Raw genomic sequence first — 65740 nt, forward strand, 5'->3', positions numbered from 1 at the left:
ACAAACACCGCACAATCAACTATTAATAATCAGCCACCACCACCACATTACAAGAAAAAGGGTATAAGAGACTGACATAACCAGTCTTCGATGATCAATAATCAGTCTCTGGTGAGAATCAGAGGCTAATTTAGTTAGTCCCCAACTAGTCTCTGAGACCTAGTCTTGGATGGTCGTTTTTTATATCTGGGACTGAAAATCCGTCCCTAATACATCAAAGTATCAAAGACAGAAAACCAGTCTTTGATAGAATAAATCTCTGAGTACTGTACAACTAGAATCCCCACACTATCAAACAAATAACACCTAATTAACAATTGGGTTCCGAACCAAATCCAATAATCCATACATGGGGTAAAAAGACCATTTTACCCCTCACCTAGTTGGGTCCAAGACTAAGGCCCAAACTCACAATCATAAAGGCCCACAAACCAATAATCATCCAAAGCCCACTAATGGCCCAGTTTTCCAAATTGGGCCCAAAACCCTTACATGGGCCTTACCCTAAAGCCCAAACATAATCCATGGTCAACACTAGCCAAACTTCTTGGTAAAAGTCAAAGTCAACAGCCCATGTTGACCCAAACACATCGTGTTGCCACTTGGCCACGCCGTGTTCCGACATCATCCAAATAGTCGGGAAAATCCCAGCGAACACGTTGTGTTGGCTTGCAAACACATCGTGTTTGCCCGAGTTTCAACAACTTAATACCTTAAGTTGTTTTCTCTGATTCCAAGATCTCCAAAGCTCAGATCTAGTCCATAACATGGTCCAGAAGGATAAAGTTTCCAACTTTATCCATTGGGACTACCCAAAGGTTCAAAACTCAATCCAATAAGCTTAATAGTGCAAGGGCTTAACCAATAAGCACTTAATCCTTGAAGACATAACCCCAAAAACATAGATCTGACCTCCTTGAGCTAGAAAACCAAGTAAAGTTGCCAACTTTACGTTTATGCATGCCTAAATGAAGGTCGTAAGCTTAAAAAGGAACTTAATGCATGCATGAGACCAATTCTTCTCAAAAAGCTTGTACCTTTAAGCTCAAGGGGTCTAATGCAACTCATATTTGGAATAACAAACCCCAAAACGACCTCTCACACACTTCATCCCAAAAAGGGACCAAAAACACAACAAAACACAAAATGAGGAGATCTAAACATCTACAAGTCAACGTATGAACTTGATACCTCAAAGAGACTGCATGAATTTGAGAGATTATGGTCTATGACCTTCCTTCCAAGCTAAGCACCTTCAATCTTTAAAGCCTCCTTTAGAAATAAGCAAAATAACCACAATAATCCACTCAAGACTCAAGAACACCACCAAGAAAGCTTAAGGGACGAATTAGGGTTTAAGTGACAATGGAGGCTGGTAAGGTGGCCAGCCATGAGGACTTAAGGCCTTTAAATAGGGTGCAAAACCCTAAAATTAGGGTTTCCTTCCCAGCTACCAACACACCGTGTTAGGATACCACAACATGTCGTGTTGGTCCATTAATCTTCTCGTTTCTTCAAATATAGACACGCGGTGTTGGTTCCTCCAACACGCTGTGTCCAACCCTAAAAGGGGCTTTTCTCGTAACAATTTCTCCTCAAGATTCTAGGTGTTACACATGTATAGCCACACACTTCATAAAACTATCACACTTCAAGTACCACTTCCCTAGAGCTTGCTTCAACCCATACATGTTTTTCATCAACATGGACACCATATTTTCTTATGATAGTTGTTATTTTACAAATGGTAAGAATATCTCATTGTTGTCAAACTTCCATCTTCCATTGAAACCCTTTAACCACAAATATAACTTTGTAACACTTACTGCCATCAAATTTATCTTTGACCGTGACTACTGCACATAGTAAGCTGCTTGAGCGGAACCATATTGATAAGTCTTAAGATAGCTTAGGTGATGCCTTGTTAGTACCATATGGACCCCCAATGTCACATTAGGAGTAAGGGGTGCAAACGAGCCAAGCTACTCGGGATCGGCTCGGTAAAAGCTCGACTCGAAACTGATTTTAAACGAGCCTGAGCCGAGCTCGAGCTTAATATTAAGCTCGTTTATTAAACGAGCTTGAGCTCGAGCCTATGTCACTATGCTCGATTAGGCTCGCGAGCCTAATCGAGCCTATATATAATATAATTTATTATTATTATTATTATTATTATTATTATTATTATTATTATTATATATTAAAATAAATAATATTTGGGGAATTATGCATTTAAGATATTAGTAAACGAACTTCTTAACGAGCTTGAACCGAGCTTAAGCTCATTTAGGGACGTTAGAAAAAAAACGAGCCGAGCTCGAGCCTGAATCCGATCTTGTATAATTCTTTACGAGCCCGAGTCGAGCTCAATACAAGAAAGCCCGAATCGACCCGAGCTCGAGCTCGAGCCTCGTATAACTTAAACGAGTCTGAGCCCAACCTGACCAGGCTCGGCTCGGCTCGGCTCGTTTGCACCCCAAGGAGTAACTTGTTAAATTGACAATAAAATCATATGTTTTGAAGTTAATAATCATCAATTTAAACATATAGGATATATGGTCAACAATTAGTAACATTAACTTTTTTTTCTTTAAAAATAACTAAAGGACTGTAAAATTTTTATAATCCAATACATAATCTGATTGTCGTAAAAATTAAGCTTTTATAGTTAAATCGCTTATTTTATTATAAAACTATAACATATATTTTTAAAATTTTATTGTAAATATTTTTTTTTTCTGTAACAAAAATTTCTAAAATATTTATTCTCTAAAGTAAACGCTAACTAAAAATATAATAAACTTAACAAATAATTTGTTTCTTTTATGATGTAACAACTAACAACAAAATAAGCCATCTTTTAAAAGATAGATATAAATAAACAATAATCGTTTGAAAATTGAAAGCATAGATGTAGGGGGGCACAAAGCTCCATATCTACACTTTACGCATTTCCCGTTTGTTAGGTATTGAAGTAGTGACAAAATCTTGTTTATTTTATTACTTATCTTATGAACATTAGAAAAATATCTAATTTTATGGTATAATTGATTCTCTTCGGATTTCTAACACAATATGTGTTTATAATTATGATGTGCATTCTTAAAGAGTATGTTATGAATATTAAATTAATTTTTTCTTTTTAAAAAAAATCCATTCTTGGTAGAATTTATGACATAAAAACATTGTTTAAACTAATAACATATCAAATACTTACATTATATAAAGGGTAAATAGCACAAAAAACACTCAGTTTACACCAAAATTTTAATTTTACATTGTGTTTTTTTTTGTCTCAAATTTGACACTGTGTTTTCAAATTTGTTACAATTCTAACCACTTGACCGGTTAACAAGGTTACATGCTGACGTGACATGATGACGTGTCAGTTCTGATGACGTGGCATGTTGACATGATATGCTGACGTGTTAAAATTGAATTTTTTTCCACAAAAAACACTAAGTGTTCACTTTTTTCGATTTGGACACTAAGCTTAAATTTTTCTTTCAATTTTGACACTATGTTTTTTTTGTTCCAAATCGAACATCATTTTTTCCAATTTTGTTAAATGTTGACAATTTTCAGTTAAAAACCATAGTTTTGTATAAATATAAGTTTTTTTTTACATGCAAACCATAATTTTATATATAAATATGTATTAGTTATATAAAACCGTATTTTATATTAAATACGCAACTTTAAAATGAGTTTGAAGGGTTGGAGGCGTGTAGTCGTCAAAACTCGGATATCAAATTTGCAACCCGTGAAATTTTTACATCTTATTAGAAGTTTATGGTTATTTTAATTCTCATGATATAACTAATGCATATTTATACATTATGCTTTGAATGTAAAAAACACACCTTGTATTTAAATAAAAATGTGGTTTTTAAACGGAAAAAATATATTTATACGGTTTAAAATGTAATAAAAAAGTATATTTATACGGTTTCAAATGGAAAATGGTCAAATTGAACAAAATTTGATAAATGATGTTCGATTTGGAACAAAAAAACATAATGTCAAAATTGAAAGAAAAAATTAAATTTAGTGTCAAAATCGAAAAAAAAATAAAAACTTAGTGTTTTTTGTGGAAAAAAATTCAATTTTGACACGTCAGCATATCATGTCAGCATGCCACGACATCAAAACTAACATGTCATCATGCCACGTCAGCATATAACCTGGTTGACCGGTCAAGTGGTCAGAATTGTAACAAATTGGAAAACACAGTGTCAAATTTGAGACAAAAAACACAGTGTCAAATTAGAATTTTGGTGTAAACTGAGTGTCTTTTGTGTTGTTTACCCTTATATAAACTAGTCTACTTCAAAAGACTGAAAAATCATAGATAGATTAACAATTTCTATTTTGCATTCTTGAAGAATGAGATACAAAAAAATAATAATAAACAAATAATAAATAAATAAATAATAAAAAAATAAAAACATTCTTAAAGTAAAATACATGACCAAAAATAAGATACATTTTGATTCAAAATGCATTTTTGAAGAATAACAACATTATTGCACTATTAGTTAAAGAATAACACCATTCTTGATGCAAATTCCTTTTTGACTGGTTGAGATTCAAATGTTATTTTTGAAAAATAATAACATTCTTAATATGTGGATATTGCAATCCCAATCTTAATCATCATCTCGGTCTCAATAGATCATTACCTCACCTTTTTTCTTTAAAGCACCATAACAATAATCATCCATTTTTCTTTGACATTTTCCAATTGATTACAAGAATTATGTTAGAATTGACAAAAAAAAAGTATACAATGCCTTTGTTAAGCGTATTAAAAGCATTATGATAGAATGTGATAGAAGCAGAAAAGCATAGTGTTGTTTCATTATTTAGGATGTCATTCTTTAAGAATGGAGACCAAGGACAAGTATCACATGGTATGGCACGGTCTTTGTGTCAAAATGATGTTATTTTTGTAAGGTGGTGTCACACCCCCGAACCAGAGGGCGGAAATGTACGGGGGCTCGTGTGACTAACAATTGAATTATCATCACAATGGATATACATGAAACATAACACATTCATCACCAACATTACATATAACAATCAGCATTGTTCACATCAAGTACATTGTTATAAATTACATAAGTTCAAAGTATTAATAGTACGAGGAGCGATGTTACATAAAATAAAACCATGCATACTTGAAAATATTCCTACTTAACGATTACCTGAGAATACAAGTTTTTTTGAAAACGGTCAACATATATAATGTTGGTGAGTTCATAAGTATGTTTGAATAAAAGTCTTTGTATCCTTTGTAAAAACCCAGAAAATCCGATATTTTCTGTAAAGTGTCTGAAAATGATGTGAAAATCAAATATAAATGCATGTGTGAATTTATTAGTTGTAACATGTATGGATGTAGTTTTGATATCTTTGTATTGTAAGTAAGTGATAAATTGAATAGTAGTATTTCCCCAGAAAATCCGATATTTTCTGATTTGTTGTAATGTCGAGGTTCTTGTATCGTTAAATAAGTTGTTTTGTATTGACACAATCGAAGGGTTAATCTCCGAAATGTTAATTTGGTATTGGAATCTCTTTATGAGTCATTATAACCATACATGATAATGACTAGGTTGCATGTCTTGGCATTTTTCCAAATGTCGGTATTTGCTCAAGGATTTGTCGCCTTAGACTGGCCTAGTCTACCTGTAGCTAACAACTAAGGCGTGGGGGGTCACCCCGTATAAATTTATACACAAACTCTCGCTCTCCCTCCAGGAGACTCTGATTATAACTACAAGCTATGATTGTACACTCAAAGGTGCCAACCGACACGTCTCACTAGATTCTCAACCTTTCGTACTATGTTTAATGTTTACGTATATGTTGTATGTTATCAAATCCAAAGGTACATATATAAGTATACAAAGTTCAATAGTTATGTAAAGGTATAATTTCAATCTACTAAACATGTAAGTTTCAGTCCAAGCCCAATTAACATGTAAATGGGTCCCAAAGGCCCAATAACATGTAAGTGGGTAATTTGGGCCCAATAGGCATGTAAATGGACCACAAAGGCCCAACAAACATGTGGCCCCTAACTCAGGCCCAAATTAACATGTAAATGGGTCGCAAGGCCCAATAAAAATGTCATGGAAAATATTGGGCTCAATATACATTTGAATGGGCCCTTAAGGCCCATTGACCACGTAACGTGAATATTAGGCCCAATAAAATTGTTATCGATGTACTTCGTTCATTTGTTATTATTTCGTTGATTGTTTTAGTTCGAGGTTTACCCAATTGAATATAAAAAGTCCTCTTTTGTAAAAACGACGTTCTTGACCAATAAGCCTCAAATTTTCAATTAAGGCCCAAAGTTTTGTAAAAATAACACTTTAGTCCATAATTTATAAAAATTTGTAATTTCGTCCCAAATGTTTAGAAATTCACGAATTTAATCCAAAAATTTATATTTTTACATTTATGGCCTAGTTTTACAGAAAGTTACATTTTCAGCCCTTTGTTTGTAAAATTTACATTTTCGGCCCAATTTTGATAAAAGTTACATTTTTGGTCCAATTTAGAAATAAATGTTATTTTCACCCCTAAATTTGGTTTATTTACATTTATGACTCAAACTTTGGTCAAATAACATTTTTAATCCCAAAACCTCCATTTTTTTGCAAGTTTGGGCCCAAAACTGTGAGGCCCATATATTTGGCCCATTAAGCTAAAATTTGCAATTTTTGGCCCTTTGGAAAGCATGTTTATCATACAAATTCATTTTTATACAAGTAGGACCTGTTTGATCCTTATAAAAACATAAATGTCGCTTTTCACCCTTATCTTTTGTTTTCTTGACAATTTTGACCCTTAACAAAGTTTTTGCCTTAGATTTTTATATCTTAAACATATAACACTTTTAACTTGATAATATGATGTATAAGGTGTCTTAGTTTATGGATCTTAACTCAATGTTATTTAAGATGCCGATATTTACTAAGATCTAACACATTTTTGCAAAATAAACTAAGAAATCACACAAGACATGCATATAACACATAGATCTACACATTTTACTTGTATTCTCCCCCAAAAATCATGTAAAAACCAAAAACAAGGGGGTTATGAACTCACCTTTGCTTGATGTTTCGGTTTTTGAAGAAGAAGTAGAAGAGATTTTTGGTCCTAACACACCTTTGTTGTAGATCTTGAGCTTATGGAGGTTTTCTAAGAGTATGATCACCAAAATGTTTAGGAGAAGTGATCTAACATGAGAAAGTGTAACACCCGGTTCCTGATAAGCATTCTTAAATGAAGATTTATCATTTTAGCAAAGGGACTCGACGAGTTGAAGGACCAACTCGCCGAGTAGGATCGGGTGTGGACGCGGGAGCTAAGTGACCTACTCGGCGAGTCGGCATACTGACTCGGTGAGTAGCAGCTATCTGGATGAAACCCTAAATTTGAGGGTTTGCACCCTATTTAAACACCTTATCTCAGCCTCCATCGTCCCTTATACTCCCAGAAGACATCATATCGAAACCCTAGCCGTTTTTGTGTGTTCTAAGGCCATTTTGGTGCTTTTTGGTGGGTTGTGAAGCTTGAGAAGAGGAAAGGAGCTTGTGAGACCAAGGGGAAACAAGAAGATCCAGAGTTTGGAGCTCATTTTCAGCTTATTGGAGGTATGAAGCTGAACCTTTGTCTATAGATCTTGATTTTTGGGCCATTTCCTTCATCTTTCTAAGCCCTAAAGAGGTGGTATTCGGGATTTAGTGTTGGAAGTCAGTGTATGCTTTAGATCCATGTCTATTGGGGGGTTTTATGGCACAAAGGTGCCCATTTTGTTGCCATGAACACCCCATGCACCTTGGAGGCCATCTTTTATGGCTTTTTGGGCAAAAGACCCCTTGCATGTGTACCAAGTTTGGAACTTTACGTGTAAAATGGACATTAGGAGGCTAGATCTATGGTTTTGGTGTATTAAGACCCATTTAAATCGACTGTATAGTGTTGGTCAAGGATGGACTCGACGAGTTGTTCTTGGGACTCGACGAGTTGCGGTGTATTGACCACCAAATCCTTTCTGTGGATGGACCAGTTGTTAGGGAGGAAGTCCTGTGGATGTTTAGACACGAAAAGGGACCTGGGAATCATGGGACTCGACGAGGGTATGAACAGACTCGGCAAGTCCAAGGCAATCTCCTAATCTTTGAAGATGAACTCGACGAGTTGTTCATACAACTCGGCGAGTCGTAGACCGGACATATTCTTATGAGGGAGATGAACTCGCCGAGTTCAAGGAGGAACTCGACGAATCGGGTGAAGATGGTCCCGATGTTTTGAATGAAGGAGAACCCGTCGAGTTCTTGCTAGACTCGACGAGTGGAGTCGGGGTTGGATCGGGTTAGTGGAGTATGGACTCAACGAGTTGGTAGACCAACTCGGCGAGTCAGGTCAACTGGGTGTTGACTTTGACCAATGTTGACTTTGCTTGGTTTTCGTATTGACCCTGATTAGGGTTGTTTGTACTGTTGGATGACTTGAGGGTTGTCGTGTAGGGATTGAGGAGTCGAGGAGAGTCGACCTTCACGCCGAGGACTTAAAGACACTACATGACATCGAGGTGAGTTACCTTCCAGTAGGTGTGGGTCTAAGGCACCAAGGTCGGCCCACTAGTGATTGTTTAGTTGGGATGATTATCTTTGTGATAATTGTCTGGTCTGTTAGTGTTGGATATGTGAGTATGCTAGATTGCTTGGTATGGAAGTATGCTAGTTGCTTTGTTATGTGAGATCGTATCAGTAGGAGGGGACTAGTCCCCGATTCGGTCGTTGGGACCAATGGGTAGGTCGGACACCCCAGATATGTCTGACAGCATGATTGTGATATGATATTATGTGTTAGCAGTAGGGGTGAAATAGTCCCCGTGTTCGGTTGAGATAGACCGGAGGGTAGTTCGGCACCCCAGAATGGCTTGACATGGGTAGGTCAGCACCCCATAATGGCTTGACGTGGGTAGGTCAGCACCCCAGAATGGCTCGACATGGGTAGGTCAGCACCCCATAATGGCTTGACATGGGTAGGACGGGCGCCCCAGAATTGTCCGACAGTATGTATGCTATGTGATTGTATAGTATGTGTTATGATGGGGGAACTCACTAAGCTTTGTGCTTACAGTTTCAGTTTTGGTTTCAGGTACCTCTTCGTGTAAGGGGAAGGAGTCGGCGGTGTAGCAGCGCATCACACACACACCTATGATTTCCGCTTAGAGTTTTCTGGGATTGTACTCTGATATTTGATACTTCAGATGTTTTGGTTTTGAGACTTGATATTATGGTTCTATGTATTGACATGATTTTGGCAATTTTTGATAAACTATTTTATAAATCACTTAATTAAAAATGAAATTTTTGGCCTCGAATTTTGGGATGTTACAAGTTGGTATCAGAGATCTGGTTTGAGGGATTCGGACACACCCTTGGGGGTGTCTGGACTCAAACTGAGGGACTAAATGATTTTTACAAGGAAAATGGTTTTCTAAAATTGAAGTTAAAGAGTTTTGAGAAAGAACAAGGTGTGTGATGCGTGCGACCGGCCGACCTCAAGTAAGTTTTCCCCAAGATACCCATACATGTTATGTTATATGATATATGATTCTGAGAACTGCATGCTAGATTAGAGCTAAGGATCTAGGAGGATGCCTTTTATGCCTGATATATGATTCTGAGAACTGCATGCTAGATTAGGGCTGAGGATCTAGGAAGGATGCCTTATATGCCTTTTGTATGAGTTGTATGTTAGGACTGCCTAGTCAGTAGTAGGATAGCCTGATTAGGTTATGCTTGATGTGGTTACTCAATGCACGAATGCTGCTTGCTTTGTGCTGTAGAGGTCCTGACTAACTTTAACTAACTAGTGAGCGGATATGTAACAGTATCCGCAAGCTAGTTAGGGAAGGGTGGTAGGGACTCCTAGTTCAACTGATGGCGGAGAGTAGATCGGAGAGTGCCCTAGGAAAGCCTAGGATGAGATTAGTTGGAAAGGGATATTGGTTAAGGGACTTGGTGAAGTTGAGGCAATCCTTGAGGAAAGTACGGATAGATGTGGAAGGTAGTATGGGCCCGTACTACTGGAAGCAGAGGATCCGTACTCGAGTCAAGGGGGGCCGAGATGGAACCAGGAAACTTGGAGAGTGTGTGAGACCTCTCGAGGGCATGTATGATCCTGACTTTTATGTGTTCATTTTAAGTATAGTGACCACACGACATGGAGCGGGAGGTTCAGGATCAGGACCAGGATCAGGCTCGGGTGCAGGATCCAAGCAGGTTGATGACGGGCTACGCGAGTTCATCGCGTCTGAGATCACGAGAGGTATACTTGATGCGACCCCGGTCATTTTTGGGTCGATCAAGGATGGGATTGTTGAGCTGATGGAGGATCGCCTCCGGGCATTCAGAAGTGATCTGGCGTCTAGCCAGACGGGTACGCGCACACTGTCCTTCAAGGACTTCCGAGGGAGTGGTGCGCCGGATTTTCATGGGGTGAAGGACCCCATTGTTGCCAGGAGATGGATCGCAGACATTGAGTCTGCACAGTTGACGAGCTTCTGCCCGGAAGGGTCGAAGGTCCGCTTTGCTGCGGGATGTTTGAGGGATAGAGCCAGAGACTGTTGGGAGTCAGTCGGTGACTCGCTGGGAGCCCCAGCCGTGGAGGCTATGACTTGGTCGGACTTTGTGACCAGGTTCAGGGCGGAGTTTGCGCCAGCTGTAGAGCTTCAGCAGCTGGCCAGGGAGTTTTTGGATATGAGACAGACTACGGAGTCAGTGGCGGAGATCACCGCCAAGTTAAGAGAGAGGGCCTTGTTGGTACCTCAGTATGCTGGGGATGAGGAGATGCGGAAGACCCGCTACCATGATATGTTGAGGGCTGATATTCGGGAGCATGTCAGTTATTCGGCCTGCCCGACCCTGGAGTCCATGATTGCCAGGGCGCGGGAGAGGGAGCTCGATTTGGAGCACGTCAGGAAGAGGAAAGCAGAGTCTGAGCATGTGACAGGGGTTTCGGGGAAGAAACCCAAGGGATCCGACGTACGGTCGAAGGGCCAGCCGGGCCAGAGCCGTTGCAGGAAATGCGGCAGGCTGCATGAGGGAGCTTGTAGAGCAGGATCGACCGGCTGCTACAAGTACAGCAAGACGGGGCACTTTGGCAGGGATTGTACTGCCCCCGCCCCTACAATACAGATGTCAGATCTGATTTGCTTCCATTGCAATCAGAGGGGCCATAAGAAGGCCAACTGCCCTAGATTGACAGCAGCGACAGTAGCAGCGCCAGCGGCGGCGCCGACTCCAGTGACAGCGCGGGTTACGGATGGCCGAAAGGCCAAGGTAGAGGCTCCAGTGGTGCGGAGCTGATCATTTCAGTTGACATCCGAGGAGGCACGCGCTGCACCCGATGTGGTGACGGGTACGATTTCGTTCTTATGCTTTTGTTTTATGTCGCTGTGATTTTGATATGTTATGTATGTGCTCTGTATAGGATCGTTCCATGTGAACGGTATCCCAGTTCAGGTATTGTTTGATTAGGGTGCTACCCGATCGTTTGTCTCTCTTGCGCTTAGCAAGAAGTTTCCTAAGTCTTCGGGCATGTTGGATTTCCCTATATAGGTCGAGATTGCGGACGACCGGTCAGTGCGAGCATCAGAGGTCTACCGAGATTATGTTTAGAGGTTGTTCGAGGAGCGTTACCTGGTAGATCTGGTTCCCATACCTTTGCGGGGGAACAAGGTTATTATTGGTATGGATTGGCTAAGGCCCAATGGGGCGGTGATCGACTGCGCGCAGCCAGTTAGTGCGGATCAGGACCCCAAGTGGGGGAGAGCTTGTGATTCAGGGCGAGAGGCCACAACGAGGACCAGCCTTATGTTTAGCAGCGAGAGTCAGCCGCTACCTTCAGTAGCGTTGTGCAGGATTTGTCGCCTATGTTATGGATACCCGGGAGGCGGGTAAGGTGACGGTGGGCGATGTGCCCGTAGTACGAGATTTTGCGGATGTATTCCCCGAGGAGTTGCCTGCGATACCTCCGGAGAGGCAGGTAGAGTTCAGGATCGATCTAGTCCCTGGTACGGCCCCGATTCTGTTTGTGAAGAAGAAGGACGGGTCGCATCGGATGTGTATAGATTATCGGGAGCTGAATAAGGTAACGGTGAAGAATCGTTACCCACTCCCGAGGATTGATGACCCCTTTGACCGGCTACAAGGAGCATCTTGGTTCTCCAAGATTGATTTGCGTTCAGGGTATCATCAGATGAGGGTCAGAGAGGAGGATGTGCAGAAGACTGCTTTTCGGACGCGTTATGGCCATTATGAGTTCGTGGTGATGCCTTTCGGGCTCACCAATGCTCCTACCGCGTTCATGGATCTCATGAACCGCGTGTGCAGACCAATGTTGGATCGGTCTGTAATAGTTTTCATCGATGACATCTTTGTTTATTCCAAGATGCGAGAGCAGCATGAGGAGCACTTGTGAGAAGTTTTGGATACTTTGAGGAGGGAGAGCTTGTATGCTAAGTTCACCAAGTGTGAGTTCTGGTTGCGCGAGGTGCAGTTTCTTGGGCACCTTGTCAACCGGAACGGGATTTCGGTTGATCCGGCCAAAGTGGAGGCCGCGATAAGGTGGGAGGTTCTGAGGTCTCCATCTGAGATTCGGAGCTTTCTGGGACTGGCAGGCTACTATCGGAGGTTCATTCAGGACTTCTCCAAGATAGTCGTGCCCCTGACCCGGTTGACGAGGAAAGCCGTGGTCTTTCGTTGGGGGCCTGAGCAGCAGGCCGCATTTAAGACGTTGAGACAGAGATTGTGCGAGGCGCCGATCTTAGCCCTGTCGGAGGGCATGGAGGATTTCGTAGTATATTATGATGTGTCCATCTCGGGTTCGAGCGCGGTATTGATGCAGAGGGGGCATGTTATCGCCTACGCTTCGAGGCAGCTGAAGCCTCATGGCCTTGAATTTTGTGATGTAATCGAAAAGCAAGAAGGATTGGGAATCCTTCAATTCCCACGCGCCATGAAGACTTATTCGAATATAAGTGGGGGAGAATTGATCAGATATTCAGGAGCAGGAATAGGTGTGAAACTAGGAGGAGTTTTACATCCCCGTCAGGGAGGAAAGGCGGTCAAATGGCCGTCTAGGTTGAGAATTGGGCGAGTTGGGAGTTCAGAGAACGTTCCAACGGTTGGTTCGCTCCTTTGCTTGGCATCGGGAAACAGGTTTAGGAACCAGGTTAGAGGTCCAATTAGAATTCAAGTTCAGTTGAGAGTTAGGTCGAGTGCACGCTCGACCTGGTTCGGGAAGTGTTGTAAGTCTACGGGTGCAGCCGTAGCATTCACAAGGTTCTCAGATAGTATTGAAAGTGTTGTAAGTCTGCGAACGTAGCTATAGCATTCACAAGGTTGTCGGGTAGACGTAACTTTCACCAGGTTGACAGGTAGTATGGGAGTGATGTCAGATCACGAGGAGAACAGTAGTACCCATCAGTTTGGGGTGCAGCAGTGAGGACACGAAAATCACGGATCGGATTTCGGATTTCTCCGATGGATTAGATCTAGTTGAGCCAGTGGTGAGACTATAGGAGCACCATTACAGTACATGATCAGGGAAGCAATGGATCGTATAAGGTTGCTTGTGATATACGGCCACCATTGGTTAGGTAGCAGTCCCGTTTTGCCATGGATGCGGTGACGACGGGATTCGACGCATGGACCCGATCGGTTGGATCAGGAGGTTGTTAGAACCATAGCTGTAAGATAGCTAGCGGTAACTATTGGCAGATAAGGATTCCGATTGGAAGTCGCGAGGGGCGACTGCATGGGAGCCTTTGGCTCAATAACCAGGTGGGAACTCGGTGTTTCAGATGACTGGTAGAAGTGGGTTGTGATGATTCAGAGGGTTTCGGGGGAAATGTAAGGATATGTCCTTGGATCTCAAGTTATGGGTTTAGCCCAAGTATGTAAATAGAAGTATTCAATCTAGGGTATTTGTAACAACGTAAATTTTCAAAACAATTTTTCATTTTTAAATCACATTTTCAATCATCAAAAACAATATCAACAAACTGTATCCACTGTCATAATAACAAACAAATCCCAGAATCTCAAAACATAATCTCTATGAGTGTGTACGGATCATGTCGGCGCCTTCCCGCGATCCTCGCTAGTACCTGAAACACATAACACAACAACTGTAAGCATAAATGCTTAGTGAGTTTCGCAAAATACCACATACAACAGATACGCCTTTCCAGGCCATAACTCTGTAGGATCTTCCGATCCATGTGTCTCAGGGGACTTCCGTCCCGAATCCCGATAGACCTTCCGGTCCTACCCGTATCGACCTTCCGGTCCGTAACCTCTTGACCTTCCGGTCCATATCATCTTGACCTTCCGGTCCTCATCATACATAACATACATAACACATACATATCACATAACAACATACAGCTCATACATCTCATAGCATATAAGACCTTCCGGTCACACATAGGTACCCTTCTAGGTACAGTATAGTGAGAAGACTCACCTCAATGAAGTCGGATAAACTCTCGTGCTCAACGTCCCGACCTAGCCTCCTCCTATTATTCAAATAACATTCCCGATCAATATTCTCTCACAGTCTCATCTCTAAAGATTGGGTAGAAGGCCATTCTACCCCTCTCTGAACTCTCTTGAATCAGTCTTGACCAGAACCCTAAGGTCAACGAAAGTCAACGGTCAAACTTTGACCCGACTCGTCGAGTGCACATGGGCGACTCGGCGAGTCCACGCGGGTCCCCTGAATCCTTCTAGCCTCTCTTGGCTCGTCGAGTCATCCTTCCACTCGACGGGTTCCTCCTGTCACGAATCGCGGGGCAACCCCAACTCGACTCGTCGAGTCCACTTATGGACTCGGCGAGTTGCTTCCATGTTTATACTCAAATGACCTTCTAAGGTCAGATCTGCTTCTCTAAATTATATATCTGACCTTCCCAAGCATGACAATCACGCAAAGGTCAAAAGGTATGGCATAAAGCAGAGTGGTAAGGACTCTCTGGACCTCTTAAGGTCCAGATCTATGAACCAACTCACCTTGGGACCTCACATACACAAGATTCAACTAAAAGAGGCATAAAGAAAACCCTAGATTTCACTAGAATCATAATAAACACGAGAATGGCACAGATTGATACCTCCAACAGCTTCCTCTGATCAAATAGAAGTGGATCCAAGCACCTCAATCTACCTAGCTTGTTCTACCTCCTTCCTTCTTGCTAAAACACACAAGAAATGGTGAATTAGTCTTCCTCTTGCACCACAAACGATCTCTCTGCTCTCTAGGGTTTCTCAGGGGTGAAGTGGCCGCAAATGGAGGCCATAAAGGCCTTTAAATAGGGCACAGACCCCGAGAATTAGGGTTTCAATTTACAGTGCGGACTCGTCGAGTCCACCCTTTCCGACTCGTCGAATCCGTTCACTAATCCAGTCAGCATCGCGGTCCTACTCGACGAGTCTACGCCTCAACTCGTCGAGTCCCTCTCTTTTACTCATAAATAAGTGATCAAACATAATACCTGGAAATCTGGATGTTACAATTCTCCCCCACTAGAATCAGACTTCGCCCTCGAAGTCTTGCTCCGAAAACAACTCTGGATGCTGCTCCCGCATGTCCAACTCTGGCTCCCATGTCAGCTCGGACGCTCTCCAATGTTGCCACTGGACCTGCACCAGGGACACCTCCTTGTTCCTCAGAACCTTGATCTTCCGATCCCGGATCACGATTGGCCTCTCAGCATAATTCAGGCTCGCATCCACCTGAATATCCTCCAGCAGCACCACCTCCGACTCGTTGGCTATACACTTCCTCAACTGAGACACGTGGAAGGTATCATGAATCTGGCTCAACTCCACAGGTAGCTCCAACCGATATGCTACCCTGCCCACCCTCGCGGTCACCCTGAACGGCCCGATATACCGGGGCCCCAGCTTGCCCCTCTTCCTGAATCGAATCACTCCTTTCCAAGGAGACACTTTCAGGAGTACGAAGTCTCCCACCTGGAACTCAAGCTCGGATCGTCGCCTATCCGCATAACTCTTCTGGCGACTCTGAGTCGTCGACAACCTCTGTCTAACCTGCTGTATCTGCTCGGTCGTCTGAAGCACTATCTTCGTGCTGCCCATCACGTGCTGCCCTACCTCTCCCCAGCAAATGGGAGTCCGATATCTCCTCCCGTACAACAACTCGAAGGGAGGCATACCAATACTCGAATGGTGGCTGTTGTTATAAGAAAACTCAGCCAACGGCAGATACGTGTCCCAACTTCCCCCGAAGTCCAAAACACATGCTCGGAGCATGTCCTCGAGCGTCTGAATCGTCCGCTCACTCTGTCCGTCCGTCTGGGGGTGGTAAGCGGTACTGAAATGCAGTCTCGTACCCAACTCCTCATGGAACTTCTTCCAGAACCTGGAAGTGAAACGTACATCTCGGTCTGACACAATCGAGATCGGTACTCCATGCCACGATACCACCTCCCTTACATACAACTCTGTCAATCTCTCTGTAGAAGAGCTCTCACTGATAGCAAGGAAGTGAGCGCTCTTCGTCAGTCGGTCGACAATCACCCAAATCGCATCGACACCCCTCGCGGTCCTTGGCAATTTGGAGATAAAAACCATGGAAATCTATTCCCACTTCCACTGGGGAACCTCAAGCGGCTGCAACTTGCCGTGCGGACGCTGGTGCTCAGCCTTAACCCTGTGACAGGTCAAACACCTCTCAACAAACCATGCTACATCCCTCTTCATACAGGGCCACCAATAATCTTTCTTCAGATCCAAATACATCTTAGTGGCCCCGGGATAGATCGAGAACCTCGATCGGTGCGCCTCCTCCATCAAAGTGGTGCGCGCCCCGCCTGCATACGGCACCCAAATACGACCCTGAAAGGTCATAAGCCCACGGCTATCAGTAACGAACTCAGGTACCTGCCCAATCACCCGCTCTCTCTTACGGTTCTCGGGTCTCATGGCCTCTGCCTGGGCCTCCCGAATGGTGTCCATCACCGGAGTCATCACTGTCAACCGCATACAAATGTCTCGAATCGGGGCACTCTCCGCCCTACGGCTCAGGGCATCGGCTACAACATTAGCTTTGCCCGGGTGGTACAGGATCTCACAATCGTAATCCTTTACCACGTCCAACCATCTCCTCTGGCGCATATTCAGATTGGGCTGATCCATCAAATACTTCAAGCTCTTTTGGTCCGTGTATATGGTACACCGAACCCCATACAAATAGTGACGCCAGATCTTGAGGGCGAACACCACTGCCCCCAACTCCAGATCGTGGGTGGGATACCTCGTCTCATGAGGCTTCATCTGCCTCGATGCATACGCTATCACATGCCCCCTCTGCATAAGTACTGCACCCAACCCTGATATCGATGCGTCACAATACACCACAAAATCCTCCATCCCTTCTGGGAGGGCTAACACCAGGGCTTCGCATAATCTCTGGCGAAGTGTCTCAAACGAGGTCTGCTGCTCCGGACCCCATGAAAAAGCAACACCCTTCCGGGTCAATCTGGTGAGAGGCACGACGATCTTGGAGAAATCCCTTTTAAATCTTCGATAATAGCCGGCCAATCCTAGAAAACTCCTGATCTCGGTGGGTGACCTCGGCACCTCCCATCTCATAACTGCCTCAATCTTGGCCGGGTCAACCAATATCCCATTTTGGTTAACGAGGTGCCCCAAGAACTGGACCTCTCGTAACCAAAAATCACACTTGGAGAATTTGGCGAAAAGCCTCTCCGACCTCAATACCCCGAGAATCTCTCTCAGATGCTCCTCGTGCTGCTTTCTAGATCTTGAATACACCAAAATATCATCAATGAACACGATCACCGACCGATCCAGCATCGGTATGCACACCCTGTTCATGAGATCCATGAACGTTGCCGGTGCATTGGTGAGCCCAAAAGGCATCACCACGAACTCGTAATGCCCATAACGAGTTCTGAACGCCGTCTTCTGGATATCTTCATCCCGCACTCTCATCTGATGATATCCCGACCTCAAGTCTATCTTGGAGAACCAAGACGCTCCCTGCAACTGATCGAACAGGTCATCGATCCTCGGTAAAGGATAACGGTTCTTGACCGTCAACTTGTTTAACTCCCGGTAATCAATGCACATCCGGTGTGAACCATCCTTTTTCTTGACAAAAAGGATCGGCGCTCCCCAAGGGGAACTACTCGGTCTAATAAACCCCTTCCCTAGCAACTCTTGAAGCTGCGAGGATAACTCCTGCATCTCTGGCGGCGCAAGGCGATAAGGCGCCTTGGCGATAGGCGCTGCCCCCGGAACCAAATCGATACGGAACTCTACCTGCCTCTCGGGAGGCACACCCGGCAGCTCCTCGGGAAAAACATCCAGAAACTCGCGCACTATCGGAACCTCATCAATCGAACTTGGCCTCCTAGCGGCCATTCGTGTGTCCATCGCATAGGCTACAAACCCGCTGCAGCCCTGCTGTAAACTCTGTCTCGCTCTGGCAGCCGAACAAAACGCTGACCCATATCGGGTACCCTCGCCGTACACCATAAGTACTCCCCCACTAGGGTCTCGTATCGTCACCAACTGACGCTCGCAGTCTATAACAGCCCCAAATCGGCTCAACCAATCCATGCCCACTATGACACACACGTCCCCCATTGCAATCGGGACCAGATCTATCGGGAACTCCACACCGAAGATCTCGAGTACACATCCTCGAATCACATCCGTAGCATACACCGCTAGCTCGTCAGCTATAGAAACTCGCAGAGGTCGACTCAGTGCCTCTCGTCGGATACTGATGTGCTGACTAAACGCTAAGGAAACAAATGACCGACTCGCACCTGAGTCAAATAACACCAAAGCAGGTACAGAATTCACAAGAAAAGTACCTACGCATATCATAATATAAGCACAACACCTCAAACTCAACATAAATAAATGAAAGAATACATACCAGCCACGACATCGGGCGTTGCGCGGACCTCCTCCACTGTCAACTGGAAGGCTCTCCCGCGAGCCTTCGGTACCTCGGCCTTCACCGGCCGAACCACAGTAGCTCGCACGGCGGCAGGGGCAGATCCCTGTTGTGCTCCCTATGATGTCCCCCGCAGCTGCGGACACTCGGCCTTCCGATGGCCTGTCTGGTTGCAAAGAAAGAAAACCATGAATCCCTTGGGGCAATCCTTGGCTATATGCCCCTCCTTGCCACATTTGTAGCAAGCACCCGATCGACAAACCCTGTCATGTCCCTTGCCGCACTTCCCGCAAGTGCGGCCCTTCTGGCCTCCAGATCTCGAATCGGCGGGCTTTGCCCGCTTGGCTGCCGGCTGAGTCTGTGCCGGCCGCCGATCCATCCCCTGAGCCTAGGCCTCCTCCCTGGCCTGAGTCTCCAACTCAATCTCCCTCTTCCGGGCATTTGCCTGGAGCTCAGCAAATGTCCGGTAAGTCGAGTTCGATACGAACTGCCAAATATCCCTCCTCAAAATGCCCAAATACCGGCTCATGCGTGCCTGCTCGGTAGACACCTGCTCAGGGCAGAACATCGCCCTCTCATGAAACTTCCTGGTAACCACAGTAACAGAATCAGTACCCTGCTTGAGGGTCAAGAACTCCTGAGCCAGCCGTTCCCTCTCTACCGGGGGAACATACTCGTCTCTGAACATGGTGGTGAACCTCTCCCAGGTCACCTCTGAAATCTCTGCAAGAGTGAAGCTCGCCGTCACGAACTTCCACCAGTCCTTCGCTCCCAAGCGAAGCTGGTTCAGCGCGAACCGTACCCTCAGATGCTCCAGACATGAACACGTGCAGAAGCATCCCTCGATATCAGAAATCCATCTCATCGCAGCGATCGGATCCTGCATCCCATCAAACTCAGATGGCTTCGTGTTGCTGAACTCTCGAAGCAACAATGAGTCACCTCCCTGAGGCCTGGCAGCAGCCACAGCTGCAGTAGCTGCAGCAGCCACAGCCTCAGTCACCGTTGCGTACCGTTCATCAAAAGTCTCAATCAATGTGGTCTTGATAGACCCAAACATCTCCGGAATCTCGGCTCGAATCGCCGCTGCCACCTCATCGTGGATCATCTAACGAAGCTCCTCGTCACTCACGCCGCTCGTCTCAGGTCTGTGGCGTGTCCCAACCATGATGTCTCTGAAATACAACATAATAATATCAGAGACTCGCTCGAGCATACCTGCACTCGATAACTCAACCCTACTTGTTCCTTAGTGCCCTAAGGATTCTTACTTAGAGTGCGCACTGCTCCGGTGTCTTTAGTAGTACGGGCCCTATACTACCGTCAACACCGCATCAGTATTCACCGTAAGTCCTCCTCCTTGGATCCCAGATCACAAGCACCCTACATCTCGCTGGCATAGGCTACCCTTCGGTAAACCTCTCATAAGCTCCTCACTACTACCTACTCACTCTCAAGCATCACATAGCAGCAGAAATCTTCCTACGCTAAGGCATCACAAATCAGGCCACTCTAGTCCTAATATGAATACCTAGCCTACTCTAGCATGCATATCATAACATATCTCATAGCACATAATGTAAGGGTATTTTGGGAAATCACCGTTCGGGCGCTGGCTGATCGTACACACTGCTCCGTTCTGCCTTTCTCAAAATCTTTTACTCTCTTAGAAAAATTGTTTATTTTATGAAAACTTTCTCAAATCCTCAGTTTGAGTTCAGATAGATCTGAAGTTGCACCCGAATCCCTCAAACCAAGGCTCTGATACCAACTTGTAACAACGTAAATTTTCAAAACAATTTTTCATTTTTAAATCACATTTTCAATCATCAAAACAATATCAACAAACTGTATCCACTGTCATAATAACAAACAAATCCCAGAATCTCAAAACATAATCTCTATGAGTGTGTACGGATCATGCTCGCGCCTTCCCGCGATCCTCGCTAGTACCTGAAACACATAACACAACAATTGTAAGCATAAATGCTTAGTGAGTTCCCCAAAATACCACATACAACATACGCCTTTCCAGGCCATAACTCTGTAGGATCTTCCGATCCATGTGTCTCAAGGGACTTCTGTCCCGAATCCTGGTAGACCTTCCGGTCCTACCCGTATCGACCTTCCGGTTCGTAACCTCTTGACCTTCCGGTCCATATCGTCTTGACCTTCCGGTCCTCATCATACATAACATACATAACACATACACATCACATAACAACATACAACTCATACATCTCATAGCATATAAGACCTTCCGGTCACACATAGGTACCCTTCCAGGTACAGTATAGTGAGAAGACTCACCTCAATGAAGTCGGATAAACTCTCGTGCTCAACGTCCCGACCTAGCCTCCTCCTATTATTCAAATAACATTCCCGATCAATATTCTCTCATAGTCTGATCTCTAAAGATTGGGTAGAAGGCCATTCTACCCCTCTCTGAACTCTCTTGAATCAGTCTTGACCAGAACCCTAAGGTCAACAAAAGTCAACGGTCAAACTTTGACCCGACTCGTCGAGTGCACATGGGCGACTCGGCGAGTCCACACGGGTCCCCTGAATCCTTCTAGTCTCTCTTGGCTCGTCGAGTCATCCTTCCACTCGACAGGTTCCTCCTGTCACGAATCTCGGGGCAACCCCAACTCAACTCGTCGAGTCCACTTATGGACTCGGCGAGTTGCTTCCATGTTCATACTCAAATGACCTTCTAAGGTCAGATCTGCTTCTCTAATCTATAGATCTGACCTTCCCAAGCATGACAATCACGTAAAGGTCAAATTCTGGTACACATGCAACACACCCAAAGCTTCTTTTGGTGAAATAACCTATAAAATGGCCTCCTAGGCTCATAACTCAAAAGGTATGGCATAAAGCAGAGTGGTAAGGACTCTTTGGACCTCTTAAGGTGCAGATCTATGAACCAACTCGCCTTGGGACCTCACTTACACAAGATTCAACTAAAAGAGGCATAAAGAAAACCCTAGATTTCACTAGAATCATAATAAACACGAGAATGGCACAGATTGATACCTCCAACAGTTTCCTCTGATCAAATAGAAGTGGATCTAAGCTCCTCAATCCACCTAGCTTGTTCTACCTCCTTCCTTCTTGCTAAAACACACAAGAAATGGTGAATTAGCCTTCCTCTTGCACCACAAACGATCTCTCTGCTCTCTAGGGTTTCTCAGGGGTGAAGTGGCCGCAAATGGAGGCCATAAAGGCCTTTAAATAGGGCACAGACCCCGAGAATTAGGGTTTCAATTTACAGCGCAGACTCGTCGAGTGCACCCTTTCCGACTCGTCGAGTCCGTTCATTAATCTAGTCAGCATCGCGGTCCTACTCGACGAGTCTACGCCTCAACTCGTCGAGTCCCTCTCTTTTACTCATAAATAAGTGATCAAACATAATACCTGGAAATCCGGATGTTACAGTATTCCATCGTGAGGATGACTGGACCTTATGATTGTTTGGACCTGATGTGTTCGGTATTCCAGCATGAGGGTTGATTGGGCCAAATATATGCGTGATACGAGGGTATTCCATCCTAGGGATGATTGGACCCGTCGAAAGCATGCCTGGTATTCCAGCTGAGGCTGATTGGACCAGGTATGAGTGTTCCATGAGATAGCTGGTTGTTTATGGAAGCAGTTGCGGGGGCGGAAGGATATATGATCCTGTCAGCACAAAGGATTCATTTCAAGGAAAGAGGAGTAGAGACCCCGATACCTTGGATCATCAGGATTGTTGTTGAAATTGGCCAGATGACACATTGGTTAGATCTTCCGTGGGGAAACCTAGTTAGAATCACAGTACATTTTGCATCTTGGGTGAGAAGGCAGCTGTCTCGCTGCATGATAATCAGGCCGGAGAGTGCCTGAACTACGTAGGAGACCAATAGTTGTTGCGGTAGGGAAGATGAAGATTCTACGTAGCCATATAATACCTTAGGAAAGGGTGTAATGGGAACGTCGAAGGGAATCTGAATAGACTTGGGGGTCGGAGGCCGAGGAGCAATACCATTCCAAAATTGTTCGCCGCAGTAGACTTCGAGGACGAAGTCTAAGATATGTGGGGGAGATTTGTAACACCCAGTTCTTGATAAGCATTCATAAATGAAGATTTATCATTTTAGCAAAGGGACTCGACGAGTTGAAGGACCAACTCGTCGATTAGGATCGAGCGTGGACGCGGGAGTTAAGTGACCTACTCGGCGAGTCGGCATACCGACTCAGCGAGTAGCAGTTGTCTGGATGAAACCCTAAATTTGAGGGTTTGCACCCTATTTAAACACCTTATCTCAACCTCCATCGTCCCTTATACTCCGAGAAGACATCATATCGAAACCCTAGCCGTTTTTGTGTGTTCTAAGGCCATTTTGGTGCTTTTTGGTGGGTTGTGAAGCTTGAGAAGAGGAAAGGAGCTTGTGAGACCAAGGGGAAACAAGAAGATCCAGAGTTTGGAGCTCATTTTCAGGTATTTTGGAGGTATGAAGCTGAACCTTTGTCTATAGATCTTGATTTTTGGGCCTTTTCCTTCATCTTTCTAAGCCCTAAAGAGGTGGTATTCGGGATTTAGTGTTGGAATTCAGTGTATGCTTTAGATCCAGGTCTATTGGGGGGCGGGGGTTTATGGCACAAAGGTGCCCATTTTGTTTCCATGAACACCCCATGCACCTTGGAGGCCATCTTTTATGGCTTTTTGGGCAAAAGACCCCTTGCATGTGTACCAAGTTTGGAAATTTACGTGTAAAATGGACATTAGGAGGCCAGATCTATGGTTTTGGTGTGTTAAGACCCATTTAAATCGACTGTATAGTGTTGGTCAAGGATGGACTCGACGAGTTGTTCTTGGGACTCGGCGAGTCGCGGTGTATTGCCACCAAATCCTTTCTGTGGATGGACCAGTTGTTAGGGAGGAAGTCGCGTGGATGTTTAGACACAAAAAGGGACCTGGGAATCATGGGACTCGACGAGGGTATGAACAGACTCGGCGAGTCCAAGGCAATCTCCCAATCTTTGAAGATGAACTCGAGGAGTTGTTCATACAACTCGGCGAGTCGTAGACCGGACACATTCTTATGAGGGAGATGAACTCGCCGAGTTCAAGGAGGAACTCGACGAGTCGGATGAAGATGGTCCCGATGTTTTGAATGAAGGAGAACCCGTCGAGTTCTTGCTAGACTCGACGAGTGGAGTCGGGGTTGGATCGGGTTAGTGGAGTATGGACTCAACGAGTTGGTAGACCAACTCGGCGAGTCAGGTCAACTGGGTGTTGACTTTGACCAATGTTGACTTTGCTTGGTTTTGGTATTGACCCTGGTTAGGGTTGTTTGTTCTGTTGGATGACTTGAGGGTTGTCGTGTGGGGATTGAGGAGTCGAGGAGAGCCGACCTTCACGCCGAGGACAGTTCAGACACTACACGACATCGAGGTGAGTTACCTTCCAGTAGGTGTGGGTCTAAGGCACCAAGGCCGGCCCACTAGTGATTGTTTAGTTGGGATGATTATCTTTGTGATAATTGTCTGGTCTGTTATTGTTGGATATGTGAGTATGCTAGATTGCTTGGTATGGAAGTATGCTAGTTGCTTTGTTATGTGAGATCGTATCAGTAGGAGGGGACTAGTCCTCGATTCGGTCTTTAGGACCAATGGGTAGGTCGGACACCCCAGATATGTCTGACAGCATGATTGTGATATGATATTATGTGTTAGCAGTAGGGGGTGAAATAGTCCCCGTGTTCGGTTGAGATAGACCGGAGGGTAGGTCGGCACCCCAGAATGGCTTGACATGGGTAGGTCAGCACCCCAGAATGGCTTGACGTGGGTAGGTCAGCACCCCAGAATGGCTCGACATGGGTAGGTTAGCACCCCAGAATGGCTTGACATGGGTAGGACGGGCGCCCCAGAATTGCCCGGCAGTATGTATGCTATGTGATTGTATGGTATGTGGTATGATGGGGGAACTCACTAAGCTTTGTGCTTACAGTTTCAGTTTTGGTTTCAGGTACCTCTTCGTCTAAGGGGAAGGAGCCGGCGGTGTAGCAGCGCGTCACACACACACCTATGATTTCCGCTTAGAGTTTTCTGGGATTGTACTCTGATATTTGATACTTCAGATGTTTTGGTTTTGAGACTTCATATTATGGTTCTATGTATTGACATGATTTTGGCAATGTTTTGATAAACTATTTTATAAATCACTTAATTAAAAATGAAATTTTTGGCCTCGAATTTTAGGATGTTACAAGTTGGTATCAGAGCCCTGGTTTAAGGGATTCGGACACACCCTCGGGGGTGTCTGGACTCAAACCGAGGGACTAAAAGATTTTTACAAGGAAAATGGTTTTCTAAAATTGAAGTTAAAGAGTTTTGAGAAAGAACAAGGTGTGTGATGTGTGCGACCGGCCGACCTCAAGTAAGTTTTCCCCAAGATACCCATACATGTTATGTTATATGATATATGATTCTGAGAACTACATGCTAGATTAGGGCTAAGAATCTAGGAGGATGCCTTTTATGCCTGATATATGATTCTGAGAACTGCATGCTAGATTAGGGCTGAGGATCTAGGAAGGATGCCTTATATGCCTGTTGTATGAGTTGTATGCTAGGACTGCCTAGTCAGTAGTAGGATAGCCTGATTAGGTTATGCTTGATGTGGTTACTCAATGCACGAATGTTGCTTGCTTTGTGCTGTAGGGGTCCTGACTAACTTTAACTAACTAGTGAGCGGATATGTAACAGTATCCGCAAGCTAGTTAGGGAAGGATGGTAGGGACTCCTAGTGCAACTGATGGCGGAGAGTAGATCGGAGAGTGCCCTAGGAAAGCCTAGGATGAGATTAGTTTGAAAGGGATATTGGTTAAGGGACTTGGTGAAGTTGAGGCAATCAGACCCATTAAGGGTAAACTAATTTATTTTGGACCCAAAATGGCCCAAAATGCTAAGTTTTATGGAAGTGGGTCCAATTAGACCCCAAATAGGGTTTCCAAGCCCAAAATGGTTTAATTGGATGCTTATTGGTCCATTAGGCCCAATAAGGAAATCCTAGTCCAATATGGATTCAAACCATGGTTCTTAAGGCTTCAGATTCTTTGATGAACATAATTGATGAATCTAAATGAGCATTGAGTGAGATTTACTTAGAGTATATGATTTACAATAGTTGAATGGTTACACAGGAATAGAATTTCCTAGCTAAAATGCTAGTTGTGACATCATCCCCCCGTTAGAGGGAATTTCGTCCCGAAATTCTTTTGAAAACTAGGTTTGTGAAGGGAAGAATAAGTGAGGGTACTTCTGCTTCATCTGGTCTTCACGTTCCCACGTGAATTCTGGTCCACGTTTTGCGCTCCATCGAACCTTCACAATCGGGATGCGACTTTGCTTTGTACGCTTCACCTCCCTATCTATAATCTCGACTGGTTCTTCGACGAACAGGAGATTCTTGTTTATTTCAATCTCTTCCAAAGGAACGACAAGGGTTTCATCTGATAGACACTTTTTCAGATTCGAGACGTGAAACATTGGGTGTACGTTGCTGAGCTCGACAGGTAGTTGCAGCTTATAAGCCACTGGACCAATTCGGGCAAGAATCTCGAACGGTCCAATGTATCGCGAGTTCAAGTTTCCTCGTTTCCCAAAGCGAATAATTCCTTTCCAAGGAGAGACCTTTAACAACACGCGATCCCAGACTTGAAATTCTAATGGCTTTCGCCGCTTGTAAGAGTACTGGATGGCGATTGTCCTTTTGCTATTTGAGGGTCACCCACCTCAGCCCAGCATAGGGTCGATCTGCACTTACGACCATAAAGAGCCTCGAAGGGAGCAACCTTGATGCTCGTGTGATAACTGTTGTTATAGGAGAACTCGATCAGAGGCAAGTGGGTATCCCATGACTTGCCGAAGTCAATCACGCAAGCTAGGAGCATATCCTCGAGTGTCTGGATGGTACACTCACTCTGACCATCCGTCTGTGGGTGGTAGGCAGTGCTCATATCTACCTGTGTTCATGGAGAGTTTCCAGAATCTTGAAGTGAATCTGCTATCTCGATCAGAGATAATAGATACTGGCACTCCATGGAGTCTCACAACCTCCTTGAGGTAGATTCGGGTCAACTTTTCCATCTTGTAGGACTCTTTTATTGGCAGGAAATGAGCGGATTTTGTTAATCTATCGACAATTACCCAGATAGCATCTAGTCCATCTGCTGTCTTTGGCAATTTGGTCACGAAGTCCATAGTAATCCTCTCCCATTTCCACTCGGGTATCACTGGTTGCTGCAGCACTCCCGGGGGCTTTTGGTATTCCACTTTCACCTTGGCGCAAGTAAGACACTTGCCCATGAAAGTGGCTATCTCTGCCTTCATATTAGGCCACCAATATTGATTCTTGATATCCAAATACATTTTGTCTGACCCCGGATGAATAGAATATTGCGTCTTATGAGCTTCATACATGACTATCTCTCTGAATCCCCCAATTTTGGGAACCCAGATTCTATTCATGAAGTAGTGGGTTCCGTCGTCTTTAACTTCGAGCTCCTTCTCCATTCCTCGTAGCGATTCACTAGCGACATTCTCTGGCTTCAATTCGTCCAATTGGGATTCCTTGATCTGTGAGGCTAGATGATATTGGATGGTGATTGACAGGGTCTTCACACGACGAATTGAATACTCCTTTCGGCTCAGGGCATCGGCTACTATGTTAGCCTTGCGTAGATGGTATTTGATCTCACACTCATAATCGTTTAACAGTTCAACCCATCTCCGTTGCCTCATGTTTAGTTCCTTTTGATTTAGAATGTGCTTGAGGCTCTTGTGGTCTGTAAAGATGGTGCACTTGGTACCATATAGGTAGTGCCTCCAAATTTTCAACGCGAAGACCACCGCCTCCAGTTCGAGATCATGTGTGGTATAATTTACTTCATGAGTTTTCAGTTGTCTGGATGCGTAAGCAATTAACTTCTCTCGTTTCATGAGGACACAACCTAATCCTTGATTCGAAGCATCACAGTAAACTATGAAGTCTTCGGTTCCCTCCGGTAAGGATAGCACTGGAGCACTACAGAGGGCTTGCTTCAAGGATTGGAAGGTAATTTCTTGCTTCTCGGTCCAGTTGAAAAGTACGCCTTTCTGATTCAATGTGGTGAGGGGTTTGGCTATCTTAGAGAAGTTCTGAATGAATCTTCGGTAGTAGCCTGCGAGACCCAAGAATTGGCGAATTTCTGTTGGCGTTGCCAGAATTGCCCAGTTTTCGATTGCTTTGATCTTGGAGGGGTCCACATGTATTCCTTCCTGACTGACTATATGGCCCAAAAAGTTTGCACTGCGGAGCCAAAATTCGCACTTGGAGAGTTTCGCATACAACTTTTCAGCCCGCAGGGTTTCTAAAATCTGTCGGAGGTGTTGGCTATGATCTTCTTCACTTCGAGAGTACACGAGAATATCATCGATGAAGACGATTATGAATTTATCAAGGAATGGGCGGCAGACTCGATTCATGAGGTCCATAAATGCACCGGGGCATTTGTTAGACCGAAGGGCATTACGACGAATTCGTAATGACCGTATCGAGTTCGGAAAACAGTCTTAGGAATGTCCTCATCTCGGACTTTGAGTTGATGATAACCGGATCCCATATCTATCTTTGAAAAGTAACTAGCTCCTTGAATTTGGTCAAATAGATCATCGATTCGTGGAAGTGGATACTGGTTTTTGATGGTAAGTTTGTTTAATTCCCTATAGTCGATGCACATCCTGAAGGATCCGTCTTTCTTTTTAACAAAAAGAACCGGAGCTCCCCATGGCGAGAAGCTGGGTCTGATGAATCCTTTATTCAGGAGTTCGCTTAGTTGGCTTGATAATTCTTGCATTTCAGCAGGAGCCAAGCTATCGGGTGATTTGGCGATTGGAGTGGCTCCAGGCACTAGGTCGATTCGGAATTCGATTTGTCGTTCTGGGGGTATTCCCGGAAGATCTTCTGGAAACACATCCGGGAAACCACACGCCACTGGGATGTTGTGAATGTTCGCTTCCTCTTTGGTTTTATCCACCACGTAAGCAAGGAATGCGTAGTTCTTCTTTTGTAGACACTTTTGCGCCTTGATACTCGAGATAAGGCGAAGATTTGCGTCGGGTTTATCTCCGTAGATTATTAGGGTTTCGCGATTAGGAAGATGAAGGCGGACGGCCTTCTCGTGACACATAATATCAACATGATGGGGGCTTAACCAATCCATGCCGATGATCACATCAAAACTCCTAATGTTTACGGGCATCAAGTTTATTTGAAAAGAGTGGTTGTTTAGTGTTAACGTACATCCTATGTAGATATCTTTGGTGGTTTCAGTTTTCCCATTAGCCATTTCCACCGTGAAGGCTTCGTTGAGCTTCTGGGGTTGTTGATTTAGCAAGTATTTGAATTTATTACTAACTAAGCTTCGCTCCGACCCACTATCCAATAAGATGCATGCATACAAGTTGTTAAGTAGCAACGTACCGGTGACAACTGTTGGGTCCTGCACTACTTCTCCCTGACCCATTGTCAGCATTCTTCCTGCTGCTCCTGCCCCTTGATTATTCGTGTTGGGGCAGTTTCGCCTGAAATGCCCGGTTTTCCCACATCCGTAACAGGTATAGCTGGCTCCAGCATTGGTGTTGTTGTTGTTGTCGTTATTGTTGTTGTTGTTGTGGTTGTTGTTGTTTGTCATCTAGTTCTGTTGAAGCTGAGTGCTACAATACTTCGATGTGTGGCCCTTCCGGTTGCACCTTGTGCAACTCATCTCTCTGCACTCCCCGTGATGGTAGAAGTTGCATTTGCCACACTTGGGGAGATTTCCCGAGTACTGCTTGGAAGCATTTGGCGTGGATGAGGCTGGAGCATGTGGTGTGGTGGTAACTTGTGTTGCAGCATGGACAGACACCGTTTGTTTCTTCTTAGATGATTCCGAGTTTTGCTTTCCCTTTCGCTTGTTGTTTTCCCCCTTCTTGTTCTCTTCTTCCTTCTTAGCCTCCGCTTCCACTGTTTTGGCACCCTTCTTATTGCCATGATCATACAGTTTCTTGGCCAGTCTCTTGGCGCTGTCAAACGTCTCAGGGTTTGCTGCAATGACATTCCCTTGGATAGGTGCAGTCAGTCCCCAGATAAACCTCTCAATCTTTTTCCCTTCTGAGGTGATCATTCCGGGACACATAAGAGATAGCTCACTAAACCGGGATATGTATGCGTCGATATTGGAGTTTTGAACCATGAGGTTCCACAACTCTTGTTCCATCTTCTGAATCTCACCTCTAGCATAGTATTCTGCTAACATCATCTCCTTCAGCTCTTCCCAGGGCATCGCGTTCGCCACCGGGAGTGTCATGGCCTCTACGTGGCCATTCCACCAGGAGAGGGCTTGGTTAATGAACGTGCAGGCTGCGAACTTGACCTTACACTCATCCGGACACCCGCATATTTCAAAGATCGATTCTACTTTCTCGATCCATCGCTTCAGGGCTATTACGCATCCTGTCCCATTAAAGGTCTGAGGTTTGGCGTTGGTGAAGTCCTTGTAGGTGCATGGTCGTGCGGCTCCGTGGTTTGTCCCTTGATTGGTGCTTCCGGCTCCCTGCCCGTTGCCTTCTCCATTGTTTCCATTATGAATTTGCGCAAGTGTTGCAGTGACCGCAGCAGACACTGTTGCCTGGAATGCAACCGAGTTTATCTCAGGTGGGGTCGGTGTTGCGTTGTTTCCACGGTTGGGTCTTTGGGGCATCTTTCTGTCATGGAAGTTTCCACGGTTGGGTCTTTGGGGCATCTTTCTGTCATGGAATGGAAAGATGTTGAGTGCCTATTGTTTTACGAGTTTGGGGTCCTATAGACTAGGCGTGTAACATGTGTATTTAAGTAATTTCATGCATTAACATAAAATAAGGACACATAAAACACATAGCAGATGACAACGTCACGATAAAACATAAAGCATTTTCAGTAATACTAACGATAGATACGGCTGGTCCTAGTCATGGTGGGATGTGCCAGGGGGAGGTGCTGAGGAAGTGGATGCTCCCTGAAGGCGAGCCACCTGTCGCTCCGCGTCTCAAAGTCAAGTCTCCCACCTCACCTGCCTCATGTGGAACTCTCGGATAACCTCTCGCGTTTCCTGCTCTACCCGCTCAACCCTAGTCTGCATCTGGTGCATCTGATCGGCGGTGCTCTGGGCCAGATCGCCAGTATCCCTCAATCGTCTCACCACGACCGGAAGTGCCCGATCAGCGGGTCCTCCTTCCCTCAAGTCATAGAACTCACGTGCCATGCCAAACGGGGGTCGCTGTCCCTGTTGCCTGCTCCACCTCCAAATGTCGATACCCCAGGGAGGTGTAGGGCCACTCGGGCCCATTCGGTGAGCCGACACCTTCACTGGGTATGGGGGGTTGATGACTTCGGACTCTGCGTCCGAATCATCATTGTTGTTGTCACCCGAATCTTCTTCACCATCGTCTGCCACGGGTTCCGCAGGTCCCTCTTCAATTTCTTCTTCCTCAGGGTCCTCTTCAGGTTCCTCTTCAGGTTCCTCGTCGGATTCCTCTAGCCATCCGTTATTTCCCTGATTGGGAAAGTAGGGATCTCCAGGGTGGTGGAAACCAGCCATACTGACTGCATGAGAGTTTTTGGAGAGTGAGGTAGGCTTTTGGGTTCATTTCCCGCTATGATTACTCCCGAACACATGTTGATCATATTCTGAATAAATATAGTTGATCAGGCTATATTTATCCCTAATATGACTACATAACTGCCCAGGTTTAATCATAGTGTTCAATTTCCTCCAAAAGTTTTTATTAGATGTTGTTAGATTATTATCCTAGTATGCGCACATAAGTGAAAAAATTTTGTTTTGTTCAGAGTTATTTAGTCCCATTGTGTTTATAGTTGCATATCATGTATGGTTAGATATGCTAGTTCACTATAAACATTGCTCTGATACCAACCTGTCACACCCCCGAACCAGACGGCGGAAATGTCCGGGGGCTCGTGTGACTAACAATTGAATTATCATCACAATGGATATACATGAAACATAACACATTCATCACCAACATTACATATAACAACCAGCATTGTTCACATCAAGTACATTGTTATAAATTACATAAGTTCAAAGTATTAATAGTACGAGGAGCGATGTTACATAAAATAAAACCATGCATACTTGAAAATCTTCCTACTTAACGATTACCTGAGAATACAAGTTATTTTGAAAACGGTCAACATATATAATGTTGGTGAGTTCATAAGTATCTTTGAATAAAAGTCTTTGTATCCTTTGTAAAAACCCAGAAAATCCGATATTTTCTGTAAAGTGTCTGCAAATGATGTGAAAATCAAGTATAAATGCATGTGTGAATTTATTAGTTGTAACATATATGGATGTAGTTTTGATATCTTTGTATTGTAAGTAAGTGATAAATTGAATAGTAGTATTTCCCCAGAAAATCCAATATTCTCTGATTTGTTATAAAGTCGAGGTTCTTGTATCGTTAAATAAGTTGTTTTGTATTGACACAATCGAAGGGTTAATCTCCGAAATGTTAATTTGGTATTGGAATCTCTTTATGAGTCGTTATAACCATACATGATAATGACTAGGTTGCCTGTCTTGGCATTTTTCCAAATGCCGGTATTTGCTCAAGGTTTTGTCGCCCTAGGCATGTAAATGGACCACAAAGGCCCAACAAACTTGTGACCCCTAACTCAGGCCCAAATTAACATGTAAATGGGTCGCAAGGCCCAATAAACATGTCATGGAAAATATTGGGCTCAATATACATTTGAATGGGCCCTTAAGGCCCATTGGCCACGTAACGTGAATATTAGGCCCAATAAAATTGTTATCGATGTACTTCGTTCATTTGTTATTATTTCGTCGATTGTTTTAGTTCGAGGTTTACCGAATTAAATATAAAATTTCCTCTTTCGTAAAAACGACGTTCTTGACCAATAAGCCTCAAATTTTCAATTAAGGCCCAAAGTTTTGTAAAAATAACACTTTAGTCCATAATTTATAAAAATTGTAATTTCGTCCCAAATGTTTAGAAATTCACGGATTTAATCCAAAAATTTATATTTTTACATTTATGGCCCAGTTTTGCAGAAAGTTACATTTTCAGCCCTTTGTTTGTAAAATTTACACTTTCGGCCCAATTTTGATAAAAGTTACATTTTTGGTCCAATTTAGAAATAAATGTTATTTTCACCCCTAAATTTGGTTTATTTACATTTATGACTCAAACATTGGTCAAATAACATTTTTAATCCCGAAACCTCCATTTTTTCGCAAGTTTGGGCCCAAAACCGTGACACCTAAATATTTGGCCCATTAAGCTAAAATTTGCATTTTTGGCCCTTTGGAAAGCATGTTTATCATAAAAATCCATTTTTATACAAGTAGGGCCTGTTTGATCCTTATAAAAACATAAATGTCGCTTTTTACCCTTATCTTTTGTTTTCTTGACAATTTTGATCCTTAACAAAGTTTTTGCCTTACATTTTTATATCTTAAACATATAACACTTTCAACTTGATAATATGATGTATAAGGTGTCTTAGTTCATGGATCTTAACTCAATGTTATTTAAGATGTCGAGATTTACTAAGATCTAACACATTTTTACAAAATAAACTAAGAAATCACAAAAGGCATGCATATAACACATAGATCTACACATTTTACTTGTATTCTCCCCCAAAAATCATGTAAAAACCAAAAACAAGGGGGTATGAACTCACCTTTGCTTGATTTTTTGGTTTTTGAAGAAGAAGTGGAAGAGATTTTTGGTCCTAACACACCTTTGTTGTAGATCTCGAGCTTATGGATGTTTTCTAAGAGTATGATCACCAAACTGTTTAGGAGAAGTGATCTAACATGAGAAAGGAGTTATATAGCTTGGATATGTAAAAACTTACCAAGAAATGATGATATTCTTGTGAGAATCCTCTTGAACACAAGTAAAATTTCGAGATTTTGGAGGAAGAAGAAGAAGGATGCTTGAGAGTGATTGAGGAAGTGTTTGAAAGAGTGTGTGTGTGTGTTTTTGGCTCTCGGCCGAAAGTAGAAGAAGAGAGGGGAGAGAGGTAGTAAGGTAGTGAGGTGACTTGCATGGGAATATGAGAGACCATGCCTAGATACATGGTGAGTATTATGGAGGTGGAACCTCCAAAGTCAACTCCCCCCCTTCCATTTCGTTTTTCATTTTTTTTAATTGATGATGGGCCGAGGGTTCTTGGGCTAGGAGAAAGGGTGGAGTAGTTTGGGCCCCATTAACATTTAGTTAGGATTTTTGGAACCTAAACATGAAATTTTCGGCCCATTGGGCTCATGAGATAGCTCACGGCCCATTTTGAAAGAAAAAGGGAGTTTATGGCCCATTGGGGCAAATTAATTCATTAATGGCCCAATCAGACCCATTAAGGGTAAACTAATTTATTTTGGACCCAAAATGGCCCAAAATGCTAAGTTTTATGGAAGTGGGTCCAATTAGACCCCAAATAGGGATTCCAAGCCCAAAATGGTAGAATTGGATGCTTATTGGTACATTAGGCCCAATGTGACAACCCGAAATTTTTTTAATTTTAAAGCCCAGTCAATCAACTCAACTGAGTGTCAAACTCATTAGTACTGAGTTCTAGCCCGGTTAAAGGACATTCTAAGGAGTTTTAAGCCTAATACACTTAAGGAATAAGTGTTAGAAAGTACCTGCTAGAACCACAGTGTAGCAAATCAAACCTTAACCTCATCAAAATGAGTTCACGGCCACAAGGCAATGAGTTTACGGCCGTAAACTCATGTGGTCGTAAACTCAAGAGTGTATACATGATACTTGGCCATTTCTAGTCATTTCTTCCTTCCTTGGCCGATTTTTCTTCAAATCCTCTCAAGTATCATCAAGATTTCCATCCTAGATCTTCAAAAGATGTAAGTATTCTTCCTAGATTTGTTGATACATCTCTTAATCTAGTATCCTTCCATGATTTCATCCATAGAAATCACTCTTTTCTTAGATCTTCAAGTTTCACCAAGAACACCAAGAACACACACTAGTGTTCTTGGCCAAAACCGGCCATTTCAAGCTTCTAGATCGTAAGTACTCTTCCCTATACTTCATATCTAGTTAGGACTCAAGCTTAGAGACTTGAAACATGCATTCCCCAAGAAGATCTTGAGTTTACGACCCAAGATCTCCCTTGGCCGTAAACTCAATGTTGAAGCATGTATGGACCATAAACCCTATACGATGCAAAGCTACTGACCCAGAACCCTTCCTTGATGATTGAAGGACCTTAAACTTCTCTCAAACACATAAATTATTATGAGTTTACGGCCATAAACTCCTTTGGGCCGTAAACTCATCAAAAGCCTTCAATGGGTTGGTCTTTTTCATACAAGTGTAGAACAAAAGTCCCTAAAGTTTCCATAGCTTTCAAACCAACATTAGGCATGTTTGACCATGAGTTTATGGCCGTAAACTCCCTTGGGCCGTAAACCCATGGTAGTAAACTCAAGTTAGTGTCATTCCACTTCCCTTTGATGAATCACATGTGATTCCAACACTTGGTCAAAGTGTTTCCTAGTCCCGGAAGGTGTTTCCTTTCATATAGTTGTTTATAAACACTATATTCATGCCAATATATGTCATTATATGTCATTTAGGACTTATTGTGTCTCGGGACTTCATTCATGGAACTTCTCATCCTTACACGCATACCCGTTTGAATCACCCACATCAGGTGAGTTCATACCCCGTAATGAATCTTTTAACTGTTTTAAATGTTTTAAGGGGGGAATACAAGTTGAACACAATGATAATTGTGTAACTGTTTGTTATAAACATCTTTCAAAATGTTACTTATGTCATTTATAAGTTGTCAAAACATTTCAAAAACTCTTTTAAAGTTATGTTACTTTATAGTTATACAAAACTCCGTTTTTAAAGTACAAGCATAACTTAGTAGATAAACGAGTCTTTTCAATAACAGTTCAAGTAAAACTTTAGTAAACTATAATAGGTATAGTTTAGGATGATGCTATTCATTACTTCTAGTACAATGAAGCATACAAAAAAACAATAACATACAGAGAGAATACTATTATGAGAAACAAACAATAACATACATAGAGAATACTACTATGAGAAACAAACAATAACATACAGAGAGAATACTATGATGAGAAACAAACAATACCATACAGAACAAACAAACTAGGTTTCTATAGCATGAGAACGTACAGGATCTAATTATACCAATGAATCACTAACTCATTGTTTTAAACAAAAGGTGATAGTTATATTGGGTGTACATGATCATATAACTTGAATGTGAATTACACGGCTTGCAAGAATTTGCAGAGGTCGCGTTTGGTTCCCTTAATCTCTAGACAGGGAGAGCGTTCAGTAGGGGTACTAGCCTTCACATTATGACCATAATAAAACAAACATGTTTTAGGTCATTAGTACATCCGCATGTCATTATAAACGACAACTGTGTACTTACATTTCCCATTACTTTCATAAAGTGACAATACCACTTGAAAGTCAAATGCAAACTATTTTCGAGTTAAGATAGTTATAAACTAGGGAAAACTTACATTTTTACAAACGACAAACAGAACAGTCGAGTCTAGCACATAACAGTAGATGCCTTGGTAGAAGGCTACGTTTCAGTAGAAAGGGACCATAATGCTAACCTTATGATTCCTTAATGTATACATCAAAGGATATATATATATATATATATATATATATATATATATATATATATATATATATATATATATATAATAGGATCCGACAGATAATAGGATGTGTGCTCTCCGCTTCACTTCCTGTTCCTTGTTTGGTTGTGGGCTTGGAACGGATTCACCCAGTCTATTATCTATTCGATTTTAGATATATATATATATATATATATATATATATATATGTTCAGTATACATTAAGTCATCATAAGGGTACCACGTATGGGTCAAGTCATAGGACACAATGTCAATGCACAGTTTTCTAGTACAAAACATACTTTCCAAATGAGAACTTTTGGTATACAAAACTAGAAACTTACTAGTTAAGGGCTTAATCCATTTTATTAAACCAGGATAAACCTAAAGGACCTTAGGTCATTAACTCTATGATACCTAAGTTTATACATCATGGTTATATATCATTAATACCCAACAGGTAGTTGAATGTGTGCTTTCCGCCTTATTTCCTGTTCCTTGTTTGGTTGTGGGCTTAGGGCATATTCACCCAATTAACTATCTATTCGATATTAGATCATATATAGCCAGTATAAACCAAGTGATTATAGAAGTAATCACTGTGGTCACCATTTTATTATAAGAAATAAGAGTTTTCTTAAAGAATCTTTTCATTAAATATAAAGGAACTAATACAATTAACTCCATGAGTAACAAGTGAATACGCCAGGGTTATATACAACAATGATCTAACAAACAATGGGATGTGTGCTATCCGCCTTACTTCCTGTTCCTTGTTTGGTTGTGGGCTTAGGGCAGATGCGCACAGTCGATTGTTTGTTTACTATGAGTTTTATATAACTTGTATCCATTTAGTACTCATAGAAACGATTGTAGAATCATTTTTACGTATCTTTCATCAAAATAGGAAATATAGGATTTTCTAGAGGAACAGGCGAACTTTTCTAAAACAGAACTTATAACTTACTACATTTCAACTACATTTTTCAACAACTTTCTACAACTTACTTACATCACTAAAATCTTATGAACTCACCAGCTTAATTGCTGATCAACTCTTTCAAATAACTTGTATTCTCAGGAGCCTATTAGACAGGTACTCGTGCTGGGAATTCAGAAGTTGGAGCATTATAGCTTCAAGTCTTATTTTGTTATTTGCTTATGAATTCTATGTTTTGTGAACACACACATTGTAAACACTTTCTTTCAAATGAAATGGTTGTTCATTACTTGCTTACTATAATGCATATCTTGTGATACTAAACATGACGTCCTCCACCCTCGAACGTTTCCGCCGTTCCGGTTTTGGGGTGTGACAGATTGGTATCAGAGCATTGTTTATAGTGAACTAAGTATATCAACCGATAAAAGATATACAACTATAAATACAATGGGGCTTAAGTGCTCTGGATAATGATATATTTTTAGAGTATAACTATAAGTTATAAAAATATACCTACTTGCTTATACATGTACATAATAGAACTAGTGTCACGAGGAGAACAAAACTAAAGTATTTAAAGGTTGGGCACTGTTGTCAACCCAAACAGTTATGTAATCATACCTAGGATCAATATAGCCTGATCAACTATATTCATTCGAGATGTGACCGACATGTGTTTGGGAATGATGTGGTGTTGCAACAGTATTAAAACTTACCTGAACACCAGTCAAGAGAACACCAGAACAAGTACATTTAGAGTTAGAATACTATAGGAGTATTCTATGATACGATAGCGCGATAACAAGTTTAGAACATACCAAGTACAGTACGTTAAAATACTATAGGAGTATTTTAGGCACCATATAAATAACTTATGTGATAACCTAAAAGACCCTTACGGATAGGTCTATAATCTTGCAATGTATATTCCTAAAGTTTTATATATAATTAAGATCTTATAGACTTAGAATCTGTGGTCTACGCTTCGATGCCCATTTCTCTTATGGTTGTGGTGTTGGAGTAGGATCACTTATTCGAAGGTCTATTTAATCTTCAATTATATACAAACTTGTATACATTGTACAATTATAGGAGGACCCTGTAAGGATCACCCCATAAAGTTACCTTAAAGCTCATAGATTCTTTAGTCACTTTCATTCTCGCATGACAAGCCCAGATAGATGTAACCACTTCCTCATAGTAGACAACAGAAGAGTCCAGGAGGAACAAGAACAAGTTCATGAGAAGTTTTCAAGGAGAGATCAGCCGAAGTAACCAAAACGTCTTACACGTCACACTAATAAATAATAATCTTGTTAACTTAGCGAGCGAGTGGAAACACTACTCATATTATATGTTAAGATTATTTTCTTACATACAGCTGGTAACAGTTATTCAGGAAACAGATATTCATTCGAGGATCGTTATTTCAAATTCATAGAGTTTATTAGGTATAGAATCTTTTATGAATTGTTCCTAGAACCCTGTGGAAGTCAGGACCCGATACATCCAGAACTAGGATAACCTTGTCTTTTCAGCTTTCGGCTTGTGTCCATTGCTTTCGACTTATTCCGTCTCATCTTTGTATTCTTTTAGCAAAGATGCCTCCTCGCAGATCAAACAGACGCACTACTCCGATAACTCCAACGCCGCCTCCTTCGCAAATCGATATGGCAGCTATAAACGCTACAGTGGTTGCGGCTATGGCAACAGCCATGGCTCAATATCACTCCATCAGTACCAGCGGAGGTGGAACGCCTACTGATTCTACTCAAGGTGAGGTCCCTGTGCGCCCGAGAGAGTTCTCCTACAAGGACTTCACCAAATGTCAGCCATTATCCTTTAATGGGGCTGGCGGAGTCATTGCCCTCTTGCAATGGTTCGAGAAAACAGAGTCGATCTTCGAAATCTGTTTGTGCCCAGAAGAGAGCAAAGTGAAGTTGGCTGCCTACACCTTCTCTGGCAAGGCCCTAACATGGTGGAACAGCCATGTTAAGTCACTGACTCTATCAGTGGCTAACTCAATAGGTTGGGAAAACCTAAAAGAGTTAATGCGGGAGGAATATTGCCCGTTAGGCGAAATTCAAAAACTGGAACAAGAGCTGTGGGATCTCACTATGGTCGGCTCAGACATAATGACCTACACTGACCGGTTCAGCGAGCTAGCAGCTCTATGCCCCGGGATGGTTACCCCGGAGAGCAAGAAGATAGAAAGATACATTTGGGGTCTGACTGCTCCGACTCAAGGAAATGTGTTGTCTTCTAACCCAGCCACGTTCGATAGTGCTAAACGCCTGGCTCAACGACTCATCGACCACGGAGTCCGCCATGGTGTAAAAGTCCCTATTCCCGAGCCATCAAGGGAAGAGGACTATGAACAGAAGTCGGGGAACAAGAGGAAGAAGAAGCAAACAACACAGGACACCCCGCAAGAGCAACAAACGAGTACTATGTACGCCGCTACAGCGCCTACTGCTCCAGCACCTGCCAGTCGATATGTTGGAACCCTCCCGAAGTGTGGAAAGTGCAACTTTCACCACACTGGAGTATGCCAGGAAATTCAGTGTCTGAACTGCCACAAAAAGGGACACACAGTCCGTTTCTGCAGGGCACCGGCTCAACCGATCTCCCAAGTCCCCGGAGCTGAAGAAAACCAAGCCTGCTATGGCTGTGGTGAGGCTGGACATTATCAGAGGGACTGTCCGATAGTAAAGAACTCAGGAGCGGATGGACGCATTTTGATGATCAACGCAGGAGAATCTACCCCGGAGTCGTCGACGAGTAGCGGTACGTTTTCGAAATAGTAATTACTTTTAAAAATAATTTACATTGGTATAAGATTAAAATTTGGGGATAACACCTAAAAGTAATTATAATAACTCACATATTGAAATAGGTCACAATATTCAAGAGAACTAAAAGATCCGTTTAAAGAAGCTATTATGGCTTACCATATACATCAGAGTTGTGCATAACTAAGATGTTGCAGACTTAGAGTGAGTGACTCCGCTTAGGTCCCCATTCCTTAGTTGGTTGAGGATTTGAGGCAGAGTTACTCAGTCGACTGCCTGATTCATCTTAAATATTCATAACTTGTATATGGCAGGCGATTGTAGTGGTACCAAAGAGGATCATGATATAAAGTATCCCCACCAGTTATTAAAGCACTTTTGTTTGTATGTATGCGCACATAGCGGTACGATACGTAGGAGTGTTAACTTCAAAGAGAAAACAGGAAACACTGGAACATTTACAAAGAGTACATTTTCGAACATACTAGGAGTACAGTATCGATCATACAAGGGATACATCATCGTATAACAGACGATTCTTTCATTTGACCAAAACTTTGTTTAGTAAAGAGTCCGTTACTATCTTTCGTCATGAGTTGGCGTGGTCCTCACCATACTGAGTTCATATGTTTCTATCGCCTCGATCGGCAAGTTCTCGAAACTTTCGTCATGCGTATCGAAAGTCCGACCTAAACCTCAGTTTTATCTTTCGTATTCTAAACCCCGAAGTACTCGTGCGAAGAGTACTTTGTCCTCCGAAACCTTATCGTCAGATGTCCGTAGACCGTCACGAAATACCACTCGTCCAGCAGACCAAGTTCAAGCACAGAGGCTATGGACGAATACAGCCCACCTATCACTATTCAGTGTATACGCGAGGGTGGTATATGATTATGATTACGCAGATTTAGTATGTGTGTTTCCGCCCTATCTCCTGTTCCTTGTTTGGTTGTGGACCTGGGGCAGAGTCGCACATCCGACCGTCTTACTAATCCTAATTATATACGACTTGTATACACGAGGTAATAATAGATGGACCAAGTATGAATCCTATCATGAACACCAGGGCAAAGTTGCCAGGTCTACGAGTAGGTATTCTGCCAATCAAAGGAGCGCAACCCCAGTAGTAATGCTAAGAAAGCTAATTTCGGGACGAAATTCCATCTAACGGGGGGATGATGTGACAACCCGGAAAATTTTTGATTTTAAAGCCCAGTCAATCAACTCAACTGAGTGTCAAACTCATTAGTACTGAGTTCTAGCCCGGTTAAAGGACATTCTAAGGAGTTTTAAGCCTAATACACTTAAGGAATAAGTGTTAGAAAGTACCTGCTAGAACCACAGTGTAGCAAATCAAACCTTAACCTCATCAAAATGAGTTCACGGCCACAAGGCAATGAGTTTACGGCCGTAAACTCATGTGGCCGTAAACTCATGTGGTCGTAAACTCAAGAGTGTATACATGATACTTGGCCATTTCTAGTCATTTCTTCCTTCCTTGGCCGATTTTTCTTCAAATCCTCTCAAGTATCATCAAGATTTCCATCCTAGATCTTCAAAAGATGTAAGTATTCTTCCTAGATTTGTTGATACATCTCTTAATCTAGTATCCTTCCATGATTTCATCCATAGAAATCACTCTTTTCTTAGATCTTCAAGTTTCACCAAGAACACACACTAGTGTTCTTGGCCAAAACCGGCCATTTCAAGCTTCTAGATCGTAAGTACTCTTCCCTATACTTCATATCTAGTTAGGACTCAAGCTTAGAGACTTGAAACATGCATTCCCCAAGAAGATCTTGAGTTTACGACCCAAGATCTCCCTTGGTCGTAAACTCAATGTTGAAGCATGTATGGACCATAAACCCTATACGATGCAAAGCTACTGACCCAGAACCCTTCCTTGATGATTGACGGACCTTAAACTTCTCTCAAACACATAAATTATTATGAGTTTACGGCCATAAACTCCTTTGGGCCGTAAACTCATCAAAAGCCTTCAATGGGTTGGTCTTTTTCATACAAGTGTAGAACAAAAGTCCCTAAAGTTTCCATAGCTTTCAAACCAACATTAGGCATGTTTGACCATGAGTTTATGGCCGTAAACTCCCTTGGGCCGTAAACCCATGGTAGTAAACTCAAGTTAGTGCCATTCCACTTCCCTTTGATGAATCACATGTGATTCCAACACTTGGTCAAAGTGTTTCCTAGTCCCGGAAGGTGTTTCCTTTCATATAGTTGTTTATAAACACTATATTCATGCCAATATATGTCATTATATGTCATTTAGGACTTATTGTGTCTCGGGACTTCATTCATGGAACTTCTCATCCTTACACGCATACCCGTTTGAATCACCCACATCAGGTGAGTTCATACCCCGTAATGAATCTTTTAACTGTTTTAAATGTTTTAAGGGGGGAATACAAGTTGAACACAATGATAATTGTGTAACTGTTTGTTATAAACATCTTTCAAAATGTTACTTATGTCATTTATAAGTTGTCAAAACATTTCAAAAACTCTTTTAAAGTTATGTTACTTTATAGTTATACAAAACTCCGTTTTTAAAGTACAAGCATAACTTAGTAGATAAACGAGTCTTTTCAATAACAGTTCAAGTAAAACTTTAGTAAACTATAATAGGTATAGTTTAGGATGATGCTATTCATTACTTCTAGTACAATGAAGCATACAAAAAAACAATAACATACAGAGAGAATACTATTATGAGAAACAAACAATAACATACATAGAGAATACTACTATGAGAAACAAACAATAACATACAGAGAGAATACTATGATGAGAAACAAACAATACCATACAGAACAAACAAACTAGGTTTCTATAGCATGAGAACGTACAGGATCTAATTATACCAATGAATCACTAACTCATTGTTTTAAACAAAAGGTGATAGTTATATTGGGTGTACATGATCATATAACTTGAATGTGAATTACACGGCTTGCAAGAATTTGCAGAGGTCGCGTTTGGTTCCCTTAATCTCTAGACAGGGAGAGCGTTCAGTAGGGGTACTAGCCTTCACATTATGACCATAATAAAACAAACATGTTTTAGGTCATCAGTACATCCGCATGTCATTATAAACGACAACTGTGTACTTACATTTCCCATTACTTTCATAAAGTGACAATACCACTTGAAAGTCAAATGCAAACTATTTTCGAGTTAAGATAGTTATAAACTAGGGAAAACTTACATTTTTACAAACGACAAACAGAACAGTCGAGTCTAGCACATAACAGTAGATGCCTTGGTAGAAGGCTACGTTTCAGTAGAAAGGGACCATAATGCTAACCTTATGATTCCTTAATGTATACATCAAAGGATATATATATATATATATATATAATAGGATCTGACAGATAATAGGATGTGTGCTCTCCGCTTCACTTCCTGTTCCTTGTTTGGTTGTGGGCTTGGAACGGATTCACCCAGTCTATTATCTATTCGATTTTAGATATATATATATATATATATATATATATATATATATATATATGTATATATGTTTAGTATACATTAAGTCATCATAAGGGTACCAGGTATGGGTCAAGTCATAGGACACAATGTCAATGCACAGTTTTCTAGTATAAAACATACTTTCCAAATCAGAACTTTTGGTATACAAAACTAGAAACTTACTAGTTAAGGGCTTAATCCATTTTATTAAACCAGGATAAACCTAAAGGACCTTAGGTCAGTAACTCTATGATACCTAAGTTTATACATCATGGTTATATATCATTAATACCCAACAGGTAGTTGAATGTGTGCTTTCCGCCTTATTTCCTGTTCCTTGTTTGGTTGTGGGCTTAGGGCATATTCACCCAATTAACTATCTATTCGATATTAGATCATATATAGGCCAGTATAAACCAAGTGATTATAGAAGTAATCACTGTGGTCACCATTTTATTATAAGAAATAAGAGTTTTCTTAAAGAATCTTTTCATTAAATATAAAGGAACTAATACAATTAACTCCATGAGTAACAAGTGAATACGCCAGGGTTATATACAACAATGATCTAACAAACAATGGGATGTGTGCTATCCGCCTTACTTCCTGTTCCTTGTTTGGTTGTGGGCTTAGGGCAGATGCGCACAGTCGATTGTTTGTTTACTATGAGTTTTATATAACTTGTATCCATTTAGTACTCATAGAAATGATTGTAGAATCATTTTTACGTATCTTTCATCAAAATAGGAAATATAGGATTTTCTAGAGGAACAGGCGAACTTTTCTAAAACAGAACTTATAACTTACTACATTTCAACTACATTTTTCAACAACTTTCTACAACTTACTTACATCACTAAAATCTTATGAACTCACCAGCTTAATTGCTGATCAACTCTTTCAAATAACTTGTATTCTCAGGAGCCTATTAGACAGGTACTCGTGCTGGGAATTCAGAAGTTGGAGCATTATAGCTTCAAGTCTTGTTTTGTTATTTGCTTATGAATTCTATGTTTTGTGAACACACACATTGTAAACACTTTCTTTCAAATGAAATGGTTGTTCATTACTTGCTTACTATAATGCATATCTTGTGATACTAAACATGACGTCCTCCACCCTCGAACGTTTCCGCCGTTCCGGTTTTGGGGTGTGACAGATTGGTATCAGAGCATTGTTTATAGTGAACTAAGTATATCAACCGATAAAAGATATACAACTATAAATACAATGGGGCTTAAGTGCTCTGGATAATGATATATTTTTAGAGTATAACTATAAGTTATAAAAATATACCTACTTGCTTATACATGTACATAATAGAACTAGTGTCACGAGGAGAACAAAACTAAAGTATTTAAAGGTTGGGCACTGTTGTCAACCCAAACAGTTATGTAATCATACCTAGGATCAATATAGCCTGATCAACTATATTCATTCGAGATGTGACCGACATGTGTTTGGGAATGATGTGGTGTTGCAACAGTATTAAAACTTACCTGAACACCAGTCAAGAGAACACCAGAACAAGTACATTTAGAGTTAGAATACTATAGGAGTATTCTATGATACGATAGCGCGATAACAAGTTTAGAACATACCAAGTACAGTACGTTAAAATACTATAGGAGTATTTTAGGCACCATATAAATAACTTATGTGATAACCTAAAAGACCCTTACGGATAGGTCTATAATCTTGCAATGTATATTCCTAAAGTTTTATATATAATTAAGATCTTATAGACTTAGAATCTGTGGTCTACGCTTCGATGCCCATTTCTCTTATGGTTGTGGTGTTGGAGTAGGATCACTTATTCGAAGGTCTATTTAATCTTCAATTATATACAAACTTGTATACATTGTACAATTATAGGAGGACCCTGTAAGGATCACCCCATAAAGTTACCTTAAAGCTCATAGATTCTTTAGTCACTTTCATTCTCGCATGACAAGCCCAGATAGATGTAACCACTTCCTCATAGTAGACAACAGAAGAGTCCAGGAGGAACAAGAACAAGTTCATGAGAAGTTTTCAAGGAGAGATCAGCCGAAGTAACCAAAACGTCTTACACGTCACACTAATAAATAATAATCTTGTTAACTTAGCGAGCGAGTGGAAACACTACTCATATTATATGTTAAGATTATTTTCTTACATACAGCTGGTAACAGTTATTCAGGAAACAGATATTCATTCGAGGATCGTTATTTCAAATTCATAGAGTTTATTAGGTATAGAATCTTTTATGAATTGTTCCTAGAACCCTGTGGAAGTCAGGACCCGATACATCCAGAACTAGGATAACCTTGTCTTTTCAGCTTTCGGCTTGTGTCCATTGCTTTCGACTTATTCCGTCTCATCTTTGTATTCTTTTAGCAAAGATGCCTCCTCGCAGATCAAACAGACGCACTACTCCGATAACTCCAACGCCGCCTCCTTCGCAAATCGATATGGCAGCTATAAACGCTACAGTGGTTGCGGCTATGGCAACAGCCATGGCTCAATATCACTCCATCAGTACCAGCGGAGGTGGAACGCCTACTGATTCTACTCAAGGTGAGGTCCCTGTGCGCCCGAGAGAGTTCTCCTACAAGGACTTCACCAAATGTCAGCCATTATCCTTTAATGGGGCTGGCGGAGTCATTGCCCTCTTGCAATGGTTCGAGAAAACAGAGTCGATCTTCGAAATCTGTTTGTGCCCAGAAGAGAGCAAAGTGAAGTTGGCTGCCTACACCTTCTCTGGCAAGGCCCTAACATGGTGGAACAGCCATGTTAAGTCACTGACTCTATCAGTGGCTAACTCAATAGGTTGGGAAAACCTAAAAGAGTTAATGCGGGAGGAATACTGCCCGTTAGGCGAAATTCAAAAACTGGAACAAGAGCTGTGGGATCTCACTATGGTCGGCTCAGACATAATGACCTACACTGACCGGTTCAGCGAGCTAGCAGCTCTATGCCCCGGGATGGTTACCCCGGAGAGCAAGAAGATAGAAAGATACATTTGGGGTCTGACTGCTCCGACTCAAGGAAATGTGTTGTCTTCTAACCCAGCCACGTTCGATAGTGCTAAACGCCTGGCTCAACGACTCATCGACCACGGAGTCCGCCATGGTGTAAAAGTCCCTATTCCCGAGCCATCAAGGGAAGAGGACTATGAACAGAAGTCGGGGAACAAGAGGAAGAAGAAGCAAACAACACAGGACACCCCGCAAGAGCAACAAACGAGTACTATGTACGCCGCTACAGCGCCTACTGCTCCAGCACCTGCCAGTCGATATGTTGGAACCCTCCCGAAGTGTGGAAAGTGCAACTTTCACCACACTGGAGTATGCCAGGAAATTCAGTGTCTGAACTGCCACAAAAAGGGACACACAGTCCGTTTCTGCAGGGCACCGGCTCAACCGATCTCCCAAGTCCCCGGAGCTGAAGAAAACCAAGCCTGTTATGGCTGTGGTGAGGCTGGACATTATCAGAGGGACTGTCCGATAGTAAAGAACTCAGGAGCGGATGGACGCATTTTGATGATCAACGCACGAGAATCTACCCCGGAGTCGTCGACGAGTAGCGGTACGTTTTCGAAATAGTAATTACTTTTAAAAATAATTTACATTGGTATAAGATTAAAATTTGGGGATAACACCTAAAAGTAATTATAATAACTCACATATTGAAATAGGTCACAATATTCAAGAGAACTAAAAGATCCGTTTAAAGAAGCTATTATGGCTTACCATATACATTAGAGTTGTGCATAACTAAGATGTTGCAGACTTAGAGTGAGTGACTCCGCTTAGGTCCCCATTCCTTAGTTGGTTGAGGATTTGAGGCAGAGTTACTCAGTCGACTGCCTGATTCATCTTAAATATTCATAACTTGTATATGGCAGGCGATTGTAGTGGTACCAAAGAGGATCATGATATAAAGTATCCCCACCAGTTATTAAAGCACTTTTGTTTGTATGTATGCGCACATAGCGGTACGATACGTAGGAGTGTTAACTTCAAAGAGAAAACAGGAAACACTGGAACATTTACAAAGAGTACATTTTCGAACATACTAGGAGTACAGTATCGATCATACAAGGGATACATCATCGTATAACAGACGATTCTTTCATTTGACCAAAACTTTGTTTAGTAAAGAGTCCGTTACTATCTTTCGTCATGAGTTGGCGTGGTCCTCACCATACTGAGTTCATATGTTTCTATCGCCTCGATCGGCAAGTTCTCGAAACTTTCGTCATGCGTATCGAAAGTCCGACCTAAACCTCAGTTTTATCTTTCGTATTCTAAACCCCGAAGTACTCGTGCGAAGAGTACTTTGTCCTCCGAAACCTTATCGTCAGATGTCCGTAGACCGTCACGAAATACCACTCGTCCAGCAGACCAAGTTCAAGCACAGAGGCTATGGACGAATACAGCCCACCTATCACTATTCAGTGTATACGCGAGGGTGGTATATGATTATGATTACGCAGATTTAGTATGTGTGTTTCCGCCCTATCTCCTGTTCCTTGTTTGGTTGTGGACCTGGGGCAGAGTCGCACATCCGACCGTCTTACTAATCCTAATTATATACGACTTGTATACACGAGGTAATAATAGATGGACCAAGTATGAATCCTATCATGAACACCAGGGCAAAGTTGCCAGGTCTACGAGTAGGTATTCTGCCAATCAAAGGAGCGCAACCCCAGTAGTAATGCTAAGAAAGCTAATTTCGGGACGAAATTCCATCTAACGGGGGGATGATGTGACAACCCGGAAAATTTTTGATTTTAAAGCCCAGTCAATCAACTCAACTGAGTGTCAAACTCATTAGTACTGAGTTCTAGCCCGGTTAAAGGACATTCTAAGGAGTTTTAAGCCTAATACACTTAAGGAATAAGTGTTAGAAAGTACCTGCTAGAACCACAGTGTAGCAAATCAAACCTTAACCTCATCAAAATGAGTTCACGGCCACAAGGCAATGAGTTTACGGCCGTAAACTCATGTGGCCGTAAACTCATGTGGTCGTAAACTCAAGAGTGTATACATGATACTTGGCCATTTCTAGTCATTTCTTCCTTCCTTGGCCGATTTTTCTTTAAATCCTCTCAAGTATCATCAAGATTTCCATCCTAGATCTTCAAAAGATGTAAGTATTCTTCCTAGATTTGTTGATACATCTCTTAATCTAGTATCCTTCCATGATTTCATCCATAGAAATCACTCTTTTCTTAGATCTTCAAGTTTCACCAAGAACACCAAGAACACACACTAGTGTTCTTGGCCAAAACCGGCCATTTCAAGCTTCTAGATCGTAAGTACTCTTCCCTATACTTCATATCTAGTTAGGACTCAAGCTTAGAGACTTGAAACATGCATTCCCCAAGAAGATCTTGAGTTTACGACCCAAGATCTCCCTTGGTCGTAAACTCAATGTTGAAGCATGTATGGACCATAAACCCTATACGATGCAAAGCTACTGACCCAGAACCCTTCCTTGATGATTGACGGACCTTAAACTTCTCTCAAACACATAAATTATTATGAGTTTACGGCCATAAACTCCTTTGGGCCGTAAACTCATCAAAAGCCTTCAATGGGTTGGTCTTTTTCATACAAGTGTAGAACAAAAGTCCCTAAAGTTTCCATAGCTTTCAAACCAACATTAGGCATGTTTGACCATGAGTTTATGGCCGTAAACTCCCTTGGGCCGTAAACCCATGGTAGTAAACTCAAGTTAGTGTCATTCCACTTCCCTTTGATGAATCACATGTGATTCCAACACTTGGTCAAAGTGTTTCCTAGTCCCGGAAGGTGTTTCCTTTCATATAGTTGTTTATAAACACTATATTCATGCCAATATATGTCATTATATGTCATTTAGGACTTATTGTGTCTCGGGACTTCATTCATGGAACTTCTCATCCTTACACGCATACCCGTTTGAATCACCCACATCAGGTGAGTTCATACCCCGTAATGAATCTTTTAACTGTTTTAAATGTTTTAAGGGGGGAATACAAGTTGAACACAATGATAATTGTGTAACTGTTTGTTATAAACATCTTTCAAAATGTTACTTATGTCATTTATAAGTTGTCAAAACATTTCAAAAACTCTTTTAAAGTTATGTTACTTTATAGTTATACAAAACTCCGTTTTTAAAGTACAAGCATAACTTAGTAGATAAACGAGTCTTTTCAATAACAGTTCAAGTAAAACTTTAGTAAACTATAATAGGTATAGTTTAGGATGATGCTATTCATTACTTCTAGTACAATGAAGCATACAAAAAAACAATAACATACAGAGAGAATACTATTATGAGAAACAAACAATAACATACATAGAGAATACTACTATGAGAAACAAACAATAACATACAGAGAGAATACTATGATGAGAAACAAACAATACCATACAGAACAAACAAACTAGGTTTCTATAGCATGAGAACGTACAGGATCTAATTATACCAATGAATCACTAACTCATTGTTTTAAACAAAAGGTGATAGTTATATTGGGTGTACATGATCATATAACTTGAATGTGAATTACACGGCTTGCAAGAATTTGCAGAGGTCGCGTTTGGTTCCCTTAATCTCTAGACAGGGAGAGCGTTCAGTAGGGGTACTAGCCTTCACATTATGACCATAATAAAACAAACATGTTTTAGGTCATCAGTACATCCGCATGTCATTATAAACGACAACTGTGTACTTACATTTCCCATTACTTTCATAAAGTGACAATACCACTTGAAAGTCAAATGCAAACTATTTTCGAGTTAAGATAGTTATAAACTAGGGAAAACTTACATTTTTACAAACGACAAACAGAACAGTCGAGTCTAGCACATAACAGTAGATGCCTTGGTAGAAGGCTACGTTTCAGTAGAAAGGGACCATAATGCTAACCTTATGATTCCTTAATGTATACATCAAAGGATATATATATATATATATATATATATATATATATATATATATATATATATATAATAGGATCCGACAGATAATAGGATGTGTGCTCTCCGCTTCACTTCCTGTTCCTTGTTTGGTTGTGGGCTTGGAACGGATTCACCCAGTCTATTATCTATTTGATTTTATATATATATATACATATATATATATATATATATATATATATATATATATATATATATATATATATATATATGTTTAGTATACATTAAGTCATCATAAGGGTACCAGGTATGGGTCAAGTCATAGGACACAAAGTCAATGCACAGTTTTCTAGTACAAAACATACTTTCCAAATCAGAACTTTTGGTATACAAAACTAGAAACTTACCAGTTAAGGGTTTAATCCATTTTATTAAACCAGGATAAACTTAAAGGACCTTAGGTGAGTAACTCTATGATACCTGAGTTTATACATCATGGTTATATATCATTAATACCCAACAGGTAGTTGAATGTGTGCTTTCCGCCTTATTTCCTGTTCCTTGTTTGGTTGTGGGCTTAGGGCAGATTCACCCAATTAACTATCTAATCGATATTAGATCATATATAGGCAATATAAACCAAGTGATTATAGAAGTAATCACTGTGGTCACCATTTTATTATAAGAAATAAGAGTTTTCTTAAAGAATCTTTTCATTAAATATAAAGGAACTAATACAATTAACTCCATGAGTAACAAGTGAATACGCCAGGGTTATATACAACAATGATCTAACAAACAATGGGATGTGTGCTATCCGCCTTACTTCCTGTTCCTTGTTTAGTTGTGGGCTTAGGGCAGATGCGCACAGTCGATTGTTTGTTTACTCTGAGTTTTATATAACTTGTATCCATTTAGTACTCATAGAAACGATTGTAGAATCATTTTTACGTATCTTTCATCAAAATAGGAAATATAGGATTTTCTAGAGGAACAGACGAACTTTTCTAAAACAGAACTTATAACTTACTACATTTCAACTACATTTTTCAACAACTTTCTACAACTTACTTACATCACTAAAATCTTATGAACTCACCAGCTTAATTGCTGATCAACTCTTTCAAATAACTTGTATTCTCAGGAGCCTATTAGACAGGTACTCGTGCTGGGAATTCAAAAGATGGAGCATTATAGCTCAAGTCTTGTTTTGTTATTTGCTTATGAATTCTATGTTTTGTGAACACACACATTGTAAACACTTTCTTTCAAATGAAATGGTTGTTCATTACTTGCTTACTATAATGCATATCTTGTGATACTAAACATGACGTCCTCCACCCCCGAACGTTTCCGCCGTTCCGGTTTTGGGGTGTGACACCCAATAAGGAAATCCTAGTCCAATATGGATTCAAACCATGGTTCTTAGGGCTTCAGACTCTTTGATGAACATAATTGATGAATCTAAATGAGCATTGAGTGAGATTTACTTAGAGTATATGATTTACAATAGTTGAATGGTTACACAGGAATAGAATTTCCTAACTAAAATGCTAGTTGTGACAGGTGGACATTGAAATTCTAAAAGATTGTTTTTTTGTATGCATGTGTGAACAATGAAGAATAGTTGCATAGACGTTCCATAGAAAAAACTTGAATTAGCGGGTCTGTACCCTTTTATGACATGCAATACTTGTCATAAAATGCCTTTTTTTCTAATATTGGTTGCATAGAAAATACTTGAATTAGCATGAAAGGTTAGTAAAAAATGAATAATAAAAGGGAAAAAAAACAATAAAGTGAAAAAGAATGAAGTCACGCAAATTATTAATTCATTTTGTTAAACACATATGATGCAAATTATTAATTCATTTTGTTAAACACATATGATGAAGCATAATATTACGATCAATTATACATTGGTATTCATTATCAAAATAATACAACCCAATATTTGCATATAAAAGAAAATCAATTATCAAAGTAATAAAGCACACACAAAAAAAGCATTAAATATAAGCATCAGTTATCAAAAAGGGAAACAAAAATAAAAGATATTAACATCAATTATCAAAACTAGTTAAAATTTTAAAAAAAATGATAATGTATTTACACTGAATTATCTTATTCTCCTTTGTTTTATTATTATTATTTTTATTGTGAGATCGTATTATAAAAGGCCTCCTCAATTTATAGCATTGTATTTCAAAAAATGTTTCGATGTAGTAAATTTGTCAAAATATGATATGTTAATACGGAATAAATGTGGGCTATACAAGCCGCATGGGCCGAATACAAAGGCATACAACAAAATGACAAATACATATATTTACAAACTACATATACGCTATAATGCTAACAGAAACCACTTACAAAGGGAAAATGTTACTAGCCTCTAGAGTTGAATTCCAAGATTAAGTTCTAAAAAATCAATTTTATTTACTTTGTAAAGTTGGTCATTTTGCAAAATTGTGTCATAAATATATTGTCATATCTTAAACTTCTAATGTCAACAAAATAGTCACCTTCTAGCAAGTAGTCATGGAATAACTCAAAAGTTTTGTGAGGACAAATATGTGATCACAATCTATTTATTTTCTGAAAAAAAAAAATCAGAATCCTATTTGAAGATCTTACTTAAGCAAAATATATTTTCAAAATATTATTCTAAAACAAATTTCCAATACCTAAAATATGAACCAAAAAAAGGTTAGTATATCTTAATATCGATATCAATAAAAAAACACACATACCTACACAAATATATAGTTTGTAAATTTCATCAGTCCTTTATTTATATTCTAACTTATCTATTATATATGCGTTAAATGTATAATTGATAGTTTTCTGGTTTAAGCTCTACCCAATTGGTCCTATCCCTCTTGATTTCAACCAGACAAAAGGATGCTTTTACATAAAAGAAAAGAATATGATCCTCAAGAATCTATTCTCTTCATAGACCATACCACAAAAACTCAATCACATCACCATGGAATCATCTTAACTATTGTAGCTTTTCGTCATTTGTTTCTTGATTCCCTAATCACCCGTGCAAACTAAGCAGGCATATACTGCCATAAGCGTATTTTGTGAAATGTAATTATATTTTGGGTCCAGGGCAAGAGAGAAAAGAAATAAGTAAAACCATGGATGGACTCAAGTAATTTTGTATTGTCTCCGATGATTTTTTTTTCTTTGTTCACAACATAATTGAACACATACCTGATAAATTTTGGGCTTGGGACTTGAAAAAAAAAAACAATGTTTTTTACTATATGGCTCCTACATAATGCCAAAACTTTTTGAGCCCCTTGGAAGGATGGGCTATGTTAGTCGCCCCTGTCGCTATCATCTAAGACGGCCCCAAATTTAGATACACAGCAGCCAACTAGTTAGCTGATATAAGAATCATACTCATAGGAAGTCCAATCTACATTAGAATTGGAACTCTTGCGCTGCAACTGTTAAAACTTTCTGCTTTTTTATAAGGATACCACCCAAAAACCAACTAATTCTAGTTCTTTACGACAAGTGACGAAGAAAATACGCCTTCAAGAAAGTTCGTACCGGCCATTCATAGTGGAGGAAGAAGGAGATATTCTATAATCAAATATATATAAATGAGTTTGATTTGATACGCTCTTTTCCATACAAAGGAATATATTCATAAAGCTCAATCACCAACCAAATTCGTTCTTTTTCTTGAAAGTTCTTTACTAATTTAAAATATGGTTAAATACAAGAAAAATTGTGTACTTTCATTGATTTGTATCATCATATTCATTTTTTTCACATTACAATATTATGCTTTAAAAATTCTACCCAATTATAATACATCCATATTCAAAAAAACAATCTTCAACGTTATAACTAGATAAATTATAAAAGTTTAATGTCCTTAATAAGGAAAACATTATATTATAAGTACAATTCTATAATTAGGTATTGTATTACATCGTCTTAGTAACAATAAGAGAACGTAAAAATCTAACAATATGATAATATAAAATATGAAAGTAGGATGTTATAATAAACAAATAAATAACATTGAGTTGCAATTCTTGTTTGCACATTTAAAATAAGCTTCATCAAAAACCAAATATATCAAATTACACCCAACTTATGTAAAATTCGAAAACCAAATTCAAAATCTTAGGGTACAAATGGGGTATATATATATATATATATATATATATATATATATATATATGTATATATATATATATATATATATATATATATATATATATATATATATATATATATATATGATTAAAAACATACAATGTTTAACAAATATTTACCAACATATCAAACTCCATAAAATGATTCAACAACAATCAATAAAACCACTAAACACTGCAAAATAATATCGTTTTGATCAAAATTGTACGTCACTAGCTATGACTATAATAATGGGAACAAACTTATATGCAAGTTGAGGCCTTTGAGGTGCGCTTATTCGTACCAAGGATTATAACAATAACCGTCACATCATCATGATATTTCCTTCTCCTCCCAGCCGGGACACTCATTAGCTCTTCCGTACTAAAACCTGCAAAATTCCAACAACCCCTGAGTTGGCGCACACACACTGTCCTGTCACATGATATAAATAAGGTATACAATGGCCCACTAGCTGATATAAAGTCTAATCCATATTGGAACTGAAACTCTCACATTGTAGTTGTTGAGAATCGTACCGTATTTATTTAATGTAACGGAGAACATGAACCGCAAAAATTTTATATTTTAATAAAGTTTCTTTTGATCTTTTAGATCTTTTAGTATTTTTCTTGTCAAAAGTTTAACTTTCCATGTCTACAAACCTACCATTGAATTGACTTTTTTGAATCTTTTGAAATTCGTTTAAATTTGATGTTGATATTGAACTTAACCCCACCATTTCTCCATTTTGAAAACCATCGGTCAAGATTTCATGATTGAAAACTATAAACTTTGACCATCATGCTTTTAATTTATTTCTATATATTATAGCATCCCACTTTCATTTCTTTCAATTATAATATTCTACTTTCAACTTTTTTTTTATTAAGGCATTGTATTTGAAAGATCTACATAATTAGAGCACTATAATAAACAAATGCACGAAAGTACATTGCTATTTTTTGCAAAATTTACCTGCAGAACAAGCGGCTTTGAGAACAAGCTGCTCCAAAAGATATTTGGCTGGATCTCCTGATGGTTTGGTGGATATGTAAGAATGAACAAGCTTCACAGCTTCATCATTGGTGAAAAAATCAAATAACCCATCACTTCCAAATATCACAAAATGATCAGAACTTGAAATTTCATGCATATACAAGGATGGTTGGACAGAAACATATGGAGGACTTAGAAGATTACGAACACGAAGAATACCCATCAAAGCATCATTCAGAACTTTCTGTAAAAAAAACACAGAAAAGTAAGGATTAATAGAAAACTTACAAATGCCCACCAAGTGTTTGATGAAATGCTTTTGTTACCTTTTTCAAATACCCAACGCCAAAAGCCCTAGTAACCTTCAACTTTCCTTTCACTTTTCCATGCATGATTGTTTTTGGATCATCAGGATGTTCGCTAACAAGTTGGCTTCTTTCAAATTCGTTATCAACTGTATGACTATCTGTTAACTGCACTGCTTTCAACCCTGTAAATTCATTGATTTTGTTTTTGTTTTCATTTTCATCATCATCGGTTGCTAAAACTGCTCTACTATCGCCTAAATTGAGTATGTACAGATTCTTGCCATGAATAAGGCCAACAAGAACACAAGATCCGACTGAAACTATATCTGGTCGATCCTCCATTTCTTGTTCAACCATATACAAGAAATCATTTTCCGCTTGATTGAGCGCACGTTGTAAGCTTTCAAGAACTTGATTTTTAGGTCGGCGGGGGATTACCCCCATGTCACCATCTCCAAGAAAGTAATCGTCAAACCCATTTGTAAATTCGTTGGAGTAATCGATGTCTAATGAATTTAGGTTAAACCTAATCGTTTCATAAAACGTACCCGCTAAAAAATCGGCTGCATCCCGTCCATTAAACCCATCATAAATCGCGCAGAAAAGCCAACCATTCTCCTCCGAGCAAACCGCCTGAACCCTATCTTCTCCGGCGGCACCTCCAGCGACTTGAACTTCAATCGCGTTAAGAAAATCTTCGCTTCTCGAAGGTAAACTCAAGGGTTTTGATAGAAACGAATCGAAATCGAGATTTTCAGGGGTAGATGGACTGCAACTCAAATTAGACATACTGCTTTGGAAAGAAGACGATAGTAGATCTAATTTTGAGAACGACGGAGAAGAGGGTATTCTTCGAAATGATTTGGGGGAATCGATTGATGGGAGAATTTCCGAACTGATTAATCCGTTGCAGATATTTGTGTTTGCTAATGTTGCATTCGCGCTAATGGCTGCTCCTGAGAGGCAGGTGAAAGAACTGTTGTTTCTTACGAGCTTTTTTCCGGTGGGAATGTCGTATCCATCGGTGGTGTTGCATTGATATTCGAAACTTACTTCCATTTCTCCACCGGGATCAAGGATTGCTTTTTCATGCATCATTTCAATCTATAAAAACATTAGAAATGGAAAATGAATTTAATCCCATTACTAGATTGAGTCAAAAGATGTGTTTACAATAACAAAAGTTTAGTTCAAAAATACAAATCTTACCAAATTATTGGAAGGGTTAGATTGATTATATGATTTTGTCGATCAAAATTAATATTACAATAATTTGGTCCTTAAGGTATGGAGAGTGTGAGACATGTAGGGTTTTTATTTTATCGACTCTTTAATATTTATCATTCATACAATAATTTTGGTCCATAAAGTGTGAAGCTTTGATCTATTTCAATATATATCATAACTAGTGCATCCATTTCAAATGCATATTCTAAAAAATACTTTGAGCATAGATGTGAAACCTTACACACATACGATTGTGTCTAGCTGATTTAAAACTCGAAAGCATAAAATGGTATTTATAACGAAAAAGATTTCTTTGTTTATCGAAAAGATGATAGTTAAAACGTATATGATCCCTATCGATATTACAAATTGACATCTATATATGTTTTTTTTTCTTCCTCTTGTTTGAATAGAATGTTTTTAAGGATATATGATACCCAAAAATATTTAACAGAAAAAACTTATGATCCTACCGATTGCATCACTAATAAGTTGTTAATCTATTAGAATTCATAAACAAATGATCACTATATAAACAGAACCTCACAAACCCCAAAAATAAGTCCAATTAATTTAATGACAATGCAGCAATCAGCAACCAGATAATTACCTAATTAAAGAAGACAATATGATTACAAAATCCTTAAAAATAACCAAAAAAATTGAAGGGTCAAGGAGTTGTGAAAGGGACATGGGTTTCAAGAATCATAAACAAATACATATAGATACTAACTTTTACAACAAGTCAAAACTAATGACAGAATGCAGCGATTAGAAAACGAATAACCATATAATTAACAAAACATAATTAATTCCAAGATCCATATTTAATCTAACGTAATCACAAATAGCTCCCAAATCGAAAAAGGGTTCACAGTAATGCAGTAATCAAGACACAAATAATCATCTATCAAAGAAACACAATCAAATTCCAGAACCGAAATCGAAAAGGGTTTGATTCAAACTCATTCAAATAACAAAAAAACCCCAAATTAAACGATTACCCACCAATAGAAACTATGAAACGAAGCAAGAAATCGAATCTAGAACGTACCTTTGGACGAGAAACGAAGAACCCAGATGAAGAACACTCAGTATACGCAAAGAGTGTATGTATAAGAGAGAAATTGGGATGAGTTGAGTGAGAGATGTGAGGTTTTAAAAGAGCAAAGAATCAAAGAGTGGATGGTTGAGAGGAGATGGCTTAAAATAGAATAGAGAAGTGGGAAACAGTAAGAGTATGGCAGAGGGAGGGTGACGATGGAGGAGGATACGGAAAGAGAAGGTCAACTGTGACTCTCTTTGGGATTCATGAAAACCGGTGAATTTGTTACACCACCCAAAATAAAAGGGAATGGGTCCCTTCGAAGCCCACTTGAAGTGTTTTCATCTTTCCCGGCTGCCAAGAGGCAAGAGGTTTAAATTTTTTGAAATAAAAAGGTGGATTAGATTTTAGATCACATCTATCTACAGTAGATTTTTTGTTTGTTTCTTTTATGCCTAACACAATTTGGACTTTTCTATTTCTTTATTATTGTTTTTGTTGTTTATGCCATAAGTAATATTTAAAGGATTCATCATGATTAAATAATTAAAAGGTTTTGGGAAATTGATTAATTTCATTATTATAATCAGCTTAATTAACAATAATATTTTTTGTATTTCGGAATTGGAAAAATAATTTTTTTCGGAATGATCCGTTCCGTACTATTTTTTATTGTTCTAAATTTGGTGGTCGAGAATTTAACTTTGTACATTTCGAAATGACATTAATATAGTTTGGAATGTATCGTATTGCAAATACACATTATGGAGTAACGGAAATTAGCTTTTGCACATCATTTCTTGGTCTATTTTGTAGATATTATTTTACAAATTATTTACATGAGTTTGTCATCTATATTTCTATCAATGAAAATGAGTATATGTAATCAGTTTATTACCGTATTTGTTTATAGTGGAGCACAATGACATGGAATAGATGTTATATGCATTATATTGTTCTAGATTACAAATGTTATTGTGTGGATTAAACCAACGATATATCAACTTTTTTGGGTTGGATAAATTGATGGCTTCGAAATGCAAGTAACATACTAATCAGATCCATCCATCATTTTGATGTCCTAAATCAAATATAATTATGCCTCGTAACACATTATAGTTGCTTGATGTTAATTATCTTGTGAAAAGTGGTGTTAATTGATTTGCAGGAGAAAATCGTTCTAGTGGCAATGGGTCACTTGGTGCCGAAAGTAACAAAATATATAATTTATTACATATGACATTGAGTCATATGGACTCAGGGAATGCAAAAGAAGTTCCTTACAATAGGCATATACATGAGGGAGATGTTAGGTATAAAGGTAAGGATGTTATAACGGAGCAAGTAACATCGAATATACGTTATATGCATTATATTGTTCTACATTACACATGTTATGATGTGGATTAAACCAATGATATCAACTTTTTTTGGATTGGTTAAATTGGTGGCTTCGAAATGCATGTAACATACTAATTGTAACGTCCCAAAATTCAAAAGTAATAATTTCATTTTTTAAGTTCATCAATCTCAAACATCACATGTCTCAAAATCATCCAAAATACAAACTATCACAAAATATCAGAGTAAAGGAAACCATAAGTGCGAAAATCATGAGGGGGAGAATCTTAGTGCCATCATGTCAGACCCTACCTATTTATACCAGAAGTACCTGAAACCAAAAACATATCTGTAAGCACAAAGCTAAGTGAGCTTCCCCAAAATACCACATACACCATACACGTAAATATAACAACACGTGGCTGTGTCAGGTCTGTAAAAACCCACAGGTTTGTATCGACCCCATGGAACAGCAAATAGTCGTCTCGGGTCCGTATCAACCCCGAGTCCATAATGACTCTGAGCCTAGATTGACTTTATGCATATATCATACAATCACATCAGTAATAGTCACATAATTGCATACATTCTACACATACGAATCAGTGGGCCAGCCTTGGTGCCTTCGGCCTACTAGTGTGGTAAGAAGACTCACCTCTAGCCAAAGGTAACTGAATCTCACACTCAAGGTGCTGCTAACACGACTCCTCACACTAATCAAAACCCAAATTCAATCCTAATTAAAATCAGGGTTTTAACCCATAGTCAATGGTCTAAATCATCCTTTATCGTATTAAGGGTAAAAGACCATTTTGCCCTTCCCATACATAACCCAACTGATCAAGGCCCAACACTCCTAATGGCCCAAGGCCCAAAAACAGCCCACTATGTTTTTTGGGAGTACGCCCGACGTTTCCACATTACCCCTAGCGTACAACACGATCTCGCAAGGGGTTTACGCCAGAGTACTCCCCGCTTAATGTCCTGAAGCCCAAACTATCTTTTAATGTCTTAATGCTTTAAGACTTAACGTCCAAACTGTTGGATTATGTGTCTAAGTTCATAACTATTTCTGGAATGTACTTGACCCGATTAATGGTTCATTTGGGTTGCATGGCATTGCAATACTTGGATAGACCAAATTGAGAGAAAGGACACTTAAGGTTTATTAATATATTATAAGTTCTAATATATTAATAATATTATTTAATTAGTATTGATCAAAGAATTAATTTGGAATTAATTAAGTGATCAAAAAGAGACTAATTAAATATATGGGGTTGATTATGTAAATTATCTATTCTTGTATAGTGGGCTAATGATCCATGGTTTGTATGGATTGGGTTAAAACCCATAAGGTGCTCCATGGATAGTCCATAGAGGTTACAAACCCATGGATCATGGAATATGGAAAGCCATGACAATTAGGGTTTACATGGTGTAACCCTACTTGTGTCACAACTATATAAGGACCCCTAGTCTAGCAAAATCGACTACTACTACTTGTATAAGAGAGGGCAATCCGATTTTGAGGTTTAGTGAAACTTCTCTCAAGGTTATTCCAAGTGTTGTGGTGTTGTGTGAGACATTTGAGGCATCACACTTGAGGTGCTAGGCTCACAAGGTTCTCAAGTAATCCAAACCACAAAAGGTATGTTCTTCTTCTAGCATTTATGTTTAAAAGTTCCCCATGTATGCTAGATAGGTTAAGAACCTTGGAAAATCAAATTTGCATGTATCATAGTAAAACATAGATCCAAGGTTTCTAAGGTTGCATGCTCAAACCCCTTCACAAACCTCAAATCTAAGCCTAATAAACGTCTAAAGCCATAAATTTGCAACCTTTATGCCTTTTCATGATCTAAACCAAAAGGCATAAACTTCCATAACTTATATCATAATCTAAACTTCCATAACTCTTGCATGGATGAATACCAACGACCAAGTTTGCATTTTTATTACACTATACACCCTAAAACGACTGAAAGGACAGCTTAAAAGCTTTGGAGTATTCCATACTCACAAAGATCAAAGTTTTGGGACAGAAAGAGAATAAATCTAAGCTTAAACAAGATCTAGCAAAGAAAGATCCAAGGTACAAACTTTATACCTCCCGAAGACGCACAAAGATGGGAAGAATCTGGATCCAAAAGCTTGATAGAAACACCGTAAATCCAAAGTTCTTCCTTCACCACCAAGAACACGAAAATGTCACTCTAAAGCTTCAAAACTCACACACAAGAATTAGGGTTTCGAGATTGAGGCTAAGAGAGATGGAGGTTGGAGGTAAGAAAGGTTTTAAGGCCATAAAGTTCTTTAAATATGGTCTAAAACCTAACAATTAGGGTTTTCCCTCTGCTTGAGTACACCCAGCATACACACACGTACTCCTAGTGTATGCGAGGGATTCCGCAACCATCTTTAAGGACCTACGCCTGACGTACCCATCTCGTACGCCCAACGTAGGGACCAATTTTGCAATCTTTTTAATGAATCAATGCTAAAATGAAAAATACCTAGAACACTGGCATTACAAATCTCCCCCACTTGAATCATACTTCGTCTTTGAAGTCCGCTACTACAAAAAAGCCTGGGTATTTCTCCCTCATCTCATCCTCAGGCTCCCACGTTCAATATGAACCCTTCCGGTGCTACCATTGCACCTCCACTAGGTTCACCACCTTATTGCATGGAGTCTTGGTGTTTCTATCGAGAACCGCAATCAACCTTTCCATATAATTCAGGATCTCATCGATCTGAATATCATCCAAAGAAATCACCGCCAAATCATCGACTACACACTTCCACAACTCAGAGACATGGAATGTGTTGTGGATCTGACTGAGCTCATAAGGAAAATCCAGTCGGTATGCAACCTTGCCTACCCGGGCGGAAATCCTGAAGGGATCAATAAACCAAGGGCCCATTTTACCCCGCTTCAGAAACCGGATGACAACTTTCCACGATAACACCTTCAGAAGCACTAAATCTCCCACCTAAAACTCGAGGTACGAACGTCACCAGTCTGTATAACTCTTCCGTTGGCTTTGCGCGACTCGCAACCTGCCGTGCACATGTTGAATCAACTTAGTGGTCTTGAGCACCACTTTAGTACTCCCCATGACTTGATGCCCGACCTTGCCCCAAAAAACCGAGGTCCTGGACCTCCTCCCATACAACATCTAAAAAAGTGGTTGCTCAATACTAGCGTGATAGTTGTTGTTATAGGAGAACTCAGCCAGTGGAAGGTAAGTATCACAACTCCCTCCACAATCTAACATGCAAGCCCAGAGCATATCTTCGAGCGTTTGAATCGTCCGCTCACTCTGTCCATCGGTCTGGGGGTGGTATGATGTACTGAAATTGTAGCTGAGTACCCAACTCCTCTAGTGTAAGGTCCTGAAAACGGATCTTACCAGTGATCAAACAATCAAACAATCAAAGAGAACAATAATTGGAGTAGAAGTAGAATAGAAACAAGCTTGCACACGCTTTATAACTGAAAAACGTCGGGTACAACTTGTTTACAGCGACCATGAACTCTTTAGCATCAACCACTGATAATGACCTACATAACCTCTATTTATAGGAGACTTGGGCCGGAAACAGGGTTTACGGCCGTAAAGGGGTTTACGGCCGTAAACACACTACAAAGCCGTAAACACCAAAATAACCTACTATTACATCATAAAGACTCAAAAGAACTACTACAATGGAAAGCCTAGACCAAACCACTAACTGGACCCTTCAATCTCCCCCTTGGTTTGGTGCTAGCTTGGACTCAATCTTAGTCGACCACCATCACGTCTGACTTCCCCATTGCCCCGTTCCACATCCTCTTGTTAATGATATCGGCAACCATAGACGTATATTCTTTTGCAGCTGGCTCAAAAATATCTTCTGCAACCTTGATCTAATGAAGATTCAGTTGATGAATATCCCATTTCCCAAACTGAAGCAAATCTCTTTTGTCATATAAACGAATGCATCCATTTTCAAGCTTTATGACAGCAGAGGCTGTAGATTCATCAAACACCCAGTAAAGCATGGACTTTAAAGATCCATCTGGATGATTCTGAGGTACAGGAATCTTTTTTACTTGTTTGGTAGCTGGCCACATCACAGATCGAACATGACGATTGGTTTTGGGATCAAGTACACTTGGGTATAGTTTAATGATCAACTCTGCAGTCTTCATTGAAGGAAAACCCTTTGCCACTTGATTTTCCAAAAAATGCTTGAATTGTGCTGCCTTGGGATCATTTGAAGAATTTGCAAAAGGAGCTTTTGATAGTTCTGTAAGATCAACCCTGGTCCAGGAGTGGAAATCATGAGCATCTTTATATAGTTCTGTGTTGCCACTTTTCCGTCTCACGATCCACATATTTAAAGTGTCGTGAAAACCCCATGAAACGATCCCTGACCTATCACCATATACATCTCTAAAGCGTTTCTCTCCAAGATCTGTAACAGTGATGTTAGGTTGATCCCCAGGAGCATTTTGATCCGAGCTCCTTTTAAACAAAAATTGACCTTTCTCAGCTGCTTTGGCCAATTTGACACGTTTCAGAGCCACCACATTTGGAGCTTGAGCTGGTTCCTTATCAAATCGATCCACAATTCGAGGAGTTTGAGCAGATGCTGGATCAACGGGGGCATCTTGATTAGGGATATAAATTCTAGGCTCATCAACGGACGACTTGAACTTATCTCCAAGTTCTTCTTCCCACTTCTTCTTCAAGTCGTAGTAACTTGCAGTGAGAAGACCGAAATGAGTCTGAAGATCAATAATTTGCTTTGTCTTTAACACCTTGTCTTCTTCAAGATCAGCAACTTGAATCTTGAGCTTGGAGTTTTCAGTTAAAAGATCAGCCACCTGAATGTCAAGCTCAATATTCTTCTGATTAAGCACATTTATTTCCGATTGAAGATCAAGAAGTGTGGGATTATCTCCTCCTGGGTGACCTTCTCCAATAGAAATTCCCTTGGCTCGGGAGGAAGGCATTGAGCTTTGTTCTTGAGCCAAATGCATGGCAAGCCTCACAGAGGCAACGTCATGATCAGGTCTGGGAGGAAAGAATCCAGCGGGAGTTGAAGAACCACCAGCTTCATAGGTGGTGCTAGGTCCTTCATTGATAGGTCCTGATGAAACAATAGGAGTAGTGGTTGATGGTTGTGTAGGGAGGCCTTGAAGTATATCAGAAACAAGAATTCCCTGTCTGGGATCACGTCTTCTTCTTTTTAGAAGAGGTTGAGAGGTCTGGATTGTTGTATGATCACTCTGAAGTGGTTCTGTGGTAGGAGAAACAATATCAAGGGGAGGAATCCCTGACACTGTCTCCATAGGTGTTGCTGTGTCAACCACTTGTTTGTTAGTAGGAGGCGTTGATTCGAGAACATCTTCTGTTTCCCGTATCTCCGTTGCTGGATGAGCAACATCATGGATATTGTCAAAAAATATGTCGAGGTTCTCATTAGACAAAAGATTTTCATTGCTTCCAAAATTTAAGGAAATATCATCCTTGTCATAGCCAGTAAGATCGAGATCCTCGAATGAATCATGAGCATCTTCAGTGTTTGCAGATGCAGTTTCCTTAGTTCCTTCACTGTAGACACTTTGAACAGGCACTGATGTCAGATCATGTTCCTCAGCCACAGATGCATTAGGAACAGTTGTATCTTCTTCTTCATCGTGATCTGACACCGTGATAACGTCATCTT

General features: G+C 40.5%; 1 protein-coding gene across 1 annotated transcript; it reads right to left on the minus strand.

The window, feature by feature from the left end:
* Positions 1–55223: 55223 nt before the first annotated feature.
* LOC145115393 (Protein phosphatase 2C family protein) lies at positions 55224–59023 on the minus strand. The gene is made up of 4 exons (XM_079051682.1): positions 58688–59023; positions 56425–57510; positions 56078–56342; positions 55224–55490 (listed from the first exon to the last, which is right to left on the minus strand). The coding sequence occupies exons 2-4, from the start codon at positions 57502–57504 to the stop codon at positions 55363–55365; spliced, it is 1473 nt and encodes a 490-aa protein (XP_078907808.1). The 5' UTR covers positions 57505–57510; positions 58688–59023; the 3' UTR covers positions 55224–55362.
* Positions 59024–65740: the final 6717 nt, after the last annotated feature.

This window comes from Lactuca virosa, chromosome 5 (assembly GCF_052849685.1).
Source record: "Lactuca virosa cultivar CGN04683 chromosome 5, Lactuca_virosa_CGN04683_v6, whole genome shotgun sequence".
Taxonomy (NCBI): domain Eukaryota; kingdom Viridiplantae; phylum Streptophyta; class Magnoliopsida; order Asterales; family Asteraceae; genus Lactuca; species Lactuca virosa.

Bases quoted from the DNA above. Each gene is read 5' to 3' on its own strand.
- LOC145115393 (XM_079051682.1), bottom strand. From the start codon at position 57,504: ATGATGCATGAAAAAGCAATCCTTGATCCCGGTGGAGAAATGGAAGTA. The intron at 56,343-56,424 runs GTAACAAAAGCA...TTTTTTTTACAG, and splicing joins GCGTTGGGTATTTGAAAAAG to AAAGTTCTGAATGATGCTTT. The intron at 55,491-56,077 runs GTAAATTTTGCA...GGAATTTTGCAG, and splicing joins CAAAGCCGCTTGTTCTGCAG to GTTTTAGTACGGAAGAGCTA.